At 30.9% G+C, this 72,089-nt stretch overlaps 6 protein-coding genes across 8 annotated transcripts; 5 read left to right on the top strand and 1 right to left on the bottom strand.

Moving 5' to 3' along the window:
- The first annotated feature begins 4,773 nt into the window (after positions 1-4,773).
- LOC105778113 (AT-hook motif nuclear-localized protein 15) lies at positions 4,774-6,904 on the top strand. 2 transcript variants are annotated; one of them, XM_052621636.1, is made up of 2 exons: positions 4,774-5,501; positions 5,608-6,904. In XM_052621636.1, the coding sequence occupies exon 2, from the start codon at positions 5,610-5,612 to the stop codon at positions 6,513-6,515; it is 906 nt and encodes a 301-aa protein (XP_052477596.1). In that variant the 5' UTR covers positions 4,774-5,501; positions 5,608-5,609; the 3' UTR covers positions 6,516-6,904. The 2 variants fall into 2 exon arrangements, with proteins under 2 accessions (XP_052477596.1, XP_012457170.1); XM_012601716.2 differs by having other exon boundaries at positions 4,774-6,904.
- Positions 6,905-16,209: 9,305 nt separating this feature from the next.
- On the bottom strand, positions 16,210-17,101 carry LOC105775903 (LOB domain-containing protein 33). Its single transcript, XM_012598397.2, has 2 exons — positions 16,822-17,101; positions 16,210-16,741 (listed from the first exon to the last, which is right to left on the bottom strand). Exons 1-2 carry the CDS (start codon positions 17,098-17,100, stop codon positions 16,367-16,369), a joined length of 654 nt encoding a protein of 217 aa, XP_012453851.1. The 5' UTR covers position 17,101; the 3' UTR covers positions 16,210-16,366.
- Positions 17,102-36,332: 19,231 nt separating this feature from the next.
- On the top strand, positions 36,333-39,362 carry LOC105777362 (ribulose bisphosphate carboxylase/oxygenase activase 2, chloroplastic). The gene is made up of 6 exons (XM_012600606.2): positions 36,333-36,495; positions 36,581-36,906; positions 36,990-37,095; positions 37,194-37,279; positions 37,740-38,212; positions 38,918-39,362. Exons 1-6 carry the CDS (start codon positions 36,451-36,453, stop codon positions 39,196-39,198), a joined length of 1,317 nt encoding a protein of 438 aa, XP_012456060.1. The 5' UTR covers positions 36,333-36,450; the 3' UTR covers positions 39,199-39,362.
- Positions 39,363-48,263: 8,901 nt separating this feature from the next.
- LOC105777422 (L-type lectin-domain containing receptor kinase S.4) lies at positions 48,264-50,790 on the top strand. 2 transcript variants are annotated; one of them, XM_012600685.2, is made up of 2 exons: positions 48,264-48,288; positions 48,612-50,790. In XM_012600685.2, the coding sequence occupies exon 2, from the start codon at positions 48,620-48,622 to the stop codon at positions 50,561-50,563; it is 1,944 nt and encodes a 647-aa protein (XP_012456139.1). In that variant the 5' UTR covers positions 48,264-48,288; positions 48,612-48,619; the 3' UTR covers positions 50,564-50,790. The 2 variants fall into 2 exon arrangements, with proteins under 2 accessions (XP_012456139.1, XP_012456138.1); XM_012600684.2 differs by lacking the exon at positions 48,264-48,288 and adding an exon at positions 48,329-48,352.
- An 8,554-nt stretch (positions 50,791-59,344) lies between these two features.
- LOC105777423 (thaumatin-like protein) lies at positions 59,345-60,403 on the top strand. The gene is made up of 2 exons (XM_012600686.2): positions 59,345-59,512; positions 59,592-60,403. Exons 1-2 carry the CDS (start codon positions 59,452-59,454, stop codon positions 60,263-60,265), a joined length of 735 nt encoding a protein of 244 aa, XP_012456140.1. The 5' UTR covers positions 59,345-59,451; the 3' UTR covers positions 60,266-60,403.
- A 982-nt stretch (positions 60,404-61,385) lies between these two features.
- On the top strand, positions 61,386-63,078 carry LOC105775067 (S-norcoclaurine synthase 1). Its single transcript, XM_012597607.2, has 4 exons — positions 61,386-61,784; positions 61,856-62,103; positions 62,186-62,510; positions 62,738-63,078. Exons 1-4 carry the CDS (start codon positions 61,509-61,511, stop codon positions 62,981-62,983), a joined length of 1,095 nt encoding a protein of 364 aa, XP_012453061.1. The 5' UTR covers positions 61,386-61,508; the 3' UTR covers positions 62,984-63,078.
- The last annotated feature ends 9,011 nt before the right edge of the window (positions 63,079-72,089 follow it).

Raw genomic sequence — 72,089 nt, 5'->3', positions numbered from 1 at the left:
CTCAACAATATATAAATGAGAAGATAATATATTTTGACACACTCGAATTCACATCCCCATACATTGATAACAATATTTACATAAATTAATTCAAAATTCAATCGATACAACTCGTGAATAATTATATTACCAAAAATAATATCCAACTCATCAAAAACATCCATCGATTTCAAACAATCTTTCAACAAAACTCAAAATCAAATTATTTCCGATTAAATTGATGAGGCAGAAGAAAGTTATGAAGCAACGATGCTAGATTCGATTTGAATCGTGTAGCGACAGTCTCCATGCATAGAAACATGTAGAAACTATGAGTAGACCCAACATTTATTTATTTAAAAAAAAAACTGCTTTGGTAAACCCCCAAAAAGAGAAACAAAAGAAAAGATTCAAAGATGGGAACAAAGACAAAACAATGAATAGATGTGCACCGATAATGGGCAGTCAGTCAGTCTGCCAAAAAACAGTGTCTGACTGTAATAAAACCCCACTGTTAAAAGTGAAGAAAATATGGGTTCGTGTGGCGGTGTGGGTGCTGCCCTTTCATGCCTATGCTTGGCTAGTGGCTAGGTTTATCTCTGTTAATTTTTCAAAAATCAGGTCCATAATTGAATAGTAAGATTCGATTTGTTTCATCAATTTGATTAAATTTAATTTTTGGATTCAATTAATTCATATCAATTTTTATTCAATATTGGTATATGTTTTTTGGTTGTTCATTTAATTTTTGGTTTAATTATGATTTTAATCTAATTACTATTTTAAATTTTAAGATTTAATTTTTAGAATATGTTGATTGAGTCTTTAACTCGATTAACATCGATATTGTTATCGCGTAAAAGTACATGAGTTTGAATACATTTATCATTCTATTTAAGAGTTGAAAACATTAAGGTATGTTTGGGTGAGGAATTTATAAAGAGTATTTTATTTGTATTAAAATTTTAAAATTTTAAAAATAAATTTACTTATTTGGGTAAATATATTGGAGAATTTTAAACTTTGTGAGTAATTTCAAGAGAAAATTTGTTTGAGTAAATATTTGTATTTGTAGAATATCAAAATCAGAAGTAAAAAAAACTAATTTCAAAAATTTCAATATTTTTGGATATTCAAATCAGTAAAAATCAAATTTTAAATCCACCGAATTTTTATTATAAAATAAATGATTATGTTACTATAATTTATTTATTTATTTATTTTATTAATTTTTGATATTTTTAATTTTAATTTTTATTTTATAATATTATTAGTAGATCCAAATTAACCATATCTTTAATTGTTATTGTCTTTGCTGTATTTCAATCATACAATCAAAGTCATATAAAAATCTAATCAGCTATATTTAACTAATAATACATTTACATTTCAGTCTAATTTTTAAAGAAATTAAATCAAAATTTCATCCATTACTTCAATGATAATAATCGTGTTATCAATTTAGGCTTACTAGTAACATTACGAAAGCAAATGGATCGAATTAAAGTAAAATATTAAATATAAAATTTAACATAGTATAGAGACTAAATCTGAAATTTAACATAACAGAAGGGCTAAATCTAGAATTAGACCATTGATTAGTGAATACGTTATCGCTCGACCCACGTCGGTTCCTTTGTGTTGGCATTATATACTTTTGTCGGGACTTGAAGACATTGACGTCTTCCCACCACCCCACCACCACCTCTTAACTCTTCTACGCTACCTCACTTTATATTGTCAATAACTTACAAATTCGTATCACATTATAATTTTTTCGTACATATGTATTAGTTCAATTAGCATGAATATTATTATTAATGTAGGAAGACGTAAGTTTAAATGCGTTCAAATATATTATCTTCCTATTTATGGGTTGAGGAGGAATTATGAATATTTTTAAGTATTGTGTCAAAAAGAGCAAATATAATCAGAACCTATATAATATTTTGAGTTTAAATCTCATTATGTGTAAATATTTTTCTGATTTTTATATGAAAAGATGAAATTACTGTCAAAGTAATATCTATTGCTTAGTAAAAATGAGGAGCTTTTAATTAATAAATTTATTTGATTTGGTTGATAGTGACATTAACTTAGTAAAACGTTTAAATTCAATAATAATAGATGAGGGGCTTTTGAGAAATGCATTACTGAGTTGGCGACTCAATTGAGGGCACTCCAATTCAATAAAACACTTAAATGGCAATTTGATCTAAGTTCAATATTATTTATGTTATAATATTCAAAGTAAATTACACTCGAGGTCACTAAATTGTGGTTATTCAACTTTAAAAAGTTACAAAATGGTCATTGAACTATCCAAAAGTTTTTATTTAAGTCTTTTGACTGTTAATGTTCTTCTTTTAAAGTCTGATTAACGAACTCCAAACAGCGACTAAACGATCAGTATGGTGGATTAGCACTCAACGATGAGTAGAAGAACATACCTTAGATCCAAATCGATCTGATAGTTAATGTCAAATATCGAAGTAGAAAGTTGTTTGCATTTTGATTCGTAGATTCTTAACATTTAAAGCAGTTCTATGGAAAAAGAGAGAGAGAAACTAAACTGTTAAAGAGAATGAGAAAATGAGCTTTCGATTGGTGCAGACAATAGAAATAAAGAAGGTAATACAACAACGATTTTAATAACTCGGTGACTTACATGAAAACTTTTGAATAATTCAATAACCGCTTTATAACTTTTTAAAATTACTAAATCAAAACGTAAACTTACCACTAATTTAATAACTTTAAGTGTAATTTACGAGCTTAAACCAATAAGCTTAGAATTTAGCTTATTTATTTATTCATAAATGATATATTATTCTATGGTATACAAAATTATACATCAATAACCTAATTTTAAAGGGTAATTAAGGGATATTTTTGAAAATGTATATTCGATTTTAATTAAAATATTAAGTTAAAAATGGATTTAAATAAAAATTAAGTCCGGTTTAATCCGATTCGATTTTAAATTTATATTATAATGTTGTTTTAAATATTGAAAATATATATTAAATTATTTATATTTAAAAATTTGACAAGAGAAAGAAAATACATAATGCTAGAAGAACTTAAATGCAGATTTAGTCCAACCCAATTTATCAACACGTCCAATCATTCTTGACAACCAATCCCCAATCACGTGGCAACATTCTCAATAGCTAGCACATGGTTTTTATATATATAAATAATATTAATTATTGGAGTTAAATTCTCCACTTCATTTATTTTAACTAGGTTTTGAAAGGCAAAATATTTTCTAGGTTTTCAAGATTTAAGTATCTTAAAATATATTATTTTAAAATAAGTATTTTATTTAAATAAATATTTTTGAAAGAAAAATTAAGTTATTAATTTTTACGATATTAAGGTAAAGTACAAACAACTAATGCGATTAGAACTCAGGTTACACCTGAGGCGATGAACACCTTTAACCGTCATGTCACACCCAAGACGTTAAATTTATAAAAGTATAATATTATTTTAATGATATACAAATATATATAAAAAATATATTAAAGTTAATATAATGTGTGGTAAAGTTTTTTGTTTTACACTTAGATATGTGAGTCAAATGAAGACAAATTTACGTAACTTTGAAAAACCAACTAGAATTTCGAAACAAGTGCTTGTGAATTTCCTTTTGGAATTCCATGTAAATTTTGATTTTTTAATTTACTTTTCGAATTTTAAAATTTTGATAAAATTGAAATATCTCGATTAACTCATTTCTTCAAATCTAACATAAATGTAGTAATTTTTTTAGAATGTTATTTGTATGAATATAATCAATATCTAAATTTATATACGATGAGATTCGAATATAAAATTTCAAAATTTTTAATACCTTAAGTTTACTATATAAATGAACAAGGGTTTGACACTCCTTGTCAATGTTTTAAGATTTATGGTTCAAACTCGAACAATGATAGCGCTGATTTCGAATTTGTAATTTAAAAAAAAGAAATTCAGAAAGGGTTGGACATTACATTCTCAAGAATTAGATTCATGTTCTAATCCTAGAGAGAATATTTTTTGCAAAGGGTAGGTACTAACTTCGATATAATTAGTTTTTATGAACCGTAAAACGAACATAAAAATTACTTAAAATCAATGTTAAACCCAATAACCTAACAATGAACATTTTAAGATTCAAGGTTCAAACCCAAACAATGATAATGTCCTTTTTTGATTTGTAAATGTTAAAGGAAATCCAGAAAGGATTACACATTGTATTCCTAACAAGAAAACTTATGTTTAAAATTTGAAGAGAACATTACTGTAAATGGTAGCCACTAGTCTCGAATTGATTAGTCTTTATGAACATTAAAACGAACATGAAAAACACCTGAATCAATGTTAAGCCCGATGGCCTAAATAAGCAAGCAGTTGCCAGTTGAAACTCCTTGTCAACCTTTAAATTCAAGGTTCAAATGCAGAAAAAGTTGCACATTGAGTTCTCAAAAAGAAAATTCATGTTCAAATCTTAAAGAAAATATTAGTGTAAAGAGTAATCATTAATCATAAAATAATTAATTTTTATGAACAATAAAACCAAATCATAATTTTTTTTAAATCAATGTTAAGAAGTAAAACACCTTGCCTATAAAATGCCCATAAGCTTATTTGAAAGTTGTCCATTTCCACTATGTAGACACTCATCAATATTAAATACCACCTTCCCCAATCAAAATCAATCACCACTTGATAAGACATCAAAGGATGAACAGTTACCATTTATTGATAATGGGTTTAACAAGTTTTTAGCTGTAGATTATAAATGCATACCCCATACAACAACTTGTTAAAATATAGAAAAAAGAGATCACCATTTCAATCTTTTTCAAAAAACCAAGAACAGTAAAAGAAAACCAGCCTCTGCAAAACCGCCATAAACACCATTATTCCATAGAAAAAAACCAAGGGGTTTTCGACAATAATGGTATAATCGTACCACAAATACCCAGTGTGAAAAAGAAGTTGGGTGATATTTAGCTTTCAAAAAACGTACACTTTCACAACCAGGGTCAGCTCTGCCACACGAAGGAAGCAACAACAACAACAACGAGAGGACCCCTACCACCACCTTTTTCACCTTCCTGAAATCAAGCGAGTCTCTGTGTGTCTCCGCGTGTGTGTGTTTTTTTCTTCACCGTACTTAGCTGAAAGATCTTATTGTTCTTTTTTTTTTTTTGATTTGATCCTTTTTCTTATGTTGAAACGTACTAGAAAAAGGAAAAAAAATTACCCAACTTGTTCTTATAATTTAAGCTAGGGCTTTTGTTTTTTTTCTTGAAAAGAGGGGTTTTTGGATCTGATTTGTGAGGTTACTGGTTAGGGTTTTTTTTGTTTGTTTTTGGTTTTTTCATGCAAAAACAAGGGGAACCCATGTCTTGAATGTCTGGTTTTGTAATAATAGATAAGGTTTTGGGGGACCTTTTGTTTGTATATGAACTAGATTTCGGGGGTTTCTTTGTCATTGGAGAGATCTATCAAACAAACAAGGAAAGGTAACAAAGCAAATCCCATATCGATTTTGAATTTTATTGCTTTTTTTGATTCTTCTTTGTTGTTTTTGGCTTGAAAAAAACATGGCTTGGTGGGCTGGTAATGTAGCAATGAGAGGTGGTATTGGTTCAATACCTTCTTCAACCCCATCTCTTCATCTTAGAAACCCATCTGAAGATCATCAAATGGCTGTTTTTAGAGCTAATATTCGTCCTTCAAATGAAGATCATCATCATCAACAAGAAGATAACAATGAAGATAGTAGAGATAATGTTGAACCAGATGACCAAACCCAAGGTGTTGAAACCATTGAACCTGGTTCAAGTTCAGGTTCTCGTCGTCCTAGGGGTAGACCACCTGGTTCAAAAAACAAGCCTAAACCACCTGTTGTTATTACAAAAGAAAGCCCTAATTCACTTCGCAGCCATGTCCTTGAAATCGCTAGCGGCAGTGATATTGCTGAGTGTATTGCTAATTTTGCTCAGCGCCGCCACTGTGGTGTTTCGGTTTTAAGCGGCAGTGGTGTTGTCATCAATGTTACCCTCCGCCAACCAGCTGCTCCTAGTGGTGTGATTACTTTACATGGAAGATTCGAGATTTTGTCTTTATCCGGTGTGTTTTTGCCTACACCGTCACCACCGGGTGCGACGGGGATCACGGTGTATTTAGCCGGTGGGCAAGGGCAAGTGGTCGGAGGGAGTGTCGTCGGGGTTTTGGAAGCGTCGGGGCCGGTGATGGTCATCGCGGCGACATTCACCAATGCGGTTTACGAGAAGTTGCCTATCGAGGAAGAAACTAGCGGAGAAGGCGGTGGTGGCGGTGGTGGCAGCGAGCAGAATAACAACAATAGTAGTAATGACGGTGGTGATGGGAATTCAGGGTCTCAATCTCAAGATCAACACCACCAAGGGGGTTCAATGCCTATGTATAATTTGCCTCCAAATTTGATGCATAATGGACAAATGCCACACGATCTGTTTTGGGGACCTCCACCGCGGCCGCCCCCGTCTTATTAACCCGAAAGCAGCCTGGTTTTTGGTGCAAAAAATTGTTAAGGGGTTCATTTTTTTTCCATGTAAGATTAGTGACAAAAGGTAGGGCTTTTTTTATTATTATATATATATATATATGTTTATATAGTTTCTTATCTTTTGTAGAACTTAGTTAAACTTTGTTTTGGGGTGTAGCAATGTATCTCTTTTTGATGAATTAGGCAAACAAAATGAAGTTTCTCCCCCTATTGAACAAATTGTTTTTGGTTAGTGATTTTTTTATATTTTTAACACAATTTTATGAATTTTTTGGTAGAAGATTGAATTTTGATGATGTAGGAAAAAAAGAGAAAAGATTGAAGAATTGAGTTGAAGAATTGCAAGGATGTATGATATTCATATATCATTCTATATTCGTGGTATGCTTGTTGAAACTCATCTTCATTATTTCTTCAATATTTCATGATTTTTTTCTGAATAGATGTTGATGATGTATAAGAAGTTTGAATGAGGGAGTTATTCAATGTGTTTGAGATGAATATCTAGTCATGTTTGGCAAAGATTTTGACCCAAAAACTCACTTTATATTACTCGAATTCAAGTATCTCTAAGTAGGAATATTTGAATAAAATGAAAGGGTCGGAACAAAGTTTTCACTATAATTAGTTGTGAGTGAGGGGATAGTGCATGTGGTGGGGGACCAAAGGCTAAAACTTGGGGGGTTGATTCATCTGAATCTCCCCAAAATGAGTAGTTTCAGAATTTCTGTACTTGAAAGTTTTTATAACATCATAATGATTCATTGATGTGTTCTTTTCTGCAAATTGAGTAGGGAATATATATACATATATATATGTCCAAATCAAGTACTTCTAAACTGTTGGTCTATAGGGGGTGTGCATTATTTGCCATATTTTGTCATTCCACTTGGAGCATGTCAAATTGCCACTTTTATATATCAAAACCTATGTTCATTTTCGGTAGTTTTGGATTCTGGGTGTCGAATATAGATGTCGAGTGCGAATACGGCTGAAAAACAATATTTAGTAACAAAAGAAGCAATGGTACTACTATCTTCTAACACTAATATATGTTACTCGAATTTGGATATGAACGTATGTTTGACACCGATGTGCTACTTGTTTTGCTAGTCAATTGCCAGATTTGTAGCATTTTGGACTACTGAATTGGATTCATATTATATATACACACACATATATATACAAAATGGTCAATAATTGATTTCGTGTGCTGCATTAATACATTTTACCACTTGTCAAACAGCCGCCAATAAAATTTGACCAGTTCGAAACAACTGGGTTCTTTCTCTTGCATCTATAAAGTTATGAGGTTGCTGTTGTCTCTGTCTTAAGAGTTGATTGACTAATTTGCAATGCAAGTTTGAACTTATCTATTGTGTGATCTTTTGTCATTTTGTTTGCTAGTAATTGAAGATGCTGTACAACATGATAAATTTATGACATATTTCAAAATTTATATAACACGAAACTTAAATAGTTTTCCTTCAATGCAGATACTACAATTAGTCATCTTTGACCAACCGCGGTGGAGAGTCGTATGTGTCGTACCGCCGCCCGACGGGGACCTAATCGGCACTGGTTAGTATGACATTTGATGACAAAAGCTGTATTGGTTTGAACTACGTTTTGTGGTTTGTCTGAATCTTGTATTTTGATAGTCTTTAGTCAATGGTTGGTGACATAATACAAAGGATAAGTTAAATTTTTGTGGCAGTAGTTATTGAAAAATAAATGCAACATTGCATCAAAAAAGAGAGTAGATAACTGGTTTTACACCTATTTCTTAATAACTTGTGTAAGAAAACTTTGATGTCAACAAAACTTGTATCATGTTTTTTTTTAAAGTCAATCCTAATCCACCAAACTAATGCAAGATTGTTGGTAAGAACACTAGACAAATGTACTTTTATTTGGATATGTTGTCTTTTCTATGATTTTGTGCCTTTTATCTTGAACTTTGTTGAGGAACATAGTTGTTGATCATGCAAGGAATCTTATGCTCCATTAATTGTCATCCATGTTGTATATTTGACCAATTCTAATTGACAATTAAGAAATAATAAATTTTGGTGATTAAGTAATAAGCTTGTTATATGGTTATAATAAAAACAACCCGACTCTGGTCCGACCCAATATAATAAAAGGCACCAAACATCCCAAAGGGGATCTTCTTATTCTCTACAGCAGGACCAGAGTTCTCTCCCCTGGATCTTCACATCCGTTGATCCAGAGTATCAACAAAACTGTATAAATATAGAAGGTTTTAGCTTTTAAAATTATGAGAGAGATGCAAGTTTGTAGGAATTTTTGTATGAGAGATGGGTTTTGTAAGGATACGAGAAAGAGTTTGATAGATCATCCGGTTATTGAGATAATTAAGGGGTAGATAAAGGAGTAGATTAAGAAATTACTAGTATAATGGTAAATTTGTATTTTAACCCTTCATAAATTTATGATTCATCTTTGATTTTTTTTAAAAAAAATTTTGACTTCGCCCTTGGAAATAATACACTTAGGAACACATAAATAGATTTGTTTCGGGTTCGGTTTAGTGTTGGTTTATTGTCGGTGTTGAATTCTTTATAATCTTTATGTTTGTAGTAGGTTTTTCTCTCTCAAATTTTTATGAGAGTATGATTTCTATGCGTATGAAAAGATTATGGAGAAATTTAGAAAAAAAATTTGAATATATTCAATAGCGATACAAAACTTTACTCGCTTCGGTCTAATTAACGCATTAAAATATTATTAAAATTTTAAAAACAAAAAATCGTATCTGTTTTTTTTGATACAATGGCTAGAATTATCTGTAGTTATTTTTCAATCTTTAAATGAGAGAATAATGCATTTCAACGTACCCGAACCCACGTCCTTTTGTACTAGTAACCATCGATGCGAATTACTTAAACGTACTTGGAAATTTTTAATTTCATTATCAGTATAGGTGATAGCAATCTTTTGAATTTTTACTTAGGTTTTTAATTGAAGCACTAATTACTGAGACTTGTGTGGGATTAATAATTTACTTACCATTAATTGTTAATGCTCTTCTTTTTGTTGAATTTTCCACTTATTATTTGAAGTTTGATTAGAACTTTAGTTCTTTCATAAATGATGTATTTAATATAAAATAATTAGTCTTTCGACTATAAATTGATAACACTGTTAATTGCGATCATTAGAGTGTTGATGTAAATTTTATGATAAAGAAAGTCTTTTGAGGTACTCTTTACTTAAAACAAAAAAAAAATTGTCATCGCTTTAACGAAAATAATTAATAGTTATCAATTTAGATAAAACGAAAATAATTAGTAGTGTTATCAATTTAGATAAACTAATGATGTTATAAAATATAGGGTGAATTATATAGTTGGTTACCCAATTTTTAGGACGTTTTTAATTTGATTACTTAATTTTTTTTTCATTTTATCACTTAACTTTTAGGATGTTCTCATTTTAGTCACCTAGGCATTAATCCTTAATAGAGGCTGATTGTACGCGCCAAATCATGTTTACACTTTCATTTTGGTTATCGAACTTCTAGGTCTATGCATTAAAAATTTGTCGAATTGTATTTGTTTATCCTCTTTTCAGAAATTCTAAATTTTTATTTTTTAATATTGAAATTTTAAATTTCAAAACATCAAAATTAATTAAATAAATTGTTGTATTTTTTATCTCTTAATAATGTCAACCGATTTGTTACTATAATATCGAAATTAATTAATTCAATCTCTTTTAAAATTTTAAAATTTATTTTATGCTTTCAAATTATCCTTAATGAAATACAATTTTATTTATGTTAATTTTTTGGTGACCAAAATGAAAGTAACTTGGAAGTTGGGTGATTAAAAGGAAAGTTTAAACATGATGTGGATATGATTTGATGTGTACAGTTAGTTGCTGTTACTCTTTCATATTATTTTATTTTTAAAATATAATTATTTTTATTTAATAATTAATAATTATTTATTAAAATTTTGAACAAAGATCTTGACATATTTTTTAAAATATTTAAGATTTAAATGATATAAACAATATAAAAAAATATAAAAAACTAGAAAATATTAAATAGGATCGGTGGTTGAACCAGTGTTTTTAAACTAAAAAAAACTTCTTTTTTTTCTTCTTTTTCTTGAACTCCTTGGGTTGTCAAGCAATGTTTTTTAAATAGGATCGGTGGTTGAACCAGTTAGGTCATTGGTTCATTGGTCCGATTGATCCAACTAATTTAATTAAAAAATATTAAAATTAAAAAAAAAACAATTTAAACGGTTCATATCGATTCATAATTTTACTTGTTCAAAGTCACTTTTTAGATCGATAACTCATCTAATTTTCAGTCCAATATATCTGGCTGGCAGTCCAATTCAATTATCATTGTTGCCAAGCAAAATTGATGAAAACACTTGCATGTACATTCTTGGGAAAGGTCTACTACATGTATTTTAACATGCAATGTTACATTAGTATTAGTTTCAAACATTCTTAGGCACTATGAAAGAAAATGGGAGCTGCACTTTCCAAGTTGCATAGTTCAGCAAATTGACAGGTGATTAACAATGTTCATCTTTTATTTTTGGGGTTTGATTTGATTTAAAGATAGGACATAAAGCTAACCATTTTCCTCTTGAAATGGCCTTTGCTATTGTTTTTCCAGGTAAAGAATGTAGACACCTTCTATATCATTCATGTTATACATAATTTGATTATCCAAATTTGTTCATGAGTTGCGTGACTCGTTTGGTCTCGTTAATCGAGTAGGAAACAGAGAAAGTAAAAGTGAAATTAGGGTTCATGCATATGTTATATTTGGGTAAGATTTTGACAAGCTGAGTGAATTTGTGTTGGGTGAGGCAAAGGAATATAACTAGTGGAGGGGAAAGAAAGTGGGAGATAATTCATAATTCCATATCTAAAAGAAAATTTCATGTTGTCATAATCCCTACCCAATTTGGAAATATGTCAAAATCTTTAGGTGGTATTTAGTGAAAGATACATCAATTACGTGCATGAGTCATCAATTTTATTTTTTTTAATTAAAGTATCTTTTGTGTTCGTTCTATAGTTTTGAAGGTTAATATTTTCAAAGTTTAGGTTGTCCACCCTAATAATATTATCTCTAATATTTCAACCCAATTCTTTCTCTAAATCATTGTGTCTGTTTTTTTAAAAGATCACTTATTATTTGAAGTTTGATTAGAACTTTAGTTCTTTCATAAATGATGTATTTAATATAAAATAATTAGTCTTTCGACTATAAATTGATAACACTGTTAATTGCGATCATTAGAGTGTTGATGTAAATTTTATGATAAAGAAAGTCTTTTGAGGTACTCTTTACTTAAAACAAAAAAAAAATTGTCATCGTTTAACGAAAATAATTAATAGTTATCAATTTAGATAAAACGAAAATAATTAGTAGTGTTATCAATTTAGATAAACTAATGATGTTATAAAATATAGGGTGAATTATATAGTTGGTTACCCAATTTTTAGGACGTTTTAATTTGATTACTTAATTTTTTTCATTTTATCACTTAACTTTTAGGATGTTCTCATTTTAGTCACCTAGGCATTAATCCTTAATAGAGGTGATTGTATGCGCCAAATCATGTTTACACTTTCATTTTGGTTATCGAACTTCTAGGTCTATGCATTAAAAATTTGTCGAATTGTATTTGTTTATCCTCTTTCGAAATTCTAAATTTTTATTTTTAATATTGAAATTTTAAATTTCAAAACATCAAAATTAATTAAATAAATTGTTGTATTTTTTATCTCTTAATAATGTCAACCGATTTGTTACTATAATATCGAAATTAATTAATTCAATCTCTTTTAAAATTTTAAAATTTATTTTATGCTTTCAAATTATCCTTAATGAAATACAATTTTATTTATGTTAATTTTTTGGTGACCAAAATGAAAGTAACTTGGAAGTTGGGTGATTAAAAGGAAAGTTTAAACATGATGTGGATATGATTTGATGTGTACAGTTAGTTGCTGTTACTCTTTCATATTATTTTATTTTTAAAATATAATTATTTTTATTTAATAATTAATAATTATTTATTAAAATTTTGAACAAAGATCTTGACATATTTTTAAAATATTTAAGATTTAAATGATATAAACAATATAAAAAATATAAAAACTAGAAAATATTAAATAGGATCGGTGGTTGAACCAGTGTTTTTAAACTAAAAAACTTCTTTTTTTCTTCTTTCTTGAACTCCTTGGGTTGTCAAGCAATGTTTTTAAATAGGATCGTGGTTGAACCAGTTAGGTCATTGGTTCATTGGTCCGATTGATCCAACTAATTTAATTAAAAATATTAAAATTAAAAAAAAAACAATTTAAACGGTTCATATCGATTCATAATTTTACTTGTTCAAAGTCACTTTTTAGATCGATAACTCATCTAATTTTCAGTCCAATATATCTGGCTGGCAGTCCAATTCAATTATCATTGTTGCCAAGCAAAATTGATGAAAACACTTGCATGTACATTCTTGGGAAAGGTCTACTACATGTATTTTAACATGCAATGTTACATTAGTATTAGTTTCAAACATTCTTAGGCACTATGAAAGAAAATGGGAGCTGCACTTTCCAAGTTGCATAGTTCAGCAAATTGACAGGTGATTAACAATGTTCATCTTTTATTTTTGGGGTTTGATTTGATTTAAAGATAGGACATAAAGCTAACCATTTTCCTCTTGAAATGGCCTTTGCTATTGTTTTTCCAGGTAAAGAATGTAGACACCTTCTATATCATTCATGTTATACATAATTTGATTATCCAAATTTGTTCATGAGTTGCGTGACTCGTTTGGTCTCGTTAATCGAGTAGGAAACAGAGAAAGTAAAAGTGAAATTAGGGTTCATGCATATGTTATATTTGGGTAAGATTTTGACAAGCTGAGTGAATTTGTGTTGGGTGAGGCAAAGGAATATAACTAGTGGAGGGAAAGAAAGTGGAGATAATTCATAATTCCATATCTAAAAGAAAATTTCATGTTGTCATAATCCCTACCCAATTTGGAAATATGTCAAAATCTTTAGGTGGTATTTAGTGAAAGATACATCAATTACGTGCATGAGTCATCAATTTTATTTTTTTAATTAAAGTATCTTTTGTGTTCGTTCTATAGTTTTGAAGGTTAATATTTTCAAAGTTTAGGTTGTCCACCCTAATAATATTATCTCTAATATTTCAACCCAATTCTTTCTCTAAATCATTGTGTCTGTTTTTTTAAAAAGATGTTATCAGATTTGAAATGATATTTTATAATAAATTAAAAATAAAAAGATGTAAAGATAAACATCACTAAGACAATAGCCGAGGAGATCGTTTTCGAAGTATCCAAACATTTCTTCTTCTTTTTTTTTTTGCCTTAGAAAAGGAAAACAAAAATTTATGGGTTATCAGTTTCCACTATTTCCATTGAGAAAAAGAAAGGAAAAAGCAATTCCCTTCACTTTGAGATGACAGTTAAAAATGGAAAATTTCAAAATCAATACAGAATTTCGGAAAAGAATAATTCTGCAACTCAAATTCTTTCATTCAAATTTCAATTTGTTCTTCTGTTATTGCAACACATTTTTTAAGTGAAAATTTCAGCGACGCTATTACTAGTAACACTTTTCATTTAATTATTGCATTCTACCAGGGGATGGGGGTGTTGAGTAACGAGATTGAGTCTTAGCTCAATTGATATTAGTTTTGTTGCCAGTGCATAAGTTCGAGTGTAATAAAGCGCATTATCCTCCTATTTAAGGGTTGGGAGAAGTTATGAACAGTTCCAGGCATGGTATCAAAAAGAGCAGATATGATAACAACTTAAACTTGAAATTCAACTCAAAATTTGAAAGAATTTGGATAAAATATTAGGGTTTTTATATAGTATATAATTTATATCATATAAAATTAAATCTTTAATAATATATAATTCCATCATGTACACATTAAAAGGCTTGTGAGGTTGTGTATGTTTAAAATTTTTGTAAAAGAAAACACGTATTACGTTATTAAGTAATTAATTAAAAAATGATTTTTGTGTAATTCTTTTAAAAGTATGGGTGGGCTTAAAATAGAATTAGGTTAATCATTCACAAATATAGACGGTTTGGGAAAATTTTGAGAAACATATTTCGGGTCGGGTATGGGTCAAAATTTAGAAAACATTAAGTATGTTAATGTCATACGCATCTCGTGTTGAGGTGACCCTGCTCCTTTATTTTGTTGTGCAAAAGTAAATGGTTTAATTTAGCTTTGATCCTTTATTACGAAACAATTTGCTATGTAATTCCTTTATTTAATTTGACATAATTTGATCCTCTTATTATTATAGTGTTATTAGTTAGTCCAAATTGTTCACAGAATTAACTATTTTAATTAACGTGCTGATGTGACATAAGTTCATTAGGTTAAGTTGTTTGAATTAAAAAAAAATTCTTAATAATTTGTTGACATATAGTTTTTTTAGAAAAAAAATTAGGTCAACACTTTAATGAGAATAATTAATGGTGCTAACAATTTGGATTAACTAATAATATTAGTCAAATTAAAGTGCAAGGACTAAATTAAAACTTTTGCAGAATAAAAAGACCAAAAATGAATTAGAATATTTACTTTCCAATGCCAAGAAAAAAAAGGGGATGGGTGAACATGACTAGACTTGTTCGAAGATCGGGTAGCCCACTCGACTTGATGGGCCCAATTTAAATTGAAAATTTAAGCTTTTTATTTCAGGATGAATCTAGAAGAATCTAACATGAGAGAAAGATAGAGGGAAAATAAAGGACTATTTTGGTGGTTATTCCGAAAGGAGAAGGCCTTCGGTGGTCGTGAGTTCACGTTGACGACGGTTCTTTGTGATTTAGTTTATGTTAATCTTTTTGTACCAAAAAAGGAGAGAGTGAGACGAGTTTAGATGGGAAAAATTTGGACTAATTGATAAGAGGTCACTCTATTTTTTGTCAAAAAGTCAATAATGTGTGACGTGGTACCTCCTGATTGATCAGCATGCCATATCAACAAAAAAAATTAACGGTGTTATTGTCATAAACAGAATTAAAGTATAAGTACCAAAATGAACAAATTAAAAATACACGTACCACATTGACAATTTTATTAAAGTATAAAGGTAAATCTTTGTCATTATCTCAACTTTATTTCTCATAGAAAACTTGAAGTCCCATGGTCCAATATACAAGCCCAAGTGAAACCCTAATCTCTTACTTGACCCAAAAGTCTTAAGACTTTAATTTCATGAGCCCAAATTCTCTTTATGGCTGCTGATTTAGTCCTTGTAGAGCATCCAAGCTAACCTATAGAAACAGTGCAAGTTTTGGTTTTTGGTTTCTTTTGTCTTCTACATAGGATTCCTTGCAAGTTCATGCATCTCCATGTTTGGTCTAATTCCTACAAAAGTTAACTCTTAACAAGTTGTTGATTTGAGTTCTACATTCGAATATGTGTATAAGAATATACATAAAAAAGTATTTACACATATTCGTATTAAATATATACCCATATATGAACATCATATTCAAGTCTTAGTAGCATAGGTTAAGGTATTTTGCTCTGGTTTATGTTGGAAAAAGTAGGAAACTTTATAAATTTTCATTTCTTTGTTCATCTGCATGAACTTTCTTAACATGGAACATCATACAATTACAACACAGAGTTGTTTTTATTTAGGAAACCCAAAATCATAACATACATAAAACTACCACATCATGCATGGTACAAAATTTTTCCCATGTGGAAACATATGGTTCTTTATATGAAGAAGAACCAATTTTCCTTAGTTTAAAACCATGAATTCAGAGAATTGGGATTTCCCAATTTGAAGGAATCCCAGTGTTTCCCATGCATGGATAGTCTATAAGGTCTCCGAATTCGAGTCCTTCGAAGCTTATTTCATAAGGGTTTTCATGGATATTAGAGAGAAACTTTGAGTCTTCCACCCATTTGAATGAATGTTGAGCTGAATCTTCTTCACACAATTGACTATGAACAACTTGATTACCAGTTATAGATCCTTGTAGGTTGAGCAAGGTAGCTTGTTCATCTTGATAGTAGAGTGTGTTCATGGTTTCATCAATGGAACCAAATTGTACCGCTTCAATGGGAACCTCAACAGCATGATTTGCCATTTGGTTAATGAGAGTTTCAATCTCTTCTTGTAGGCCAGCAACCTGCAAAAAGTGGTGATGGAAGTGATCAATGCATGATTTCATGCCCGGAGAAGTTTGTAATGTTAGTTAACAAATGAAACCTGTTGTTGAAGGGCAAAGATATGAGCAACGCAACCGTAAATCGGGTCTCGGATTCGAGCCAGTGCTTCGTAAGCTATAGTGATGGCCGCGTCACTTCGGTTATGTATCGGTAAGTGTAATAACAGCTTCGAAGCATTGCTAGCACCAAACACTTTATGCACCGCAGCGAAGTGATTTGCAGCCTCATCATAACAAAAATAAGGTGCAAAAACACATTCATTAGTGCATTTTCTCCTCAAGAATTTGCATGCTCCACATGAACATCCAAGCCCTGTCATGTTCCCAAGCTTGTTTAAGAGGGTTATGAGATTTTGGTCTTTATAACCATCATTTTAAAAGGTTTGGAACTTGTCTTTTGTTAAGTCCAAGGGATATTATTCATATTATTATCAAACTTTAGTTTAAAATGGTTGTGCTTTTTGGGTCCCCATAGTGGCCTACATTGTCATTTCTTATATTTGGAAAGGTTTCTTATTTTATGCATTGTAAGGGCTTTTCATTCATAAAGATTCTTCACAAATAGGGCTATAACTCTAATGGAAGAATCAATCATCATTATGATTAGTTGGGGCTCTAGGGATAATTGAGTGATAATTAAAAGTGTTATATTATTGAAGAATGTCATCATGTAAACAAAGTACATGGTTTTATATGATTGTTCATGAAAAAGTTTTATTCTTTCAATCTTGCATATTTTTGAACATACCCATGATCCTTGTATGTCAATACAAGCTCCAAAAGATTGAGAAGACAACTCTTTGTCTGAAAACATCTAAACTTGATTGGTTTGTTCAATGAGAACAATAATGTTTATAGTTCATTTAATCTCCATTGTGACATAGTAAGTTATGTACTCATTTCCAAATCTAGAAATCAGTGTCCTTGTTCTCTTTTGAACCAATTGCAAAACTCAAAAATCAAATCATGTGGTGCAAGTAGTTTGGTAGTGTCAATTCAAATGGCAACCTGTCATTTTTGTTTTTAGGGTTTGGGTCTAATCATCTCTTTTTGTGATCTTTTACGGTGCAACCTCTCAAATTGGTTTAGTGCATGCAACATCAAAATAATCCCTTATTTTGTTTGATCATCAAATTCGATATCGGTGTCAATTAAAAATTTAGAATATAAATCTTTTAATTCTTTACCTGGTTTAATCGATCAAGATCAATAGAATTAATTGGCTTGGATTTTATACTATGTTCTTTATACTTTACTCAAAGGCTTACTAAAAGTTTTAAGAGGGTTCGGGCAAAAACATTAGTCTCAACAAACGGGGTTGGGGCAAAAAAATAAGCCTGTTTAAAATATGGGCTAGGCTCAAGCTCAGACTCAAACATTCAAAATCCAAGCTTAGATCGGCCCTTTTTTATGTTTTTAAAATAATAAATTATGTTATTTTTATATATGATTTAATTTATAACACATAAAAATTAAATCTATAGTAATATATAATACTATAATGTATATATTAAAAAAATATTAAGATGCCTATATATAAAATTAAATAAATAAAAATATATAAAATAACTAATTTTTAAAAGAATATGGGTAGACCTAAAACGAGCTTAAGTTAACTATTTACAAAAGCGAACAGATTTGGACAATATTTTAAACCATAATTTTAGTTGAACCGAACTTAAACAAATATAAAATGTATTAATGTTATACTTAGATTCCGCTTGAGTCCGATTCAACCCGTGATATTTTTAAATAGGAATATGCTTGAATGCACAAAATAGTAATACTATTTTACCTGTGAATCTATCCTTTTCATGGAAGATGGGAACAGGCTTCAATCACTCCATGGTTTCTTCTCATGCATGAAGAAATAATGATGAGTTCATGGAAAAAAAAAATTACCTTTTAACCTCTTTTCAGTAAAACAAAAACGAAGTTCCATTGCGATAATGAGAACAAAATTACATTCCTTTTTATATGCATAAATTCCTAGCTTAGGGGTTGGATGTAGGCTACAAGTCATTTGTCAGGATATGGCTAATTCCCAATAATTATGCAATTTTTAATGCATTTATCAAAGCTTGGTCTGTGTTCCTTACTCCATTATTATGCTTATCAAAGCTTGGTCTGTGTTCCTTACTCCATTATTATGCTTATTTTATTATTTACATTTAATCAGGTTGTGTTGTTTGCCACTTAATAATGGTGGTAATAACACATTTCTAATTGTGAATTTTCTTCTCAACTATTTTTATTATAGTAATATGATAAATTAATTTCTGTATTATTAAATGAATTAATTTAATCTTAATATTATTAAAAATATTTAAATAAAATTAAATTAGATCTATTTATGGATCAGGTCGGGTCTTATCAAAATTTTAGGCCCGTTTACTAAGCTCAGGCTCGACCTAAAAAATGGGCTTAAAATTTTGCCCAAACTTGTCCCGGATAAAAAGCTAAAACCCGAGCCTGGCTCGACCCACTCGAATTAATTTTTTAATATTATTTTTTATATAATTTTTTATAAAAATATAATACATCAAAAATACTAAAAACATTAAAACAAATGTTTCTCAACAAATTAAAAATAAATTAAAATATATATTTCTACTTAAATAACACTAATACAGGAATAACTTAACAAGCAAATGCCTCTAACATAGTAACAAAATTAACAATAAAATAATAGTTATACAATATCCAAAGAATAACAACAAAATAATAATAACATAATAGTGAAATGGTAGCAAAACAATGAGAAAATAACAAGAAAATATCAAATTTTTTTTTGTCTTTTTGCTAATTCGGGTTAGGCCAAATCCGGGCAAAAAAAGCCTTATCCAATGCTCGGCCCCTTTTTTTAAACGGGCATTATTTTTTTGCCCAAACCCATTTTTTGAACTTATGTTTTTACCCAAACCCTCCCACTCTTTGGGCAAGTCAGGTGGCCTGACCCATGGACATGTCTAGGTTAAATTTAAATAAGGTTAATATTTACGGTTTAACATAATTAATATTTTTAAAGTTTTTATAATTCTATAAATGAAATATTTTGTTTGGAGTTGAACTGTAATCAGAAAAAAAAAAAAGAAAAATGTTTTTATAGTGTAAATGTCAGTTCCATTATAATTTGGACTTATTTAATTCTTTTTAATAATATAAAAATTAAATTAAATTATTTAATAATACATGGACTAATTTAATCTAGTACCTGTAATACACAGACCTCCCAAATAATTTAACCCATTTCTAATAAGAGTTTGAAAAGTCATATATATGACTATCAGTCACATTTAATTTGTTATTGGTAAGTGCTTCAGATTCAACTTTTGCTTATCAATTAAAGGCTCTTGAGAAGTGAAAAAAAGGAGAAAGGTAGGCAGACAAAATGCTGTTTGCTAGTGACATTCATTCCCCACCCTTTTATTCTGTCTTTTCAGACAATGATTCGGGTTTCCATATGAGTATGTGTTCGAAACAGGTATGTTGTGTTCTATTATACATGTGTAGATAGAGTAAAGGATTGTATACTTGCATCTTCATACCCTTTTCTCGAATATGAATATTGATTATAAATACTTGAAGAAAAATGAAAATGGGGATTGTGTTTTTGGTGCAAATGAAATGGAACTTATGCATGAGATGGTGGAAATGGCTTTCGAGTTTAACGATGATAGTGTCTTTCTTTATCATGGATTCAATTATTCAGTTATCAAAGTTTCTTCGTTTCTTTCCATCTGGAAATGCTAGTCTGCTATAGCCTTTGGCCTTCCAATGCTAAATTCTCGTATTGGAAGTGTCACATTCCCCAACTGTACTTTTTTAAGTTTTAACAGTCACAAGATTATCCCAACTTATCTCCATTTTCATCCGAATTTTTAGCTGTCTGCAACTCAGTTTTTTTTACTGTGAAATCTTGAACAATGGGTCTTAACTTGGATAAGGGTTTTCATATTATATTCTTGGTCGGTTTACGTGACCACCTAGCACGATTGGATTTTAACATCTGCATCCATTTTTTCTTTTTTTTTTTATTATTAAAAATTAAGGTATCTATCGCCAACAATAGTGATTAATTCCCTCGCCGTGAATACTCTTAGAAGAGATAAACAATTGGTTACGAAATATACTTCATTTCAATGAATAAAGATTAAACTCTCAACCGAGGAAGTAAGTAACATCTCATGTTTAGTTACAATTTTTTGCTGGCTTTTTAGTGATTAAATACCGTTTTAATAAAGGTGTGTTTAACGTTACTTTTGGCTTTCAATATCAAAATGAATGCTAATTAAAGGGTTTTTACCATAAAAAAAAACATTTTTAGAAATCGTTACAATACTAAACCATGAAGTTGGTTGCTACTAAATTATGTAGGAAAAGTTACAATAAAAGTATTATAAAGGTATTTATATAAAGGTTAGATTGCATTTTGACCTATTTACTCAAAAATAGGTAAATTAGTCCCTATATATTAGATCAAAGAATAAACTAATCCTTGTTGTTAAAAACTTTCATCCATTTCTCCTATTTTGATGTACATGGGCCATTATTAATAGTAGAAATGGATGGAATTTTTAACAGAATGACCAATTTACTTTTTGATCTAATGTGTACGGACTAATTTACCCAATTATTTAGTAGAATGACAAAATGCAATCGAACTCTTAATACAAAAGACTCCATGATACTTTTTACTGAAAAGTTACTGAAACTGTAAACATCTTCCGAGAGCTGCATGAAACACTATTACAGAATTTCAATATTTCATATTCGTATTCTATCATCTGCAACTCTTTACCTCGGTCTTTTTCCGGTTTTAAGTGTCTTTTGAGTAAAACTCAACATGAAAAAGTTACTGAAGATCATATATCTTCCAGGGACTATCTGGAATAGTGTAATGCAAAATTCCATGAACTGCAAGTGTGTATATTTTATACAACAATAACCCCACTCTTAAATTTAATTTCTGACGTTTGTGAATTTGGTATAAGGAGATGGCAAAAGGGAGGGGTTCCCACAAATTATGATGACTGATGACACTGATACAGTTTTTTTGGGTTCTCAAGTGCTGCACGTTTTGCTGCAATTGGGGGAAAAAAGTGGACCATTGTGTGTTGGGGTTTATAACTTCACTGTGTTAAAGTCCCCAGATGTCTTTGCCCTACTTTGAATGATAGGGCTACATTTGCAATTTTTTAATTTTCTTTCCTTTTTTTTTTCTCTCAATTTCAAGAATTTCAAATTTGTGTTAAAAAAGAATTGATTTGTTTAACGTGTTTCCAAATTTGTGTTAGAAGAAATTGAATTATCGAGGAAAAAATATGAAGTTACAAATTGTGTTTAGACGGAAGAAATTGAATTATATGAGGGTCTCTCCTACCTTAATCAGTGGTTGAGGGTTCGATTCTCGCATTGAGTACGGATCAGCTTTAAAACTTGTGGCCACCATCTACGCCATTAATGGGCCTATAGAATGCAGATGATCAGTTACTGGACTTATTCCGATAAATACCTTGAGAAATAAAAAAAATGTATGTCAGACTTGAGTTTTAACATTCAAAATTCAAACTTAGTCTAAACGTAGCTTGATTTATTGACATCTCCGGTGTTTAGTTTTTTGTCAAATCCTTATCGCATTTTTTTCACTAAAAGAATCATCTACAACATTCAAAATATCAAATTTTTTTGTCTTTTGCTAATTGGTTAGGCCAAATCCGGGCAAAAAAGCCTTATCCAATGCTCGGCCCTTTTTTAAACGGGCATTATTTTTTGCCCAAACCCATTTTTGAACTTATGTTTTTACCCAAACCCTCCCACTCTTTGGGCAAGTCGTGGCCTGACCCATGGACATGTCTAGGTTAAATTTAAATAAGGTTAATATTTACGGTTTAACATAATTAATATTTTAAAGTTTTATAATTCTATAAATGAAATATTTTGTTTGGAGTTGAACTGTAATCGAAAAAAAAAAAGAAAAATGTTTTTATAGTGTAAATGTCGTTCCATTATAATTTGGACTTATTTAATTCTTTTTAATAATATAAAAATTAAATTAAATTATTTAATAATACATGGACTAATTTAATCTAGTACCTGTAATACACAGACCTCCCAAATAATTTAACCCATTTCTAATAAGAGTTTGAAAAGTCATATATATGACTATCAGTCACATTTAATTTGTTATTGGTAAGTGCTTCAGATTCAACTTTTGCTTATCAATTAAAGGCTCTTGAGAAGTGAAAAAAAAAGGAGAAAGGTAGGCAGACAAAATGCTGTTTGCTAGTGACATTCATTCCCCACCCTTTTTATTCTGTCTTTTCAGACAATGATTCGGGTTTCCATATGAGTATGTGTTCGAAACAGGTATGTTGTGTTCTATTATACATGTGTAGATAGAGTAAAGGATTGTATACTTGCATCTTCATACCCTTTTCTCGAATATGAATATTGATTATAAATACTTGAAGAAAAATGAAAATGGGGATTGTGTTTTTGGTGCAAATGAAATGGAACTTATGCATGAGATGGTGGAAATGGCTTTCGAGTTTAACGATGATAGTGTCTTTCTTTATCATGGATTCAATTATTCAGTTATCAAAGTTTCTTCGTTTCTTTCCATCTGGAAATGCTAGTCTGCTATAGCCTTTGGCCTTCCAATGCTAAATTCTCGTATTGGAAGTGTCACATTCCCCAACTGTACTTTTTAAGTTTTAACAGTCACAAGATTATCCCAACTTATCTCCATTTTCATCCGAATTTTTAGCTGTCTGCAACTCAGTTTTTTTACTGTGAAATCTTGAACAATGGGTCTTAACTTGGATAAGGGTTTTCATATTATATTCTTGGTCGGTTTACGTGACCACCTAGCACGATTGGATTTTAACATCTGCATCCATTTTTTCTTTTTTTTTATTATTAAAATTAAGGTATCTATCGCCAACAATAGTGATTAATTCCTCGCCGTGAATACTCTTAGAAGAGATAAACAATTGGTTACTGAAATATACTTCATTTCAATGAATAAAGATTAAACTCTCAACCGAGGAAGTAAGTAACATCTCATGTTTAGTTACAATTTTTGCTGGCTTTTTAGTGATTAAATACCGTTTTAATAAAGGTGTGTTTAACGTTACTTTTGGCTTTCAATATCAAAATGAATGCTAATTAAAGGGTTTTACCATAAAAAAACATTTTAGAAATCGTTACAATACTAAACCATGAAGTTGGTTGCTACTAAATTATGTAGGAAAAGTTACAATAAAAGTATTATAAAGGTATTTATATAAAGAGTTAGATTGCATTTTGACCTATTTACTCAAAAATAGGTAAATTAGTCCCTATATATTAGATCAAAGAATAAACTAATCCTTGTTGTTAAAACTTTCATCCATTTCTCCTATTTTGATGTACATGGGCCATTATTAATAGTAGAAATGGATGGAATTTTAACAGAATGACCAATTTACTTTTTGATCTAATGTGTCGGACTAATTTACCCAATTATTTAGTAGAATGACAAAATGCAATCGAACTCTTAATACAAAAGACTCCATGATACTTTTTACTGAAAAGTTACTGAAACTGTAAACATCTTCCGAGAGCTGCATGAAACACTATTACAGAATTTCAATATTTCATATTCGTATTCTATCATCTGCAACTCTTTACCTCGGTCTTTTTCCGGTTTTAAGTGTCTTTTGAGTAAAACTCAACATGAAAAAGTTACTGAAGATCATATATCTTCCAGGGACTATCTGGAATAGTGTAATGCAAAATTCCATGAACTGCAAGTGTGTATATTTTATACAACAATAACCCCACTCTTAAATTTAATTTCTGACGTTTGTGAATTTGGTATAAGGAGATGGCAAAGGAGGGGTTCCCACAAATTATGATGACTGATGACACTGATACAGTTTTTTGGGTTCTCAAGTGCTGCACGTTTTGCTGCAATTGGGGAAAAAGTGGACCATTGTGTGTTGGGGTTTATAACTTCACTGTGTTAAAGTCCCCAGATGTCTTTGCCCTACTTTGAATGATAGGGCTACATTTGCAATTTTTAATTTTCTTTCCTTTTTTTTCTCTCAATTTCAAGAATTTCAAATTTGTGTTAAAAAAGAATTGATTTGTTTAACGTGTTTCCAAATTTGTGTTAGAAGAAATTGAATTATCGAGGAAAAAAATATGAAGTTACAAAATTGTGTTTAGACGGAAGAAATTGAATTATATGAGGGTCTCTCCTACCTTAATCAGTGGTTGAGGGTTCGATTCTCGCATTGAGTACGGATCAGCTTTAAAACTTGGCCACCATCTACGCCATTAATGGGCCTATAGAATGCAGATGATCGATTCTTGGACTTATTCGATAAATACCTTGAGAAATAAAAAAATGTATGTCGACTTGAGTTTTAACATTCAAAATTCAAACTTAGTCTAAACGTAGCTTGATTTATTGACATCTCCGGTGTTTAGTTTTTTGTCAAATCCTTATCGCATTTTTTTCACTAAAAGAATCATCTACAACATTCAAAATCTCAAATGTTTACTATAAATTTTCTGATTGTGTTTTTGGTGCAAATGAAATGGAACTTATGCATGAGATGGTGGAAATGGCTTTCGAGTTTAACGATGATAGTGTCTTTCTTTATCATGGATTCAATTATTCAGTTATCAAAGTTTCTTCGTTTCTTTCCATCTGGAAATGCTAGTCTGCTATAGCCTTTGGCCTTCCAATGCTAAATTCTCGTATTGGAAGTGTCACATTCCCCAACTGTACTTTTTTAAGTTTTAACAGTCACAAGATTATCCCAACTTATCTCCATTTTCATCCGAATTTTTAGCTGTCTGCAACTCAGTTTTTTTTACTGTGAAATCTTGAACAATGGGTCTTAACTTGGATAAGGGTTTTCATATTATATTCTTGGTCGGTTTACGTGACCACCTAGCACGATTGGATTTTAACATCTGCATCCATTTTTTCTTTTTTTTTTTATTATTAAAAATTAAGGTATCTATCGCCAACAATAGTGATTAATTCCCTCGCCGTGAATACTCTTAGAAGAGATAAACAATTGGTTACTGAAATATACTTCATTTCAATGAATAAAGATTAAACTCTCAACCGAGGAAGTAAGTAACATCTCATGTTTAGTTACAATTTTTGCTGGCTTTTTAGTGATTAAATACCGTTTTAATAAAGGTGTGTTTAACGTTACTTTTGGCTTTCAATATCAAAATGAATGCTAATTAAAGGGTTTTACCATAAAAAAACATTTTAGAAATCGTTACAATACTAAACCATGAAGTTGGTTGCTACTAAATTATGTAGGAAAAGTTACAATAAAAGTATTATAAAGGTATTTATATAAAGAGTTAGATTGCATTTTGACCTATTTACTCAAAAATAGGTAAATTAGTCCCTATATATTAGATCAAAGAATAAACTAATCCTTGTTGTTAAAACTTTCATCCATTTCTCCTATTTTGATGTACATGGGCCATTATTAATAGTAGAAATGGATGGAATTTTAACAGAATGACCAATTTACTTTTTGATCTAATGTATACGGACTAATTTACCCAATTATTTAGTAGAATGACAAAATGCAATCGAACTCTTAATACAAAAGACTCCATGATACTTTTTACTGAAAAGTTACTGAAACTGTAAACATCTTCCGAGAGCTGCATGAAACACTATTACAGAATTTCAATATTTCATATTCGTATTCTATCATCTGCAACTCTTTACCTCGGTCTTTTTCCGGTTTTAAGTGTCTTTTGAGTAAAACTCAACATGAAAAAGTTACTGAAGATCATATATCTTCCAGGGACTATCTGGAATAGTGTAATGCAAAATTCCATGAACTGCAAGTGTGTATATTTTATACAACAATAACCCCACTCTTAAATTTAATTTCTGACGTTTGTGAATTTGGTATAAGGAGATGGCAAAAGGGAGGGGTTCCCACAAATTATGATGACTGATGACACTGATACAGTTTTTTTGGGTTCTCAAGTGCTGCACGTTTTGCTGCAATTGGGGGAAAAAAGTGGACCATTGTGTGTTGGGGTTTATAACTTCACTGTGTTAAAGTCCCCAGATGTCTTTGCCCTACTTTGAATGATAGGGCTACATTTGCAATTTTTTAATTTTCTTTCCTTTTTTTTTTCTCTCAATTTCAAGAATTTCAAATTTGTGTTAAAAAAGAATTGATTTGTTTAACGTGTTTCCAAATTTGTGTTAGAAGAAATTGAATTATCGAGGAAAAAAATATGAAGTTACAAAATTGTGTTTAGACGGAAGAAATTGAATTATATGAGGGTCTCTCCTACCTTAATCAGTGGTTGAGGGTTCGATTCTCGCATTGAGTACGGATCAGCTTTAAAACTTGTGGCCACCATCTACGCCATTAATGGGCCTATAGAATGCAGATGATCAGTTACTGGACTTATTCCGATAAATACCTTGAGAAATAAAAAAAATGTATGTCAGACTTGAGTTTTAACATTCAAAATTCAAACTTAGTCTAAACGTAGCTTGATTTATTGACATCTCCGGTGTTTAGTTTTTTTGTCAAATCCTTATCGCATTTTTTTTTCACTAAAAGAATCATCTACAACATTCAAAATCTCAAATGTTTACTATAAATTTTCTCATTTTCAGATTACTACTATTTGTTCTAATATAATCTTTTAGATTATTTGTCTTACAATTCAATTCCATTAACACCTTGAATTTCTTGAAAAACAAAGAAAGAAAAAGTAATTCAAGTGTGTGTTTGGATAATATGATTGACTGCAAAAGTAAAAAAAAAAAAAAAAGTGTAATTATTAGAATATTAATAAAAAGATGTTGGATTCTCAAAAAGTATGAAAGTATTATGGTTAATTATCTAATACCCACTCATTATAAAATTTTTAAAAGATGGAAAAGAAAGCATGCTTTATTCATTGATAATTGATTGGGTAGATACAAGTAGAAAATTGAATAGGATAACAATAATTATTCAAATAACAAAAGGATATCAACAATGATTTAAATAACAAAACAAAATAAATTCAAATTATATAAAAGAAAAGATAAAAGTGATAAACTAAAACTAAGTGGAAGACTTGGTCAATTAGTCAAATTGTTTTTCTAATATTGCTAATATACCCTCTCAAGTTTGGGTCGTGGAACAACATCTAAATTGGGAAGTTGATGAACAAAAGTAGATTTGGGTAAGGCCTTCATGAGTGTACCAACTAGTTGGTTGACTAGATGAATGTGGTTGATGTCGAAAGTTTTACATTCAACTTTATCTTGGAGAAATAGAAGATAAACTTTGAGGTGATTCATCTTACTATACAGAATAAGGGGCTTGGAGTTGACGCAGGAGATGCAACCAACCAAAGTGTTTCAATAGTAACAATAGTGACAAGCTTATATTCAGCTTCGATGGAGGACTTGGTTACAAGTTGATGGATTATGTTTGAATAAAAGAATGTAGCTAGTGGTGGAAGCACGATCTGTTGGATCTTTAGCTTAATTTGCATCCACATATATGTTAAAAATGTTTTTAGATAAGCAGTTAATTTGCCCAGAATGTGTAGTGTTTTTCAAGTATCAGAGGAGTGCACAATGAGTTTCTATAAGAGAGTGCATAAACTAAGAGAGCATATTTGCAAAGTATGCATAAGAGAGTGCATAAACTAAGAGAGCATATTTGCAAAGTATGCAATATCCGACAAGTGAAGGACAAATATTGGATTTTTTTCAACACTTGCCCATATTTTTAGATTGACCCATCATGACGAGTCAATTTCTAAGAAGAGGCAATTAGAGAGACCACACATTTACAAGCTTGCATATTTGTTTCATTTAACTAATCAAGAAGATACTTGGATTACATTAAAAACAAGTCATCAATTGTTTGGGGAACTTCAGTTGCCAAAAATAAACTTGAGTGTACCAAGATCTTTAAGAGAATTTTTTGGAGAGGGATGAGATAACTTATTGAACAACTATAGGAATGTTGTCGACGAGTATGATATTATCAACATATACTAGACGATAGATTTGAGCTACTAAAGTTTGTAAAATAAATAATGAGGTGTCACACTTAGATCTTTTGAATCGAAGAGATAGCGAAAACTTGGCAAGTTCCTTCTACCAGTGTTGGGGTGTCTGCTTAAGCCCATATATTGCTTTTTTTTTTAAAGCGAAAAACATGCATTAGCCATTCTAAATCCTTAAAGCCTTATAAAAATTTGTTCGTCTAGACGACCTTTTAGAAATGCATTATTGGTGTCGAGATTAAGTAAAACATCAATTATTTTGAATAACCTTAGAGAGAACCAAATGTACATTTTGGTTGTTTGAGTGAACCATTTTGCTGTAAGACGTGCTTTGTAGCAATCAAGAGTACCATACTATTTGTGCTTGATTTGAAAAATCCATTTTTAAGTAACAACATTGATATTGGGGTTGTAAGGAACTAGATTCGAAGTGTTATTTTTGCGCAAAACACCATATTCTTCCTTCATAGAAACCTATCAATGATGGTACTTAACTTTAAGATCCTATTTAGTGGTCAATGGGACAATTTGTTAGGAAAGATTAACAATGTATCACTAATTTTCCTTGTTTATAAATATTATTTTGTGATCGTGTAACTATATGATTGGGTGGTGGATGAGAGTAAATAGGTTGGTTATGGGAGGCTAGGGTGGTGCGTAAAGTGATTTGGGTTAGTGGATGTATCAATGTTTCAAAGTTTATTTGGTTTTCCAGTTAGATTGAAGCTATAGTAGGAAAATATGTGCATGAGAGTTGGGTTAAGATAATTTAGTGAGTCTAAATTGTTGAATATAAGTGAGAAGAGTTTAATTTAGGTTTGGTGGAAGCGGCTGATTGGATGAAATTTGGAAAGACATACATTAAGTCAATTGACGCAATTGTTGTTAACCAAGAAGCAAAGAACATTGTGTATCAGGTGTTGGGGATGTTGATGGTTGCAATTTATTGTCAATGAGAATCAACACTAGATATTTAGAGAATCTATAAAAGTACTAGGTGGACTTGGTGTGCTTCAGCACTAAAAGTGTGCACTAGTCAATGTTTGAAATGTTTTTGTAAAATTGGAGAAAATAGTTAAGGGGAAACTTAAGTATACACGAGATTTTGAGCATTGTTGTAATTTATTTTGCATGTGTGATTTTAGTCATGGATAATATAGACACCAGACTTGTTGGTTTAAGTGGGTTCTTCTTTAAACGATTTTTCATACAATGAATTATTTTAGAGGTTTAAGGTAGGAAGATAGTTATCAAATGTACAACATGATGACAAGTAAAACTTAAACTACATAGAAGAAAAGCTTGCTGTAAAAGGGTTTTTGTTCATTTTAGGATGCGGCAATGTTGTTATTCAACATTAGCAACTCTTTGTGGTGTGTATGAGGAACAGTAAATGTTCTATACTCTATAAACTAGAGGCGTATCATATGAACGTTGGTTAGCCCTATGAAAGGGAAGGGTGGTTAGAACCCATTGACAAAGAAGAGTGCACAAGAAAGTTAGAAGCATCTGACAAGGCTATCCCTTAAAAAGGGAAACCATTAAGGAAGTATCGACAAAATGACGAACTGTGTGGGGATGCATTATGAAAGAAATATTGTAAATTCAAGTGGTCACTTCGAGACGGTGACTAAGTATTATGGACCATGGTGGTCTGTAGCAAAATGATGTGCGACGCTTAAGGGTAAGGCGAACAAGGAGAACTACGAAGAGGTAGTCCGACCACTATGCAAACCAAGAGAGATTTTGGTCTGCAAGTATAGCGCGGGGCCTTGTTAGTCATACCAACGGATGGATGACGAGCAAGTCACATAGAATTAAGATAAGGAAAAAAGTTGGCTACGGACTAAATAGATTAGGGATACTCACCCAGAGCCTTTAGGATGATAAGTTAGAAGGAGGTATTGATGAGGCATGATGGTGAGAGGATGAGAACTACTTGGGTATAAGTAAGAGAAATGAGAAGAGTTCGCAGAGATGGCAATACGATTTAAGGAGTTGCCAAGGCTGATTGAAGGTCAATGGAATGACCGAAAGGAAATTGCTCAACAATTTATCCGCCAATAGATAGGATCAGAAAAAGGAAAAATACCCACTACAACAACTTAGGAGAAATGTTCCTAGCAAGCAGGGAGTTATCATTATTGTTATTATTTATATTATTTATCTGAATCCTCGACAAGGTGGGGTATGTATTGTGTAATGTAGAAACTCACTAAGTTCGTTCAAACTTACAAACTATTTGATCCATGATTGCAGGATTTTCGGAACAAGGAACTTGATGAGGGACCAAGCCAGATTGAATAAATCAAGTATTGCCTTAGTATAGTGTCATCCACATAGGATAGGGGTCACCATTAGGGACTTCGCCAAGGGGGCGAACACGTTGTATCCAATTAGATTCTTTATAGTTCCGAAGTTACAAGAGTAGACTTTTAATTTTATAAACTCGATTGTACAATATTTCAATAAATAGGAAATTTAGTTGTGAAAGCCCAATTTCGTCCGGGCCCAGACCAAAAACCAAACAGACAAAATAAATAAAAAAATCCAAAATATTAAAAGTCCAGTGCAATTACAATACCAACCTAAATTGCAGGCCCAAAATTACAAATCCAAAAGACCCAAAATTGAAAACCTTAAAGGCCCAATGACCCCAACAAATTAAACAATTTTCAGAAAAAAAAAACAACAGAAACCCTAAGGCCAGACCCTAGCTCAGCTTATAGCTGCCGCCCTAGCGCCGCCACCAATCTGCTCAAACAACCACCCCTGCAAAAAAATCAGTAAAAAATGCAAGAGCAATAACAAACAATAGTAAAAAATAGAAAAACAATATTGTTGTAATTTGGCTATAAAAAGCCTACAAAAACTGATTGTATGGGGGGGTTCTTTTTTTTTCAAAAAAATAGAAATCGAGATAAAAATAAATAAATAAAGCAATTGAAAAAAATTCAAAGGTGATCTTTTTTTATTTTTCTTTTTTCTTTGAATCTATTTATATATATAAATAAAATAAAAAGAAAAGAAAAAAACTCACTTGGTGGTCGTTTTCTGCCGTCGGAGCCGAAGGGTCTTCTCATTTTTCTGGAACTTTGGCTTTGATTTTGGTAGTTTTAACTCCAAATCGGAGTTCTACACACACACACACACCAAATTTCCAAATTTATAATAATAAATTTCACATTAACACATATATTCATTTCAATTCAATAATCAATACATTCAATATGTATCTACCAATTCAATCCATTTCAGTCAATTATCAAATGTCAATTACTCACCTCAATACTTACCATATACATTCCTCGAGAATGAACTCGGGGAAGGTAGAGTAGAAATTAATATGATAAAAAATTCTGATTCTGATAAGGTTCTGATAAGGTCATCAAAACAAGATGAGCGAAGGCGCTCAATAAAAAAAATATTTTTTTTCTTCCCCAACCGGATTCGATTCTTTTGAAGGGGTAAGCCTATTTATTTCTGGTTCTAAGAGCAGTAGTTCAATTGAATTATAACAATTAACAACTAGGTTTGGATTATAGAAATACAAATCAGGAATTTCGAGCTATTCGACATCGACTTTATCTTTCCCCTATTTAGTCGAGGATTCCAGTGCGATGTTAGTTACAGAATTAAAACAATTAAAATTCATCAATATAACACAATTCAATTTCATATTAAATATTTCAATTTTTTACTCAATATTTGCCTAAATTTCAATTTAGTCCCAAAATCGAGACTAATTTTTATTCTTCACATTTAATTCTATATTTTCATACAAATTCAACTTTAAACTAAATTTAACTCCCTATTTTCACTTAAATTCCTAAATTTTGAATTTTTACAATTTAGTCCCTATTACTCAAAATTTACCATTTATTCTACAATTTAATACCTTTTCATTTCTAGCTTAAAAATCTATCAATTTAATCCCTAATACTAAAATTATTCAACATTAACAACATTTAAAAACTTAACCATTGCTAAAATTTCGACATGGGTCGGGTAATGCTTAACACCGGGATTCCAAAAATATAAAAATTACAAGAAAAGAGACTAAATTAACTAACCAATTGAACTTTGAACAATTTGAAACCGCGTCTTTCTCCTTTCTTCTTTCTTTCGGTTCGTATGGCTTTCCAAACATATCATATATATATATATATATATATATATATATATATATATATATATATATAATTATAAGTAATTACATCCAAATCCAATTATTAAATTATCCGAACACGCTCTAAATCCTATTTTTTGAACTTTTAAGTTATTAACAACTTACCCAAAAGGGAAAGTGGTAATTTTCATATTTGTATTCCCATATTCTCTATTTTTTTCCACATCTAAATAATCCATTTTCTCTCTGATTAAGATTTCTGCACATTTAATAAATTTAAAATCAAACATCTATCATTATCATATTATAAGCTTCTTTCTATAACATTTTCCGAATTTTTGGGCCATACAATCCAACTACATTATCTCCAATTCTAAATATTTTTTTTAAAAAGTGGGAAAATTTAATTTTAATTCCAAATTTTTCCCTCTTTTCAATAACCCATTTCTCCAATGAAAATGGTTAATTTTTTGTGTGGTCCTAAATCTAGCCACGTTGCTGGGCTAACAATGACATGCCCAAGACTCCAAATTTTATGCTATCTCAAATTTTGGGCTTCATGGTCTTATTGCCACAAATACTCCCATCTCCCTTTGCATTTGTCTCTTCCCATTTGGATAATTTCAAAAAAAAAATCATATATGCAAAAAAAAAAAAAAAAAATCTTCTTATTTTTTATTTCAGGCTTGCATTAATTCAAAATTTGAGACAATACCATGCCAAATAATTTCTTTTCTCCCTTTTTTTTCTTCAGTAATTTGAATTAAATTATTGACCACTCATGATTAATACAATATATAAAAATAGTACTTAATATATTGTGTTTACAAATATAATACAATACAGATGAAATTTTGCCTGAGTAATCACTTGGTATAAAAGTAAATTATTGTAGCACAAATAAAATAAGAACTGGAACAAAAAAAAAATCAAACTATTACGACACAAATTATGAAATGGAACCATCCATATTACGAACTAACTAATCAAACTAAAACCCACATATGGTAATAGCTCATGATGAGATTTGAAGATTCATACATTTTAATTGCACATGATGAGCCTCGAATTTGGATACTTAAAACCTAGAGCCTCCACATTTACCAACTATGTTAAGGTCTCGTTAGCTATTAGAGGAAAATTTTAACTACACAAGTAAAGTTCAAACACTATTTGATGTGTATTTTTTATTATACCCTAAGGAGTGTTGTCACTATCTAAATCTTACTTGTGGAGTTAAAATGTTCATTGATAATGTATAAAATATTTTTTAAATAAAATAGCATGAAAACAATAATGTGTGAAGAGCTGTAAATCAAGAATGATTAATCACCAACACGTGTTGGGTGTAGTGGTAAGACACATTGCATTTTTGTGTCATTTTTGATAAGAAAACTCAAATTCAAACTTTGAAGATGACATTGTTGAGAATAACAACTACGAACATTGAAAAGATTATTCATCCATTGGCAATAAAACTATTAACGTATCAAATTCCATATAATGCATATCAAAAGATTACGAATTAACTAAACTAAAACCCACATACGATAATAGCTCATGGTGGGTTTTGGAGATCCATACATTTTAATTGCGCATGATGAGTTTCGAATTTAGATATTCAAAACCCAGAACCTCCGTCTTTATCAACTATATTACGGCCTCATTGTCACTATCTAAATCCTACTTGCGGAGTTAAAATTTTTACTAGTAATGTATAAAAGAGCTGTAAATCAAGAATGATTAATTACCAACATATATTGAGTGTAGTGGTAAGACATATTACATTTCTGTAAAGAAAACTTAAATCCAAACCTTGAAGATGAAATTGTTAAGAGTAACAACTACGAACATCAAAAATAGAATTCCTCGTTGGCCTATCAAATTGCATATTTAAAGAGAAAATATTTTGAAGTGCAAAAAATTAGAAATTCCCATTAATTTTCTTATAAATTTATCCACTAAATTCCCTAGTTTCTTTCTATCTTTTGTAAGTTTGTAGCTTTCACAATCTAAATTCCTTTATAAAATGGGACCCCAACGACCCATACCAATAAGATACCAACCTCTAATATATATTTTCCTATCTCACAGAATTTGAGCAAAAATAATGAAATTAATTAGAATCACACACAGTTTATTCACCTTATCTTTCATTATCTCTTTTCCCAAATAAAAATACTACCAACAAAGTCCCCCAAACAGGAAAATCTTTGTGTGGTAATAAATGGAACAGATTTTAGTGGCAAAGAAACCACCTTAACTGGTAACCTCTATCAGATGAAATGAAAAATGATAGACTCCTGCAAAATGTAGCAATTATCACCTGCCACGTGGATCCATGATGCAATCTTTGATTGTGAGTTGTGTGGCCTTCAACAAATGAGCGAAAGAAAAACAGACTAACATATTTGATTTGGTTAAATTTTATATAAGGTCCCTATACTATGTGTTTTTAATAAATTTAGTCTTATTATAATTTGAACATTTTTAATCTTTTTGCCTTTCAAAATGTTTTGCGAGACTAATAATTTTTATTAATTTTTTGTTTTCGCAAGATGTATACACCAACAAGTGATTGGGTGATGGGAAGGAGTGTTAGTGAATTTCTTCCTAAAACATTTGGATTGAATTTAAATTTTGAAGTCGTCATCTGTCCCGAATAGGATTAGTCTTAGACCGTAAAATAAATAAGAACACATTTAATTATACCAAAAAATTGTGATATATACATATGGGGATTTATGCATAGTTAGAAATTAAAAAAAACATTTAAAGGATAAAAAATGTAAAAAATATAAAAAAATAGATCTTAGGATTATAAATGCACATTTTTTTACCCATAAGGGTAAAAGTAATTGTGCAATATCAACATCAAAAGCATTGCAACAACACCTATCGACAATTTACATTAAAACTCTTATAAGAATCAAAATTAATTACATTAGAATTCTCGTGATTGGTCTGATGATTAAAGACCGTTTACTTATAGAACTCACCCGAATTCAAACTTTCGAGAAGTAAGTGGGTGTGTGAATACTATATAACCCTCTAATTATGTATTACTAAAAAAAAATGCATTGGAATCCCATAAAAACACCCGATTCTTATTGCAACCAAACACCTTAGCTTTCACAAAATTTGCCAAATTACATAAAAATATTATATTTGATCAAAATATAATAGAGGGGGACTAAATGTGTCAAAAATGCATAATACATGGACCTTCTATGGAATTTGACCAAGATCTAAATATTAAACAAAATGCAGCAATCATCAGCTGCCACGTTGATCCATTGATTGTAATACTTGTGGCCATAGCCAAATGGAAAGAAAAATTAAAATTAAAAAAAAATCCTTAATATTTGTCACCCACACAATATATAATCCTCATAAGTTTTGGGTAAGGCTCATCAAAGTCCAATCACTCCCAATACTTTCATAACATTTCACAAACTTCACTCTCCAGTCTCCAATGGCGGCCGCCGTCTCCACCATCGGTGCTGTCAACCGAGCACCGGTACTCCATACCCTCGGTTCTTTTATTACATGTGTGTCCCTAACCAAACATGTTCTGAGGATATCATTGTTTGTGTTTTTTGCAGTTGAGTTTGAATGGATCAGGTGCCGGAGCTTCTGTTCCAAGCTCAGCTTTCATGGGGAACAGCTTGAAGAAAGTGAGCGCTAGGTTCAACAACAATGGCAAGGCTCCAGCGGGAAGTTTCAAGATTGTGGCTGCCAAAGAAATCGACGAAGACACGCAGACCGACCAGGACCGATGGAAGGGTCTTGCTTATGATATCTCCGATGACCAACAAGACATTACCAGAGGGAAAGGTATGGTCGACTCATTGTTCCAAGCTCCCATGAACGATGGGACTCACTATGCTGTCATGAGCTCCTATGAATACCTTAGCCAAGGCCTTCGCACGTAAGTACATATACATATACATCATATATACGCATTTCGATTTTTTGTTCAACCCTAAATTATAAATGGTTTGGATGATATAGATACGACTTGGACAACAACATGGATGGATTCTACATTGCCCCAGCTTTCATGGACAAGCTTGTTGTTCACATCACCAAGAACTTCATGACCCTTCCTAACATTAAGGTCTGTATGTCACCTATAACATATATAGTGAAATCTTTTTTTTTTTAATAAAATAGCATTAAATTTACCAAATTTTACTACAATTGTTTCTATTACAGGTTCCTCTTATCTTGGGTGTTTGGGGAGGCAAAGGTCAAGGAAAATCTTTCCAATGTGAGCTTGTCTTTGCCAAGATGGGAATCAAGTGAGTTCATGTTTTTTTAGATGCAAATTCAAGGTCTTGAGTATATGGCGACGGGTGAAGTCAAAAAATTTTGTGGGCTATAGTTAAACTATAAATTTGATGCAATTTTATTATTGTATTAACTTAAAAATTTACTAGTTTTAAAAGGTTAAATTATAAATTTTCTATTTTTAGAAGGTTTATAATTTAATTATAATTTTTAGAAGCAAAATGCAATTATTCTTTTGTGTTAACTTAAAATTTTACAATCGCTAGATGAGCTAAACAAAAATTTACCTTAGCTAAAATATTAAATGTCAATAACTTTAATGATTAAAATGGATAAAAGGTATAAAATTGAGGGTTAATTTGGTTGGTTTTTTAAAATTAGAGTCAAAATTAATGAAATGTGTAAATATTTAGGGTCTATTGTGCAAATAGAAACATGCTAATGAATTAATATAATGAATTAACATTACAGCCCCATTATGATGAGTGCCGGAGAATTGGAAAGTGGGAACGCCGGAGAACCAGCCAAGTTGATCAGGCAAAGGTACCGTGAGGCCGCCGACATTATCAAGAAAGGGAAAATGTGTTGCCTCTTCATCAACGATCTCGACGCTGGAGCCGGTCGTATGGGAGGAACCACACAATACACAGTGAACAACCAAATGGTGAACGCCACACTCATGAACATCGCTGATAACCCCACCAACGTTCAGCTCCCCGGTATGTACAACAAGGAAGAGAACCCTCGTGTTCCGATCATCGTCACCGGTAACGATTTCTCGACGCTGTACGCGCCGCTCATCCGTGACGGTCGTATGGAGAAGTTTTACTGGGCACCCACCAGGGAAGATAGGATCGGTGTTTGCACAGGTATTTTCAGGACCGACAATGTTCCCGTTGATGACCTTGTTAAGCTTGTTGACACCTTCCCGGGCCAATCCATTGGTAAGCTTCTCTTTCAACACTTTTTCAATTCGTGGTCTCTATACAAAGGTCTAATTTTTGTTTTAGTCCCTCCACAATGCTAAAATTCAAAAGTTTAATCCTTCTAATCTGGTGTGCTCGCAAGTTATTCAAGTTTGACTTAAAAATTCGAATCTGATTCAATCATTCTCGAGCAACTCAAGCTATTGAGTAAGTCGAATTCAAGTATTTTAGTACTTGATTGGAACAACTTGCGAGCCTAATTTGTATATTTTATTAATTTATTTTCAATACTTTGATAATAAATTACTAGTTCATCTAAAAAAATGGGTATATAGAACAAGTTCAAGCTTAAACTCGAGTTTGGCTATACAATTGTGTGTGAATGAGCTTAATTGAACTCAAGCTTATATAGTAGTATTTGATTTAGCTTGAGCTAAGTTTCGAGCGGTGAGTTCTAAATTAAATTTGAGCTTGAACTTCTCAGTATATGAGCTCAGCTCAGCTCAGCTCGATTACAATCCTATTAATAGGTCCAAATTGATAGCATCATATTCAATCTACAATAAATTTACATGTCAGCCAAATCTTTAAGTCTATTTAGATATTCTGATAACATTATAAAAGTAGAGGTATCGAATTTTGTCAGATTAAATTAACCATAATTAAATCCCATAGGAATTATCATTAACGGTGTATTTGCATGTGTGTTGGTTCAATTTGTAGACTTTTTCGGTGCTCTGAGGGCCAGAGTTTACGATGACGAAGTGAGGAAATGGATCGGAGAGGTCGGAGTCAATGGTGTCGGGAAAAAGCTCGTGAACTCGAGGGAAGGGCCACCATCTTTCGAGCAACCGAAGATGACCATTGAGAAGCTGTTGGAATATGGATACATGCTTGTTGCTGAGCAAGAGAATGTGAAGAGGGTTCAATTGGCTGACAAATATTTGAGTGAAGCTGCCCTTGGAAATGCTAATGACGATGCTATCAAGAGAGGAGCTTTCTAAATGGGAAATTAAGCTCTAAGGGAAGAAAAAAATCTATATTGGGCACAAACAAAGGAAATCCCCCCTTTGTGTCTTAATTGAATGTTGTTTTCCTTTTGTGTTTTAAGTGGATTTGCATCCTCTATTTTTGTGTTATAAAATCTCCACTTTGTTCTTGTCTTAAATGTTTCACTTTATTTGTTCCAATCAACTTTTTTTTACATGATTAGTTTTGAATAAAAATTTCCTGTTAAAAGATTGTGTTATTTGATAAAAATTGAATTTTTTATAGGAAAAATAATTTTTTTTGGTTTCCATTTCACGAAAAAAATTATTTTAGTTATTTATTTAATTTTTTGCCTCTTTTATCTCTTGAACTTGTATTTTTTTTGTCAAATCACCCAGAAATTGATGGAAAAGTTAATGTTTGTTAACTTTGCCAACGTAGCATACACGTAGAATGTCACGGAGATGACATGTCAACATTTAATTAATTTTTTAAAATTTTAAAAATTAATTAAATGTTGATGTAACATACACATAGTAAGTTAACCAACTTTAATTTCCATCTATTTTGAAGTGATTTAATAAAAAACGTAAGTTTAAGGGTTAAAAAAGATGAAAAAAATAAATGGAGGGCTAACATAACCAAATAAGTCATTATGCCATAAAAATATTATGCGAAAAATGGAATTTAGAGAAAAAACAGTTAGACCTAACCTATTATGTGATATATTGTTTACTTCAGATTTATATATTATGTCATTTAAATCACATGAAAATAACTTTATAATAATGTATCGGAAAAATTAAAAAATATTTAAAATTTTAATAAAAATACTAAATTATTAAATACTAAATTAAAAATAGTATAAATCAAAATCGAGAAGTTAATTTTAAGGTATAGTGAAAAATTAAATATGTAAAAATATATAATGAAGTATAAAGTGAGATTACGTCCTTAAATTATCAATGTTATATTAATAATGTCTAAGAAAAATAGATGTTGTAAAAATTTAGTTTTAAGATTTTCGAGCTTTTATGAAAGCTATCGGCTCTTTTTATTCAATTTTATTTTTTAGTTTTAATTTTAAAATTCATGTATCAAAATTTAACTTTTCTTTAAACTTTAATTTTAAATTATGCCATTTTACATGTAATTTGATTGTTAAATTAACAGTTTCAATAATGAATGGACCTTATTGATATAGCATCGATAGTTTAGGGATGTAATTAAAATGTTTTGAAGTTTGGGGATTAATTTAGAATAAATATTGTAATTTGAGGATGTCTGGCGAATTAAATAAAAATTATTTTAAATTAAATTTAAATAAATATTTTATTAATAAAAAGAATTCAAATTAGTCAAATTTTGGCCTTTTGCTTCCTTTGGACTTAGAGATATATAATGGGCTATTATTGGCCCATTTAGAAACCCTTGGGCTTTAGAGAGGATAATTTGTTTTATTATTGAAGCCCAAAATAGTATTTGTCCATAAATTTAGAAATTTACAAAAATACATACATATTTTAATTAATCTAAAATGTAAATCCAACTGCAAACACAATTATTTTTTTTCTAAATTCATTTTATATTATAAGTATTATATTTTACTTACAATTAATTTTAATTTCACAAATAAAATTAAAAAATCCTTTTAATTAATTTTTATTGTATAAAAGATAAATGAGAAAGGGACTCGATTCATCTAGTATACAATGGTGATGTGCATGCTTGCATCATTGGCATGACATCACATTAAGCAACCTCATATGAGGACTTAATTGAATATAAAATATAAATGGAATATTATTATTTAAATTTGAATTAATTAAGTTATTTGTTCAATGCTTAAAAGTTTATTACAAAAAGTCGATTAAGTTTTAACTGAATTGGCATGAGCATTATTGTTAATATAAGAGGACATGGGTTTGAATGTGTTGAATCGCATTATTCTCCTATTTATAGGTTAGGGAGGGGCTATAGATAGTTCTAAGTATTTAGTAAAAAAAATAAATATAATCCGAACTTATAATAAGATTACTGCAAAATTGCATTTAGTAAATCTCAAAATATATTTAATTATTTAAACCTTAATTTATTATAAATAAAAACAAAGTGAATGAATATCCAAACATACGAAAATTACACACCCATCACATCCCTACTATAAAAAGAGAAAGTGATGGCTTACCAAACGATACGTGCAATTAGGCTTACGAGTTTTGGTAAAATTTTGCTTTAGGTCCCGAAAAGAAATTGGCTTTTATGATTTGCACAATAAAATCATCATTTGTATCCAAGAAAGTCCTCTATGGACTATATTAGAAGAGAGTGTCATTTTGACACTTCACCTTAAAAGTTTTGTCGAATTGCTTTTTGTTAGATAAAAAATTGAATGAATTGGTAAAATGTTAACGTCATTGATATGGCAGCTCGTGTGACAATTCACACGTACTTCATTATTGACATTGATAATTTTTTAAAATTTTTTTATGATTTTTTATGAAGTACATGCCCAATGATGGTGGCCTTGCCCCCTTAGAAAGGAAAAGTTTTGTTTAAGTCCCTTTTAAACCATAAAATTGTAATTTAATGTCTTTTAGAAATTATAAAGTTCAAAACTTCCAATGGCAAAATTGCAATTTCACTCTCAATAAATTTATAATTTAATTTTGGCCACTCCAAAAAATTTCCTAGCTTCGCCCCTGTCCATAGGGGTGAGTAAAATCCGATTTGATTCGAAAAACTCGATAAAATATTCAAATTTTAAATTAAATAGTTCGAGTTAAATGAGTTATTTAGACCAACTTGAATAAAAAATCAAAATTTTCAATTTAAAATTAAATAAGAATTGCACAATTTAAGTTATCTGAAAATTCGAATAAAAAAAGGCAAAACTATTTCTAAAGTTAAAAATCAAAACTACGTTGTTTTAATAAATATTTACCCGTTAAGTTAAAAGATAAGACTATTATATTATTTATATAATTAAATAATCTCGTATTTTATCTACTGATTAAATAATAAATCTAAAATAATGGTTGGGATGGACGGTTATGGAAAGACACTCAGCTTACAGTCAACTGAAATAACATGGAATCAGCAGGCGGCGTGGTCCACGTTTAAAATAAAGTGTTCAGTCACGCGGCATGGGATCAAAACACGTAGACCCCACGTGGTCGCTTTCTATACTGTGCCCTACAAGATCATGAATCTTCATGCTACTTCTTCATACAGTCTTTTAATCAACCCAGGTGTCACAAGCTGGGTTGATCTGTGGTGGACGGCAGAAAGTGGCTTGGGTTAATGGTCCACCTCAATTACACGTTTACCACAAAAAAGAGAAAAAGTACTAAGCAAAAAGAAAACCATAATTTCTTTTAATGCTTATCCGTCATTGACGATATAAATTTCTTTTAATGCTTAATCTCAAGAGCCGCCATTAATGATAAGTTATGTTTTAGTTGAAATGATGAAATAGAAATATACGGTTTTTATTTTATTTTAGAAATAATATAAACCGGTTAAAATATACTTATAATAATATAAATTATTTTGTAAAAATATCTTTTTTTAAGGTTTGTACTTGTCGTTCTTAATAATGTTGTCTCTAAAGTTTAAATTTATATTTTCTCTTTGTGAGTGCAATGTATTACCGTAATATTTTTACTTGAATTAGTATTCGATTAACTCATTACGCCAATTTAATTAAAATTTGTATTATGGTAGACATAATAATAGCATTAGAAGAAAGTTTTCAAAAGTTTTAGCTACGAATGTTTCAAATATAAATTATTACAATTTAAATGATAGGAGAAGAACTAAATAAATGTAGTATAATCGTGTTAAATAGAGACGAACTTAAAAAATATTTTAAGAGGATCGTAGATGGATCATAAATTATTATGGGTAAGGTACAATTTTACCATTATAAAAATATATAAGTGCACATGTTTATTAATTTTTTTTAAACAATATCATTTTAGATTCTGATCATATCTGATCCTTTTGACACAATATTTAAAATTACCTATAGTCTGCGTTTCAGCGCACTAAAACCCACATTCTCCTGCATCGGTCCAATCGAGTTAAAACACAATCGGCATATGTATATTAAATTTAAGTGAAGTGATATGGTTTAATCTAATCTAGAGTTTGTCTGTTGGACAAATTTTTAATAATGATGATTTAACTTTTTGTGTGTGTGTTTAATTTGATTAAATTATTAAGTAACATGGATATTTAATTTAATAAATAATTCCCAAAAGTTTGGTGAAGTAGCCACTAACATGATAGTAGAAGAAAGTGTATTTTCTAATACAACGTGTGTTTATTTGACATTTGGTGTTTGTATTCATTCCATTGATTAAATTAATACTTAAAACTTTAAATATAAAATCCATAAAATGGTCAGACCATGCAGGTAATGGTTAAAATAATAGGGCATTAGATTATGTTATGTAATTTTACCTAAAATTATATTGTTTTTCATGCTTTGGTCATTAAAATAATAGGGCATTAGATTATGTTATGTAATTTTTACCTAAAATTATATTATTTTTCATGCTTTGGTCAACATTTGATTTTTTTTATATTAGTAGTTTATATATCTTAATTTAATAGGCAATGTTAAAAATTATCAAATATCTCGTTTTTTATTAAATTAATTTTTAATAAATTTTTTTGCATAAGCTCGGAACGAACGGAGATAGAATCAGACTGATTCCCTAAGTGCTTTTTTGGACGTTCTTCAATGTCCTGGCTATTCACGGAATGTGGGAAATAGATGAATAATCATCTGCTTCCGGAAGAAATTGAAGGATTTCTTGGGAATCCTACAAGATCCATTCGTTCTTTTTTTTCTCTAATAGATGGTCAGAACTTCATCTGGGTTCGAATCCTACTGAGAGGTCCACTAGAAATCAGAAATTGTTGAAGAAAGAATAAGATGTTTCTCTTGTCCCTTCTAGGCGATCAAAAAATAAAGAAATAGTTGATATGGTTCCGAAAGATGAACTGGGCAGTTCCAATAAGATTTCATTCTTGAACAAAAATGGAACCGAACTGGATCTAGTGTATTTTAAGGGATTTGCCTTTTCTATTGATTCCTACGGATTGAATTTTTTTTTGAATAAGCTCATTATAAGTTCTGATCATATCTGCCTTTTTGATACAATGTTTAGAACTACTCATAGTCCATCCCCAACCCATAAATAGGAGGATAATGTGCTTTAGCGCACTCGAACCCATGTCCTCATGTATTGGTAACAATACCCATGCCAATCGAGTTATAATTCAAGCGACATTTTTTAGTATTTTATTAAATATTTATTTATTAAATTATTTTTAGTATTTTAAAAAATATATATTTTACCTTAAAAAAAAAAGAAAATTTTATATTTCAAATTTGCTATTTGTTAATATTAATAAAGCTTAAATATGCATTTGGTCGGAAAACTTTGATGAGGATAGTGGATGAAAAGTATGTTTGGGTATTAAGTTATGATAAAAAAATAAAAATATAAGAATCAAATTGATAAAAGAAATCAAGTTCTTAGACTAAATGCATAATTGACCATATTAATATCTACCTATTGAAATTTAAACTTTTAATGGAGAGGTTAATTAAAGAAACACCAATTTAAAAAAAAAACAATTAGGGATTTAGGTATTTTTTTCTAAATTTAAGGAAATAGGTCAATTTTGGAGAGAGAAATAGAAAACACGTCTTGCAATGCTTCCTGCAAGACATGTTTTCTATTTTTTTTAAAATATATATTTTTGTTGGGTGTTGAAAATTTGGGGAGAAAATTTATTTGTGTTAGTGTTTGAGTTTGACATTGTGATAGTTTTAAGGTATGTTTAAGTTTACGGTGATGCGATAGTGCTTGGAGACCCACACATTTTATCTGTTAGTGGGGATAGAATCATCACTTTAGAATCCCATCGAATTGCAACTCAGGCTCTTAGTTCACGGTGGTTATATGGTCGTGGGTTAAAGTATAAGTCGGGCCCCCAGTAGATGGTGGTTATGCGGTCACGGGTTCAAGTTTTATAATACTGAAAGAAAATACTTTATAAACCTCATACATAAGTTTGAGATCATAATCATAGGGGGAAAAATGACTTTCAAATATAATCAACTTATTCTTTTTCTCCATCTCCACCAAAGGTAATATCCTTAACCTCATTGTCTATAATTTGTGACAGAATTGGGAGCAAGAAGGCTTTTAGGGGGAGGAGTGATTGCGATGGTGGAGAATAAGTTGAAACTCGAGTCGAGTCGAGTCGAGGTGGTAGTGGTTGTAGTTATTAATGAGTTCTTTAATCATACAAATCACATACAAAACAATACAAAAAATATTTTTTTCTTAAATTGTAAATAAGTATATTATTAATGTAAAATAGAATAGAACAACTTTTTTATTATATAATTGGAATAAGTAATTATGGATGGAAAAATTCAATATAATACAAATTAAAAGTTAATAAAGCAAATGATGATTTACATGACAAAAATTTAAATAAAATATTCATCGGCATTGCCGGCCCGAATGTGTGCCACAACTTGGTAGGTGTCGGTTACGAGAAGGATTTCGTTATAGTTGGAGTTTCAACTCCTCATATTCTTCATCTTTACTTCGACCTCCATGTTGATCTCCATCTTCATCTTCGTCTCCTTCTTCCGTGCTAGAGTGCATTTGGATCCTAGGTTCCCATCGTATATCGCCCGTTGTATTAATAGGTGGTTGCAAAAATGACCCACCTCTATAGAACAGTGATGTTGAGGGTGTTTGCAACACTACCAGTGGATAAGTGTATTGTGTCGCATAATCCGATTGCGAATAGAATGTTGGAATTGTCGGTAATGGTAGATACATCGGTGTTGTTTTCGGCATTGGCGTGTAATATGGTCCTGGGATGGTTGTAGTGCAAAAAATATACATAGAGAAGGTTTTAATGCATAGTATGATGGTGTATAATGTGGTGCTTGTGTAAAAAAAAAAACGGGGTAGTGAAAGCACAAAAAAAATATGAACCATATTGATCGGGAGGTTGCGCACCCATCGGTGCCTCATGTGGGGTTGGAGTTGATGATGATTCCATTGAGGCATGTACTCCCGACCTAGGATTCATGCAGGGTCATCTTGGCCTCCTACAACGATATTGTTTACTCCTTTCCTCCTCTAGAAGTCTAAACCATGTCATGTAATTCGGAGAGGTCGCCAAATCTGGTGGGGGAATTGGTTTGCGCATAGGTATGAAATCGTACCTATACTCTCAAATGTAGATATATTTGGCATGAAATTTCAGCCAATCTTCATTGGTTTTTCCCCGTAAGTCGATATTATGTTATTCATCGAGCTCCTGGGGTGATAGTGGATTAATTTGCTTAAACCTAAACTAGCACATCACTCGATTGAATTCGTGCATTTTGACAGTTTAACAACCTATCAATGACACTTTGACAAGCCAAATATTGCGATTGGCCAAAAATTCTGCCAGGATGCATTCTTGAATTCTTGGATCAGAGTATGACATCTATTCAAACTATAGTATGAAATTATAAATTTTATTATGGACCTAATATTAAATTTCAAATTCTTACGTAAATATTATATAATTTAAAATTCAAAAAACTAACCTCGGCTTCAAATCATTGATCTAACAATAACCGGATATCTTCGAGCTTGTCTGGTATACCTACATGACTCGTGTCATTCTTCCATCTATTTAAATAATATTCTATTCAAAAAATATAATAGTGAAAAAAATATTATGATACTTATATTATCAAATGAATTTTACCTTATTACGAGTAAGAATTCATAAGGGGTGTTTACTCGAGACATAAAAATGATAGCCAGTACCATGTACATGATTGAAGGAGTATGCAACCATCGATTTTAATTTTTTGTGATTTCATTGCTCAACACATCTCTTGGTACAGTGTCGCCAACACAGTTGATCCCCAACTGAGTCATCCCACTTCTTTCAAGTCGACTAGTTGTAGTAGCCACCTTAAATGTATTAGATTTCAAGATTTATCAGGCATTAGAAGCCTCTCTATTAACCTCAGGATGAATGCTCCTGCATATTGTTCTCTTTCAACGGCACTCATAGAGTTGTCGATATAATTGAAATTGTCTTCTAACCATTTCATCTCTATCAAACTACCACTAAACTTGTCCAATACATTTCCTAATAGTTGCTCGTAAATCGTGCTCCAATCGCCAATGCCCACTACCCACATAACGACTGTCTCATCCACTGGTAAATCAAGTTGTTATCCAATGTCCTCAAGTGTAATTGTACACTCACCGCACAGAAGATGGAATATGTGTGTCTTGGGTCTCCATCTTTTCACCAAAACACTGATAAGTGTGAGATCCAATTTAGTCCCCCCGAGCATACGAGACACGTGCAAGAATCCCGCCTCTTGCAAGTGTTGTTCAATAATACGCGGTGCCCTTTCACTTAAATTGTGTATGTACGTCTCCATAATATGATATTTAGTTTGATTATATAAACATAAAAAGATGATAAAATTAATAGCGTTAACAACTTAATAATTGAATTAGTTAAAATAAAAAAATTAATAATATTTTCTTAACATTTGCAATTGAATGTCGGAAATGTACTTACCATCTAAACGAATAAGTGACATTAACATTTTTAAAATTATAAAATTAAATAAAATCAAAGAAATTAGAAAATATAAAATTAAAACAAGAAGGATTTGAAAGAAATTAAATGAAAAATTAAGAACTAAATAATTAAAAAAATTTACAGATTAAAATTTGAATGCAAAGAATAGAAAATGAGTTAAGGGTCCTTTTGTTTACATGTAAAAGGTTTTACGGAAAATGTTTTTCGTATTTTCCTGTGTTTGTTTCACAAAAAACAGCTTGGTCAGCTGAAAATAACAATGAAAATATTTTACATAGATTTATCTAAACACCAAAAAATATTACTTTTTTCAAGAAAATAAATTATTTTTAGAAATCATTTTCCGGAAGCCATAAATAAACTAGTTGACATTAACTATTAGAGTGACCATTAGATGAAAACGCGTCTAAGATTTTCGGCGATATTCATGTGAAAAGGTGAAAGATTCATCAAACTCTATGTTAATTTCACTCAAGAAATAGAATTGCATCATTTCTAAAGGTTTGAATTTCCTCGTAATCCCCTGTAAATCCTCACCTGAGTTCATACACCAGTAACTAGTCCTTTAATTCCCACCTTAGCTATAAATCTCTCTTTAGCTCTCCTTTCTATTCTCATTTTCTTCAACCCCAAAAAGCAAAAATTTCAATCCCAATTCCCCTTTGCATGGCAAAGGAGTTGGTTTTTTTCTGGGTTTTTCTTGTTTTTTCATCAAACCCAGTTTTTTCTCACTTCATCTTCAATGGGTTTCATGATTCAGGCGACCAAATGAGCTTAAATGGAGTTGCAGGCATTACAAAGAGTGGGTTACTCCGTTTAACCAATATTACCCAAGATGCAATTGGCAGAGCTTTTTACTCATCTCCTTTTCAGTTCAAGAACTCCAGCAATGGCAAAGCTTTTTCTTTTTCAACAGCTTTTGCTTTCGCCATGGCTCCTGCGTACCCAACCCTTGGTGGCGGCCATGGCCTTGCTTTTGTTCTTTCTCCTTCAAAACAAATTGCAGGTTATCACAGTCAATATCTAGGCTTGCATAATCCAAGTGATCATCATGGGAATAATTCAAGTAACCATGTTTTTGCAGTAGAGTTTGATACTTGGAGAAATCTAGAGTTTGGTGATAAAGATGATAATCATGTTGGCGTTGATTTGAGTAGCATGCATTCAAATGCTTCAGCTACTGCTGGATATTTCCTTGAGAACTCAACAATGCAAAAGTTGAATCTCAATAGTGGGAAAGTGATTCAAGCTTGGATTGATTATGATTCAGCTATAAATCGATTAGAGGTTAAGCTTTCAACTTTATCTAAGAAACCCAAAAAATCAATCTTGTCCTTTGGTGTTGATCTCTCACCATTTCTCCATGATTCCATGTTTGTGGGGTTTTCAGCTTCAACAGGTAAGCTTGCAAGCTCTCACTACATCTTGGGATGGAGTTTTAACATGAGTGGAGAGGCTGAATCTTTGTCTTTACCTTCTTTACCTTCACTTCCAAGGCCTAAACAAAACTACACTGCCTTGATCCTATGTGTCATATTTCCAGCTGTTCTTTTAATGATATCACTTGCTTTCATCTCGTTTTACCTTGTTAGGAACATGAAGAATTTAGACATGATTGAGGCTAAGGACCTTGAGATTGGTCCTCAAAGGTTTTCTTATCAAGAACTCAAGAAAGCAACAAAGGGTTTCAAAGACAAAGAGCTACTTGGTTTTGGTGGATTTGGCAGAGTTTACAAAGGAACTCTGCCAACCACAAACACTCAAGTTGCTGTCAAACGAATCTCTCATGAATCAAAGCAAGGGATAAGAGAATTCCTGTCTGAGATTTATAGTATCGGTCGTCTTCGCCATAGAAATCTTGTTCAGTTTCTAGGATGGTGTCAATGCAGAGGTGATCTCTTATTAGTCTATGATTTTATGCCTTGTGGTAGCTTGGATAAGTACCTGTTTGATGAGCCAAAACAAGTTCTAAGTTGGGAACATAGGTTCAAGATCATCAAAGGTGTGGCTTCAGGTCTTTTGTATTTGCATGAAGAATGGGAACAAACTGTAATTCATAGAGACATCAAGGCAGGCAATATTCTGCTAGATTCTGAGCTAAATGGAAGACTTGGTGACTTTGGTTTAGCCAAGTTATATGACCACGGCTCGAACCCGGGCTCGACCACGGTGGTTGGCACATTTGGGTACTTGGCACCTGAGCTTCCAAGAACTGGTAAGCCTAGTACAAGTACTGATGTGTTTGCATTTGGTGCACTTTTGCTTGAAGTGGCATGTGGGAGGAGACCTATTGACCCAAAGGCATTGCCTGAGGAGCTGATCTTGGTGGAGTGGGTGTATGAGAAGTGGCAAAGTGGGGCAGTTCTTGAAGTTGTGGATTCAAAATTGAATGGCGACTTTGATGAGTGTGAGGCTATTCTTGTGATTAAACTGGGCTTGATGTGTTCCAATGAAGTGCCAGAGGCGAGGCCTACAATGAAGCAAGTTGTAAGGTACTTGGAGGGGGAAGTGGCACTGCCGAAACTGGTGCCATCACCTGGTGGATATGGTAGAAACGAGGGCAATCGAAGTGACAGTATCGCGTTCGAAGATTATGTGCATTCGTATCGAAATTCATCGTCCGCATGCTCATCGGCTTTTGAAAACCAGGACATAGATGTTGAAGCAGGTTTAACAACACATATCAATCTCAGCAGAGGAAATGGCAGATAGCCATTGAAGAGCAAGACAGAGTTCTTTGCCTTTTTAGGAATGTTTTTAGAGAAATGCTTTTTTTTCCTTCTCTTCAAGGATTGTTAAAAGGATTATATTTTTGTATTATGTTCAAAGAAATGTTTTGTAAAAAAGGGTAAAAACAAAAACTGTAATTACAATAGTGCTTGGACCTGTGATTACAATTTTAACTACGAAATAAATAAAAATACTTTCTTACAATATAACTAATGATTCAAGTCTTAGCACTAGTCTAACAGTTACCAATTTTGCAACCTCACCATTATACAAAAATTACATCACTCTCCCACTAGCTTATCCTTCGCAAGCTTAGTTTGTTTAGAAAAACAATGCACATATACACATCCCTCACATGAATAAAGTTGTGCTCTATAAAATGTGACTTTACTTGTTCCGCAAGTAACTTGACTTAATCATCAAGAAACTTCAAATCTTTAATTTTAATTTAATTGGTCTTTATTTATTGGGCTTTACTCATCCAAAATCATAAAAGATAAATAGTCAAATGCTTTTGTTCTAAAATTTAAAACTTAATTGGTCTAATTTTGGTTTTAAGTCCCTCCACAATGCTAAAACTTGAAATTTATTTTTCTCCTTTAATTTGACATAATTCCGTCCCTACTCTCTTTATTTTTTGAATTGCTAATTTTCAGTTATTTCATTAACACTTTCTGTTAATTCTATTTGAAAATCCAAGCATCATCATAAATTTACCCTTAATTCTTATAACTTTGGTTGCCTCCATATTTTTTCTTTTATAAATCAGTCCTCAATCTTTTATTTTTGTAGTTGAACAAGAAAAAAGCATTTAGTTTTTGTAAAATTGAACAAATTCCACAACAATTTAGTGGAATCCTAAACATTACACTAGACGCTGATATGACAACTCGTGTTTTATGTTGAAAATTTAAAATTATAAAAAAATTAAAAAAAATATTTTAATTTTAAACATTAAGCATATTTTAATTTCCCTAATTCGCTTGTGGAAACTAAAAACTCTTTACGTTCATTAATATTCAAAGCTAATAATTCCAATTGATTAAAAGTTTAACTTTAAAATGTTATTCCTTTAAATTATGTTCTTTCAATACCAATTAAGTACGTATATTACACTCTCATACAAACCTTTTCAACATTTAATCTTTATTTAAACATCGATCTCTCAAGTTAAAAGGCTTAATGCATATTTTAGTTCCTAAAATATATTGGACTTTTACCTTGGTTATTAAAGTTTTCTTATCCATTTCAGTCCCTAACATTATCAGATTTTTCTAGTTTAGTCCTTTGAACTCGACTAAAATATCTAACCAATCATATACTGCTACATGTCATACAATGATGTTACTGTGACATTGTCATCCGAAAAAAGCATTAAAATCTTTAAAAATGAAAAAGTACAAAAATTAAAAGAAGTTACAAAATTATTAAAATTGAAAAATTATAAAATTACAAAAAATTATATAAATAATTACTTAAATTACTAATTTTTTTAAAAAGTAGAAATTTTAATATTTTTAAAATTATATGAACCACATTTCCTAGAATATGAGTTTGTTGTCTCTTGGAAGGATATCACATATGATAATTAACTTACGATTCAAACAATCAAAATTTGGATTTTTACAAATTATTTAAATAAAAATAGTATTTATTATTTAAATGATAGTTCAATTTCTAGTAATGTGATTTATAAAATTTTAAAAATATTAAATATATTTTTAAAACTTTTAGTAAATTTTTATATTGTTTTTGTAAATTTTAAAGATTTTTAGGATTTTCGAATGATAACGTGGTAGCATATGATTGACTAAATATTCTAGTAATTAGTTTTAATGTCCAAAGGTCTAAATTGGAAATATCTAATAATATTAGAGACCGAAGTAAGCTAAGAAAACTTTAAAACTAATATATATTTATATATATATTTTAAAGACTAAATTGTGCATTAATCCAAATTTAAACATTTTTCTTAATCTCTATCTAGCAATTACAGAAAATAGAAAATTTAACAAATCTTTGCTACTAAGTAGACCACAATTGTTAATTTCTTTTTGAAAAATGAAATTCGTTCAATATTTTTTAAATTTGATTATGGGCTGAGTTTGGAGTACGAAAAATTAGTTTAAAATTTTATCTAAACTCAGCTCAGATTAAAAATGCTAAACTCGAACTCGATCTGACTCGCCCGTATTAAATTCTTTTAGATTATTTTTTATATAAAAATAAATTTAAACAATATAATACATTAAATACATTAAGAACATTAAAATAAATGTTTCACAACAAATTGAAAATACAGAAATCTTCATACTTAAATAACAATAAGATAGTTGCAGCTTAACAAACAAATGCCTCTAAAATAGTAGCAAAATTAACAATAAAACAATAGTTATACAATATCCAAACAATAACAACAAAATAGTAACAATATAATAACGAAATGGTAGTAAAACAGTAGCAAAACAATAACAAAATAACTGATTTGGGCCAAACCCAAACCAAAAAATTCTACCCGAGGCATGACTCATTTAAAAAATAGATATTATTTTTTGTCTAAACTCTTTTTTGAGCTTATATTTTTATCCAAACACTCTCACATTTTTTCCACAAGTATTCCTATCTAAAGTTTTCAGCAAAACCTCTCAAGTTTCCTAGTTTAACAAGAAGTACCTTTTGTAGACGAAGAAAACCTCGAGCCAGAGCAAGTGGAAAGACATATTCTAGATTTGGGCATTCTTTTATCTCCATATTTTTCAAGTTCGGCAAATAAAGTGTGTTGGATTCAGCATTACTTTCCACCTCCATGAAAACTTTTTTCAGTTCATTACAACCAACTATCTTGAGTTCTTCCAGTACTATTAGGCTTCGAACAATGGATATTGAGAAGAGAGATTCCAATTTCTCCTAGCTTATTATTTCTAAAACCTTTAGACATTCGAGGTCGACACAATGGGTGGGGCTTTTTACTATCCATCTCAAGTCTGGTAAAGACGATAACTCCAAAAGCTCCAAATTTGAGAGTAGTGGTGCTGCGTTATTTGCTTCATCAACTCGGAATATCTCAGACATGCAGGCGAATTAACACTCAATTATTTGAGACCCATCATTGTTTTTGATGTATCAACCAAGCATTCAGGACCCTCTCAATTGAGAATTTTAAGGGAAATTAATTCATCTAGAATTTTAAGGCTGATACTTGTGTTACGAGGTTAGAACTTAAATCTAGCAAACCGTGCGACCTTAAGCTGATTTGAGGTAATTTTTTTGCTTCAAATTTGACTAAGTCAACTTAACTATAAAAGATGAGAGTTTTTAACTTAAGAATTCTTTAACCAAAGAAAGCAATTCAACTAATGTTTGAGTAAATGTTCTCAATATATTTTTTAACTCAAAAAATAAAGTGAGAAATGTCTCTATTTATGGTTGAGTTTTCCCAAATCCAACGGTACAAATTAAATTATATTAACAGTTGAGATTAATGCCTATTACAAATGAGAATCTTAAGATATTTAAACTTTATACAATCTTATCACCCTAAGATTTACACTAATTATCATGATAACTCTAGTTTTACAGGAGTGTTCTACTAGGCCACCAAGATTTCAAATAGATGAACTTGTCCATATATTTCATAAGTGGAGTCAGTTCAAATGGGTCGAATGAGTCCTATGTCATCAATTGACCTCCGTGAGATGCTTTCCGTGACTTCCACGGGACACTTTTCATGACACTTGCATAACTTTCCAAAACAAGCGTATCTTTTCTACTTAAAACTCTCCAATTTAGTGAATGCAGAGGTTGGCTCATTCCCTGTTGTGGTATCAACCAAGCATTTAATATCCTTGCAATGGTTAAGTTCAAGGGAAGTTAATCCATTTAGTCCTCCATTTGCATCTTGAACCAGATTATAATCCTCAATTGCTTCAGATAGTTGAAGATGTTTTAAGTTATGGAACGAGTCCTTGAATGTTAATAACCGAACCTTCTGATTATAATTCATCGCATAATAAATAAAAATAAATTATATATACTAATACTACTATTCTATGGATTAATTGATGATATACATGCTTTAGAGCAAACATAGTTACTTCCTTTGAATTCTTGTGCAATGATTACAGTATGTCTGTTTATATACTTATTATGTGTAAATAAAACCTAACAGTTCATGCATCTTGCTTGGTAGGCAGCTTTGAAAACATTACATGTATAAAACTTAACTAAACCAGGCACAGATTCAATTAAATACCTAGGAAAGGAGAAAAAGAAAGCACCTTGAGGATAGCCTTCTCAACTTTTAAATGAACAAATGAATCAGTTAATAGAGGGCAGGCCGACACTGAAAACTCCGTCAATGGTTTCGGAAACTGCACGGGTCGGGGCGCGTCCCTTCCTTCATTGCATCTGACCACTTGCTTCAATTGAGGGCAATCATGAATAGGAAGATTTTCAAGCTCCGGAAGCTCTTGTGGCACCATCAAAGCCGGAAAAATATACTCCAAACCATCACACTTTACTATGTAGAGTTCTCGTAACTTTGGGAAACACTAAGAATCATGAGGATCGACGCTCGATGATATTTCTCCTTCATCATCTTCCAATTCTGTGACAATTTGCTTCAATCCATGACAGTAAGATATCTCAAGGATTTCTAAGAGCATCAAACTTTAAGCAAGACAAAGTGGAAAGAGTGAGTTCAAACTTGGGCAATTATCTTATCCTCAGTTCAACTAAACCTTCCTTTCTTGGCCTTTGGCCCAAGTTAAATAGATTATCCGGGGTCGTTTAAGGAGGAAGACTAATTAATAGAATTGATCCCGTTAATGGTTCATTTTACGTTTCTTGCGATATTTTTGATTAATTTATTTATATAACTTCAAAGTTATTTTTTAGCATTAATTTTTATGTTCTTTTGTAGCTGTTTAACTGCCTTTTTGGATTAATGAATTTCATCATTCATTCAAAAATTTAATTTGCAAATATTTTATTTCAATTTAATTATATCAATATATAAATATTGATATAAAAATATATTTTATTATTTTAAAATCAAACCTCGATCCATCGATTTATGAACACCTTTAATTTTTACTAGTGAGGAGATATATGAGTTAAATCAATAAGACATTAATGTTTGTTTGTATCTATATTATATATAAAATAGCTTAGTGAGTTGGTGTCATGAGTGAACGCGATACCAATTTAGTTGTGAAATATTAAAACACCCTTACTTTTAAAGGCAATTAATATTATTATAAATATATTTTATCTTTCAATACTTTTGTACGAAATCTTAAATAAAACAACTGAAAAATATTATTTAAAATTAAACAGAAGACCAACAATTTCAAATTGAAATCTCTTACAACTACACCAATAATCATTTGTTAAAATAATTTATTATTTTTCTAATATAAAATATTTTTATTCACCCATATCGTTTATACCCAATGTATCCGGTAAAAGAAAAACAGATTTTAACTTATAAGCAGTTCTTGAAGCTGTGGATCCAAAATTGAATGGTGAATTTGTTGTGCCTGAGGCAGTTCTTTTGATCAAACTCGGGTTGATGTGTTCCAACGATGAGCCCGAGGAAAGACCTAGCTGGTGGGGGGAGTGGCACCACCACAACCAGTGTCATCACCTGGTGGACATGGTGGCAAACCTCATCATTTGAAATTTTCGTCCAAAACAATGTTCTGCAAATTTTCAGAATAACTAATATCGTATAATCAACTGTTTAGGCCTTTTTTTTTTTCGCATTTTTTAACCTAAATCACATCAGAATCATTGCTGAGAATGAATAGTTATTGAGAATGCTAACGGGAAATTTGCCAACTTTTCTTTCTTTTTTATTTTTCAAACTAGCTATGAGACCCCATTAAAGTGTCTCTTGTCAAAGTATTTATGGGACATAAAGTGAAAGAATCTTATGCTCAAAAGCAACAATAGTAACGTGGAGATCACATGATTGGTACATTTGAAATCAAACTCTATATCTTTTGTAGTGAGAATTATGATATACATTGACCCCCCCCCCCCACTATCTCATGTTGGAAAAAAAGAAAGTGTATGATAATTAACAGCTTTTTAAATATATAATCATCATTTATGTGATCAAAAAACTCTTGATTATGCTTTGATTTGCATAAGTTTCAAGCTCTTGGGAAGGAGTGGCAATCATGATTTATTATGTTACTCGAATTCCACAGATTGTTTATGTGAATACGTAGTGTAAATATTCGGATTTTCATATTTGTGAATGTACGGAATATAAATATTTTTTTTAGTAAAGTAAAACAGTATAAGTAAGACAAGCGAACAAATTAGAATCCGTCAGAAGTAACTCTCTAATCGAAGGCGGAGGTTCCTCCAATAAATGAAATCTCAATAACTTTTGATCTTCAATTTTGGCCAAAAAATTTGTCACTGTATTTTGCACCCGAGGAATATGTTTGATACGAACCTCCCAAGATCAAATAAGCATGTGATGTAACAATCGAAGTTCCGTCAACCTGCTATTTGCAGTACCACCAACAAGAATAATCTCAATCAACAAAGCGGTATCACACTCCAATTCCAACTTCTGAAATCCTTTGTTTCATGCTAAGTGAAGCCCTTCAAGCATCGCCCTTGCTTCAACCTGAAATATTGTACCTTCTACAATCGACATTGAAAAACCACATTGCCACAACCCATTAACATCTCTAATAACTAATGGGTGTCGAATCCACCAATATAAACCTACACCTAATCTTGCAATTTAAGCAGTATAGGGAGTAGGGTCGATCCCTCAGAGACTGGGTTTACTGCAAATTGTTGCTCTCTTGACCAGATTTATGTCGGGACAGTTGTCGTGCCCAAGAATTTAGGGGGGAGGATAAAATCGAAAACCTGGAACCTGAAATAAATAAATAAGACGCGTAAAAAGTAAAAGTTGAAAATGAAATAATAAAAAGCAGATAAATAAATCTGAAGGAAAAAAATTAATTAGAATTAGCTCAGCCTTAGGCACGGATTTTTCCTCGTCTTTGAACAGATCCTCGAAATTAGATGAACTCCTCTTTTCCAATAAGCTAGTTATAGCTACCAAGGACGCCTCGGACACCAACTCTTCCTTGTGTAAATTAGCTATGGAACGTCCAATAACTAACCCTTACCGATCGAACAACCATGAAACGTTCGTGATTTAGAACTCCGGCAGCTTTGCGTTCTAAAAGAGCCTAGCTCAAACCAATGCCCTTAACCGCGTGGGACATTTAAATTCGGTTACTACTTCCCTTGACGGAACCAAACAACAATCTCCACTTGGCACGACAATGTGTTAACAGAAAACCGATTAGAAACGTTCCTTTCGGGATTCCAACTGTACGTCTAACCACACTAAATCAAACGACGTCTTTTTTGACTTAATGTTGATCCGACTTTGTGAGTTGACAAAATCATACTCTTAATTCGGAGAAATAATAAGTACTGGAGTCTAGGAGTTAAATTGCTCGGGTTCGTAACTCACGGGTTTTGACGAGGTAAATTCCGACCTAAAGCTAAAAATGGGTTTAGTTAACTAAGGTTTGGGGCATGTTGGTATTGGATAAATTAAATAAAGTAAAATGGGTGGTTGGCTACTGGAAATGAAAAGCGAATTTGAAAAAGGAATTGCAAATGGCTTAATTTGGTGGCTACTAGGAATTAATAAATTGAAGGAAAAGAAACTAAAGGCAGCAAATAAATTCGTGAGTAAAAAGGAGAGAATGTATTGAAAGATAAAAGCTTGATATTTCACTTGATGATAGACTTGATGATTAAAATGAACAGAGTAGTCCACTATTTATACTAGTGGCTTTGCTAAATTAAGAGCCAACTAGTATAAAAAATCAAGGAATAAAATATTAAAAATCCCTACATAATCTCCCACTAAGTCAACAAAAATTTCAGCTAATTAATCTTGGAAAAATTCTGCTTTGGCCATCCTTCTTTGTTCCTTTCTTCAATCTAGCCCAATTGTTTCTTTTTTCTTCTATTTAGCCCCAAATTGCATCCCTGCACAAAATTCAATATAAACATGGAAAAAATTAATGGTGCACTCTCATAATTTAACCAATTTAATTACATAAAATATGTAACTTTAGCATTTAATCAATAACACCTCCAACAGAGGCACAAGCCCTTGAAGAGAACCCAACACCATTAGTATTAAATTTAACATAACCCTTTTCAGGAGGTGACCATTGTGAACCTATTACCCGAGGATGAGAATGAAAACGTATCTGTATGCTCGGGTTTGCATAAGTTTCTTGGAAGATTTTAGATGAAACTATAGCAATCATGATTTATTATGTTACTCGAATTCAATCTAATTGTTTACGAAAGTGTAAAACATGAGAACGAATGTGTTCGATTTAAAGAAATGGGTTTTCAAATTCATGTATGACAAACAAATGTTGGGTGTAATGGTAAGGTACATTGTAGTCCCAAGAGGAGACAAATTCAAACTTTGGAGATGACATTATTGGAGGGGCAATTACGAAACCCAAATATGGGCAGTTAAACGGACATAAAAAAATTGAGATTAACTAAATGTATCCAAATATTCGATTTGAATAAATTTAAAGATTTTGGAAGAAATTATACCAATCATACTCAAATTGAGTATTGATTTTTTTTCAAATTTTGGTATGTGAAACATGAATATTTAAAGAAAGTGAAAAATGGAGTTAATAAAAAAGTAACTATATCTTTAGCGGTTTAAATCTTCTTTTAATAGCGAAAAAGTGGCAGACCACTCTTTAACATGTAGTTACTCTTTAAACCTTAGCAAAAGACCAGCAAGCAGTTTCACTTTCATTCATCAAATTTCAAAAAACAAAATGCCAAAATCTTCTAATCATTTCATCTTCTTGTTTCTTTCCTGCATTTTCGTTTCCACAGGTACAGAAAATTTTTCCTAGATTTTTGGTCTAAGCATTGCATTTTTCATCACTAAAAATGGTTTACTATTTTCTCGCAGATGCCATCCAACTGGTACTAGTAAACAACTGCAAAGAAACAATATGGCCAGGAATCCTCGGCGGCGCCGGCCACGAAACACCCCGAGGCGGCGGCTTCCCTCTCAACTGCGGCGAACAAACAACCCTCGAACTCCCTGAAAGATGGTCGGGTCGAATCTGGCCTAGACAAGGTTGCTGTTTCGACGAAACCGGAAAAGGCTCATGTCAAACAGGTGATTGTTCAGGCCTTTTACAATGCCAAGGCATCGGCGGAAATCCACCGGCAACGCTCGTTGAAATGACACTCGGTGGTCCAACATCGGGTCTACATTACTACGACGTGAGCTTAGTCGATGGATTCAATGTCCCCGTCTCAATGGTCCCTATAGGTGGTGGCGTTGGGTGTGGAGTAGCCGCCTGTGAGACTGATTTAAACGTTTGTTGCCCGGCGGCATTGGTGGTGAAGAAAGAAGGGAAAGTGGTGGGGTGTAAGAGTGCATGTTTAGCTGCTAAAACCGATAGGTATTGTTGCACCGGTGAGTTTGGGGATCCAAAAAGCTGTAAGCCCACCATTTTTGCTCATCTTTTTAAAGCTATTTGTCCAAGAGCTTATAGCTACGCTTTTGATGATGCTTCAAGTCTTAAAACTTGTAGGGCTCCTAGGTATCTCATTACCTTTTGTCCTCCAAACTGATGTGGTTTCATTGTTGAGATCATTGGGTTTCTATTATGGTTTGAGGTTTTTTCCTTATGTTATTAGTAAATTGTTGCTTTAATTGTATGTTTTTTAATTGATTTCATGGTAGCTATGATGGTATCTTTTTCTTGTGTATGATCTTTATAATGTTCTGACTTGAATCTTTTACTAGAATCCAAGGTTTTGGTTTTACTTAAAATATTAACAAACCATCAAAATCACACATATATTTTGCTTACTCATATCTGCATATATACTCATTTGATTTTGTATCATATAATTTCTTTCTATAAACTTTGAAGGCTTGGTGGGGAACTAAAAGTCCAACATTCTACTAATGGACCACATGTCTATTAGTGGATCATGGCTTTAAATTATCTCAGATAGACTTAGCTTGTCAAATAAGTTTTTTTTGGATTGGGTCAACTTAAAATTTTTTTAGGTTTTATTTGGATTTGAAATTCGACTTCAGGTCATTTGGGATTATTTGTTTCTATCATTTTTAAAGCGCTTTAGTCATTTTGGATTAGGTTAGTTTTAAGTTTAGATATTTTTGGTTTGAGTTTGAGACCTTTCATATTTGGATCATTTTGGGTTTAGTTTATTTTTCGATTTTGTCATTTTTATCATTATGAGTTCAAATTATTTTGGATTCAATTCATTTTAAAATCAAATCATTTTGGGGTTTGGGTTAATTCAATTTGAGTTATTAATTTTTTATAATTAAATCTCAACTTTATTTGAATTTAGATTAATCATTTTGATTCGCAATCACAAAGATAATACATCTCAATCACTATAATCACTGCAACTGAATTAAACATTATAAACCCTTAAAAGAAATTTAAAGTTGCAAAGAACTCTGTCCTCATTAAAGCTTTTGACAATCTTGATTCTTCATCCACAAACTTTTTTATTAAAAATAAATTAAAATTCCAAGTTGGATGATTAATTTCTCCCATGAATATCATAATATATTTTACCTAGTAATCCTAACATGAATTCTTAACATTAATTGCATAATAAAATAGATGAGGCATGTGCTTAGGTTCCATAACAATTTCAACATATAATAAATTGAAAGTTCATCTCAATTTAGTATTACAATGATCAAATCCCACTTTTCACCCACCATTTTTAAGTATCAAGTCAAAACCAGAAGCAAAGCTCCCAAATTTTTGCTGGAAGATAAACCAAGTTCCCATTGAAAGAATCAACTTTGCTACCATTTTTGCTATTAATGGAGCTCAAAGTTGTAAAAGCAAGTGTTGAGAAAGGGGAGGGATTGGGATGGGGCAAATCTTTGCTAGTTCCAAACATCCAAGAGATATTGAAGAATGATTCTCAATCAGTCCCTGAAAGATACATACAAGAACCGAAAGACAGGCCATTAATTTCTCAGAACCTGTTTGATTCACTTCAAGTCCCCGTCATAGATTTCTCCATGTTAGCTCAAAAGGATGCAAATGAAATAAGGAAGCTAGATCTTGCCTGCAAGGAGTGGGGCTTTTTCCAGGTAAAACCAAACACCTGTATTAAGCACATATTCGTATTTGACACTCACCCGGGGTTATCCTATTTTTGTAGATAATAAATCATGGGGTTAGAGAGGAGATCATGGTTAACATGAAGGCAGCTATGGCAGCTTTCTTTGAATTGCCATTCCAAGAGAAATCCAAGTGTGCAAAGGGAGCTAATGAGATTCAAGGGTATGGGCAAAACTTTGTGGTCTCAGAGAAACAGAAACTTGATTGGTGTGACATGATGTTCTTAAAGACATTTCCCCATGAAACCAGGAATTTCAAGTTTTGGCCACTCACTTTACCAGGTTTCAAGTATGCATTCTTTCTTGTTTGTTAAGCTATTATGTTACTCGGGCAATACAGGTATGTATCTGATACGGATATGTTGAAACAGAGAGGCGGTGGAAGAATATTCAACAGAAATACGAAAGGTTTCGAACAAGATCGATGCTAACTTATCGGTGTTAATGGGGATGGACGAAAATGGATTGAAAAGGAAGCTAGGAGAGTTTCAACAAGGAATAAGAATGAACTATTATCCAACATGTTCAAGGCCTGATCTTGTTCTTGGTATTAGTCCTCATTCTGATGGAAGTCTATTCACTTTGCTACTACAAGATGATGAGATCAATGGCCTTCAAATTAAGCACAAAGAAGTATGGATTGATGCTAAACCAATCCCGAATTCTCTTGTGGTCAACATTGGTGATGCTATTGAGGTTAGCTATAATGTTTTTATGAGTCAAATATTTTACCAATGGTCAAATTTTGCATTAGTCCCTATATTATGTGTAATGGATACTCGAACGGTAGCCATTAAATTTATTAAGTCAAAGTCACCCCTTACAAAAAAATTTCTAACTTCTAGCATAATGACTGAATGGATTTAATTTGACCTTTATCAATCCTAGAATACAATTTCTGTTTCCTGTCTTGTTTTTATCAGATTCTGAGCAATGGAATGTATAAAAGCATTGAACATAGAGCTATCAGCAATGAGAAGAAACCCAGAATGTCAATTGCAACATTTGTGATGCCAGGTGATGAAGTCCAAATAGGTCCACTGGATTCAATGGTGAATGAGAAGCATCTCCCTAGAAGTTATAGAAACATCAAGTACATCGATTACATCAGGCAAAAGTTCGCCATGAAAATGCAGGGAAAAGCTCACACCGCCATTGTTAAGCTATAAAGCAAATCAAAATGCTAGCTCTGTTCTTCATGTCTGTTTTGTAACAAGTCAATATATGATAATTCACCGCTCTTTAAAACAAGAGCAGTATTCAATTCTACATTGCATAACTCTAACAATCCAATTATTGAATTCTGTTGTAAAAAAATTTCTTGAAAATTAAATTTTTTACAAAAAATTTCATTTACAAAACCATAAAAACTTTACCAGACTAATTTGATAACGTAATAATAACAAATTAGGTTCTGATTATATCTACCTTTTTTATAGAATGTTTAGTACTAATTAAAGCCCCTCCCAACCTATAAATAGGAGGATAATGAGCTTCAGCACACTCGAAACCACGTTCTCTTGCATTGGCAACAATGCGCATGCCAATCAAACTAAGACTCAATCGACTTTAAAAAATACATTTAAATTTATTAAAATTTATACAAAATTTATCGATATGTCAAAATTTTTATAAATGTTATATATACCAAATGTATATATTGAATATGATGATGACTACAGGAAAAAAAAACAATATGAATATACAAGATACAAAATTTGGGAGTAAATGTCATGTTGATGTAGTTATGCTACACTCATATTACTTTTTATACAATGTTTGTATTTTTTTATTTAGAATATCATGAATATACAATTACATGCAATTAATTCATTTCATATAGAATTCGATGCATTTTCAATGCATGTCACATTATGTTTTGCATAAATTTAGCGGTTCAATTTAGAGAATAATTTGTATGTTAATTTTATATTATATTTCTATTAATCTCGTATTTTACATAATTTTTAATATCTATAATTTATAGAAGAATATTAATTCATATTTTTTGTTTGTTTTTTTCTTGTAATTAAAATGTTATGAATTTCTATAAAATTTTACATGCTGGCTTGAAACTTTGGAAATTTTAGTTACTTTATGATTTTTAATATATCTTGAGATTTTTAAAAAATTTTTATTAGAATGTTTAAAATTTGAAACTACGATCACAACATTTGTGAAAAATTGTAAAAAAAAATCCTCTTTATAGAATTTTAGGTCTTTTTCTTCTTCAAAATTTTAGAAAAGAAGTTGGAAATTTTATCATTTAATATTATTAAGAATTTTTATATATATTTTAGTGTTAAATTATTTATTATTTTCTGAACTTTATATAACTTTTAATGAATTTTTGAATTTTTAAATAATTTTTAAAGATAATTTTATTTTTATTTTTAAAATTTTAAAACTTTTGGAAGTTTTTAAATTCTTTGAATTTTAAATAATATTTTAAAATTTTAAAATATATTTTTAAAATTTTATTATTATTATTATTATTATTATTATTATTATTATTATTATTATTATTATTATTATTATATATAACTTTTAAGTTTTAAGTTTTTTTGACATTTTTATTTTTATGATTTTTTGACTTTTAGATTTTCTTTGATTTTTGAAAAAAATTCAGCCAACTCTTATTAATTTTTCTTATTTACTCACTTTGAAAAAGTAGAAGAATTAAATTAAATTTTTAGAGATCAATTTACCTAATTTTAAAATTGACAAAACCTATCGATTGAGTTTTAGTTCAATTGTCATTGACATTGTTGCCAATACAGGAATATGTGGGTTCAAGTGCGTTGAAATACATTATCCTCCCATTTATGGGTTAGGGAGTGACTATAGTTCTAGGCATTGTGTCAAAAAGAACAAATATGATCAGAACTTATAATAAAATTGTTTAAAAATTGACAAAAACATGTTCTGAGAACGGACTCAAATGGGGCACGAACATTTTCTTTCTTTAACAAAGGAAAAAGACTGGATTTCCCCATCACAACAAAAACTTTACATATTGGAGTTGTCAATTATCCAATATTCTTCAATCTTCAATTAAGGATTTTCAATGCATCAGGGACACATTTAGTTAAGGATTTTCAATGCAATAGGGGCACCTTCAATTAAGGGTTCTCAATGCATAAGCGGCACCTTTTATACTAAGTCATAGATTTGATTTTATTTTTGTTATATATGAGAATATATTGGTGTAAAACTAAAATAGTTTTATATCCTTTCGTATCCTTTTGTATGATTAATATTTTAATGATTAAACCGTCATATTTCATTCATATATATCATGCATGTCAAGTTTAACATGATAAAACTTTCAATCGTTCAATAAATATTAATATATACATTATTTTAGAGATAAAATATCGAACCAATTAAAAATTTGTTTGCATAACAAGTACAATTATATTAATAGATTCAAGGAGTTTTACATTAATGTAAATGGATCCTTCCTAGATAATAATAATACTAATACAAATAATAATAATGGAAGTAGAACAATCAAATTTAATCCGAACTTAAAAACCTAATTTGATTAATCCGAATTTAAATAATCTTAAATAACTTACGAAATTGATTCAAATCTAAACTAATTTAAACCGGAAATTATTTGAAAGTTTTAGAATTCAAGTTCACCCTACTCAAAACATGTTTAAATGGAAGTGAATGGTTTACAAGTAGAAATAGAGTAAGATACAATTATGATTAAGATAGGATTACAACTTCACTTAAAACTTTATTTAGGCATCGATTAAGTTTTAGTTTGATTGACATAGATATTGTTGTTATTGCGGGAAGATGTGTTGAGTAGCTAAAACGCATTATCTTTCTATTTATGAGTTCAGGAGGGACTATGGATAGTTTTAGATATTGTGTAAAAAAATATAATCAAAACTTACTATGAGATCATTATAAAAAATAAAAATAAAAATAAATATTTTTAAATTAAAATAAATAATTAATTTGTGTATGACACGTGGTAATAAACTAATATAAATATATTATCTAGAAAATAAAAATTATTAATATATAAAAATTTATATAAATAAAATATTCTTTTAAACACAATTAAGAAATTTATAAACTAATTAATACACAAATTACCAATTCAGTAGTATCCCAAGCATGAAAAACGAGGCCATGAGTATTAAATTGAAAACTTGAAGTTTACACCTTTGCCGAAATGGATCGACGCCTGCCATAAATCACATTTCTATAAATATAGCCTCATAAAACCAAGTTTTATTTTTGGCATAATTAGCAGCAATGGTAATGAAAACCCAATTTTGTTACGTCCCATTTTGAGAAATATAATGATTTTTTTTTTAAAAAATTTGAGGACTCAGGTTGTTTATATATATATATATATATATATATATATATATATATATATATATATATATTTTATCGGAATATGTTGTTTTTAGAGAGAAAAATGAAAACACATCCTATAGGGCGCGTTTTTAGGAGAGAAATGAAAACACACTTTGTAAGACGCGTTTTCAAGTCAAAGGTAACTTTTCTCCCTACAGTCACAATTCCAATAGCTACAATACCCCAACAACTATATTTTTTTTTCCTATATAAACCCCTCCAAACTTCATTCTTTTCAATTCAAACTCAATTCTCACGATAATTTTGTTTTAAATCTTTCTCTGAATCCTATTCTTTTCGATTTTATTTTATTCCTTATAATTTGTAAAATAAAAAATCAGCTTATTCGTTTGGATGACAATCACATCTCCGGCGTTCAATTATAAATGATAAGAAAATATTTTTAAATTATTTAATTTTAATTAGTTAACTATTACGCTATTAACATTATTAATTTTTTTATGTTTATATACTCAGATCGAAGATCAGATTTTGGAAACGTACATACACAATTTAAGCAAGAGTGGATCAGTTTTCATTTATGGAAACTTGCGATGTCACATCCCGATTGGGTTAGTAGAATCGGCTTTTTAAGTTGAGGGTTAGAGTCGGGCATTAAAATTAGGGTCATAGATAAGTAATTAAAGTATTAAAGTAACACAATTGGGTTTTTTTTATTAACTAGCTTAAAACAAAATTTAATTTTGAGGTCTAATTTGAAAAAAAATAGATTTTAGTTGGGTTAGGAACTAATTTAAAATGGAGAGAAACAAAGAGTGACCAAAATGGCAAATTAGTCTTCTACCTACAGTATACCACTGCCTTTTTCCTTCTTAAACCACCGACTTATCCTTTCAGATTTATTAACCTCTCAAACACTAAAACAACCCCCAATTTCAAAAGAAAATCACGTTTTCTTCCTCAATTTCGTCATTGTTCTTTTTGAGTTCAAATCCCAAATTAGAGTTGTAGATCATCGTTTTCAACAAATTAAGGTAATATTCTAACTTTTTAGGACTAAATAAAGAGTTCTTTTAATTCAAATTGAGTTTTAAACGATTGTATGAGGATTTATTTAGATTTAATGTTTTCAAAGCAAGCTTTAATTAAAAATTTGTTTGCATAACAAGTACAATTATATTAATAGATTCAAGGAGTTTTACAGTAATGTAAATGGATCCTTCCTAGATAATAATAATACTAATACAAATAATAATAATGGAAGTAGAACAATCAAATTTAATCCGAACTTAAAACCTAATTTGATTAATCCGAATTTAAATAATCTTAAATAACTTACAGAAATTGATTCAAATCTAAACTAATTTAAACCGGAAATTATTTGAAAGTTTTAGAATTCAAGTTCACCCTACTCAAAACATGTTTAAATGGAAGTGAATGGTTTACAAGTAGAAATAGAGTAAGATACAATTATGATTAAGATAGGATTACAACTTCACTTAAAACTTTATTTAGGCATCGATTAAGTTTTAGTTTGATTGACATAGATATTGTTGTTATTGCAGGAAGATGTGTTGAGTAGCTAAAACGCATTATCTTTCTATTTATGAGTTCAGGAGGGACTATGGATAGTTTTAGATATTGTGTAAAAAAAAATATAATCAAAACTTACTATGAGATCATTATAAAAAAATAAAAAATAAAAATAAATATTTTTTAAATTAAAAATAAATAATTAATTTGTGTATGACACGTGGTAATAAACTAATATAAATATATTATCTAGAAAATAAAATTATTAATATATAAAATTTATATAAATAAAATATTCTTTTAAACACAATTAAGAAATTTATAAACTAATTAATACACAAATTACCAATTCAGTAGTATCCCAAGCATGAAAAACGAGGCCATGAGTATTAAATTGAAAACTTGAAGTTTACACCTTTGCCGAAATGGATCGATGCCTGCCATAAATCACATTTCTATAAATATAGCCTCATAAAACCAAGTTTTATTTTTGGCATAATTAGCAGCAATGGTAATGAAAACCCAATTTTGTTACGTCCCATTTTGAGAAATATAATGATTTTTTTTTTAAAAAATTTGAGGACTCAGGTTGTTTATATATATATATATATATATATTTATCGGAATATGTTGTTTTTAGAGAGAAAAATGAAAACACATCCTATAGGGCGCGTTTTTAGGAGAGAAATGAAAACACACTTTGTAAGACGCGTTTTCAAGTCAAAGGTAACTTTTCTCCCTACAGTCACAATTCCAATAGCTACAATACCCCAACAACTATATTTTTTTTTCCTATATAAACCCCTCCAAACTTCATTCTTTTCAATTCAAACTCAATTCTCACGATAATTTTGTTTTAAATCTTTCTCTGAATCCTATTCTTTTCGATTTTATTTTATTCCTTATAATTTGTAAAATAAAAAATCAGCTTATTCGTTTGGATGACAATCACATCTCCGGCGTTCAATTATAAATGATAAGAAAATATTTTTAAATTATTTCATTTTAATTAGTTAACTATTACGCTATTAACATTATTAATTTTTTTATGTTTATATACTCAGATCGAAGATCAGATTTTGGAAACGTACATACACAATTTAAGCAAGAGTGGATCAGTTTTCATTTATGGAAACTTGCGATGTCACATCCCGATTGGGTTAGTAGAATCGGCTTTTTAAGTTGAGGGTTAGAGTCGGGCATTAAAATTAGGGTCATAGATAAGTAATTAAAGTATTAAAGTAACACAATTGGGTTTTTTTTATTAACTAGCTTAAAACAAAATTTAATTTTGAGGTCTAATTTGAAAAAAAATAGATTTTAGTTGGGTTAGGAACTAATTTAAAATGGAGAGAAACAAAGAGTGACCAAAATGGCAAATTAGTCTTCTACCTACAAGATACCAACGCCTTTTTCCTTCTTAAACCACCGACTTATCCTTTCAGATTTATTAACCTCTCAAACACTAAAACAACCCCCAATTTCAAAAGAAAATCACGTTTTCTTCCTCAATTTCGTCATTGTTCTTTTTGAGTTCAAATCCCAAATTAGAGTTGTAGATCATCGTTTTCAACAAATTAAGGTAATATTCTAACTTTTTAGGACTAAATAAAGAGTTCTTTTAATTCAAATTGAGTTTTAAACGATTGTATGAGGATTTATTTAGATTTAATGTTTTCAAAGCAAGCTTTAATTCAAAAATGACAAATCTCAAAATCTTGAGTAAACTAGTGTTTTCAAAGTTGTTTTTGGTTCTTTCTAACCTAATTAGAAGGTTTTCCATCTCAATTTGATAGATCCTAATCGATTTTTTAAGAATCAGGCATTTTCCCTCTTTTAGAACCATTAAATCTTAAATATCATTTAATGTTTTCAAAGCAAGCAGAAGCGTGATTGGTGAGTGTCCGAAGTCTCTGGTGGTGTGCACAATTCGTATTGTTAATCGAGAGCTTAGGATTATCCTAAACCCTTATCCTATGTTCCGAGAGTAAGCTTTCTTCTATTCTTTTTGCCTTGTTGTAAAATTATGCCTAATAAGGATGAATTGTGATATGTGATGCTATTACAGCAGGTAATATATGAAATTACGTGAATATGATATATGATATATGATATACTTATTTTAATACACACATATGTGGTCTGATATATGATAGCTCAATGAGCATTATTGTGGCACTTAAAGTGCAAATAAATGTGAATTCGATAAGCATTAATTGTGTATGAGATTGTAATGTGAATAGATGAATATGAACAGAGGTTATGTGCATTAAAACAGTGGTTAAATATGTGTAATTCTGGATATTTTGGCCTTGTGTTCTCTTAAAACTATTGGATATGGTTGGCATGCCATAGGATTATGAGTACTCACCCTTGTGTTTGTGATTTGGGTGTTGAGGCCCCGGGACATATTGGAGAGATAAAAGAATGTCGAGCTAAGCTCTATTTATCGGGAAATTTTGGTGTGTTGGAGAGTGTTTAGCTTAATGCTACACTTATGGGACATGTTAGACACTTTGAATCATTGGTATGTTGGGGATCCGTTTATCCAATGTGTGGTGATAAAGTCCACTTTTATGTTTTATAATCTCAAACTGCCAAATTATCATTATTTGAATTATATATATATATGAAATATGTTTTATGTAAATGCATGTGAGAGTATATGCTAGACTTGTGAGATAATGAAGCGTGATTATATTATTTTAACTTGATGAATATATGGTTGCGAATGTGCTTTAGTATGCTCTTGCTTAACTTATGATGTCATGCATGCTTTGTGGTAATTTCGAACATTCACTGAGCTTATTTAAGCTCACACACTCCTCATTCACTGAGCTTAACTTAATTTCGTATAGATACCTAACATACAAATATCGATACTGGCCTATTTGGTATTAATACTTACGTTGGATTTTTATCTCTAAAAGTTGATTATGATAGCCATTTTCCTTAATTATTATGGTGAATGTATCTATATAACTTTTGATAGTTGTTGTAGTATCTTGTAATTCGGGTCTGACGACTAAATCGAGTGAGGGGTGTTACATGTGAGATGCGAGATTCTTATACGTGGCTTATATGCTTGGGAGGACTAAGTTGGACCCCCTACTTATTAGTGTTTTGGTGGAAAGATGGAGGCTGGAGATAGACATATCTATCTTCTTTAAAGTGAGTGTACAATTACACTCGAGGATGTTGGTTTACAACTCGGTCTATCAGTCGATGGAGAAGTCATTACGGGGCCAGTGGTGAGTGTCGATTAGAGTGCAACATGAGAGAAACTACTAGGAAATGTGTCGACCAAGTTTAAGGGTAGTCAGACTGAGATGGGATGATTGGAAGACAACTTCAAAACTATCGAGGCTTTCGTATGTGACATTGAAAAACAACAATTCACGTGCTGATAATACTCTAGAATGACATATTTTTATGTATTTATTACATATTTATTTTGAGTAAGATCCTACAAATTTGAGCTATTTATGGTTTTTGATCTTGTAGGGACTAAATTGAAGGTAAAAGGAAATTTAAGGGAAAAAGTGTGAATTTAAAGATAAAATGGGCCAGTAAATTTAGGGAAAAAAGCGTGAATTTAAAGATAAAATGGGCCAGTATGCGAAATAGGAAAGAAGTGGTGCCTAAAATGCAAAGTGTGAAAGACTTGGGGGTAAAAGTTCAAAGAAGAGATTTTATAACAAAAGACTATTTAAATGTAAATTATATTAGGATTATTGTTAAGATTATTATTTAGATTTAATTTCAACTTTTATCTTTATTTATCTTTTAGAATTTAAATAGGAACAAACTATGTTTTCTAAGTACTATAAATATGGGATGGAGTCACACAAATTTCACTCAACTTTTCTAAAACAGCTCCATCTACCAAAAAACTCTAACTTTTGTTCCTTTTATTTATATTAAGTTTATTTCTTTTTCCCCAAAAAGCATGAACCACTAAATTTATCTAGCCAAAGGTTGTCGAGATTTCCCAAAAAGGGTTCATGAGGCTTAGAATCTGCACTTAGCCTTCTCAATGAATATTTATCATTTCTCCGCACTACGGGACTGACGTTTCCATCCATGTCCCTTCAAAAGTGACCTTTGCATCTTATGTAAAGGCGGCCACTTTGTATGTTTTGGGAAGGTTGCACAGTCAGTTTGTTAGCTTACCGCGTCAGTGGTTGTTGAGCTTAAGAGAGAAAATGGCATGGCATTTGCCATCGAGAAGTGATGATCTAATGTAAGACGGTCCCACAAAAGTGACGATTGGCTAGAGTCATGTTCCTCTATATCATAAGTCTAAAATCTAAGTGGATATGGAGGTCGTAAGTGTCTTCCACTATAACTGACTTATCCTGTTATGAGAAAGATCATCTAAAAGTCTAGGATTGA

Source organism: Gossypium raimondii, chromosome 10, assembly GCF_025698545.1.
Source record: "Gossypium raimondii isolate GPD5lz chromosome 10, ASM2569854v1, whole genome shotgun sequence".
Classification (NCBI taxonomy): domain Eukaryota; kingdom Viridiplantae; phylum Streptophyta; class Magnoliopsida; order Malvales; family Malvaceae; genus Gossypium; species Gossypium raimondii.
This window is presented reverse-complemented; position numbering and strand designations above follow the sequence as displayed.

Bases quoted from the DNA above. Each gene is read 5' to 3' on its own strand.
- LOC105778113 (XM_012601716.2), top strand. From the start codon at position 5,583: ATGGCTTGGTGGGCTGGTAATGTAGCAATGAGAGGTGGTATTGGTTCA.
- LOC105775903 (XM_012598397.2), bottom strand. From the start codon at position 17,100: ATGACAGGGCTTGGATGTTCATGTGGAGCATGCAAATTCTTGAGGAGA. The intron at 16,742-16,821 runs GTTTCATTTGTT...CACTTTTTGCAG, and splicing joins TCTTTGCCCTTCAACAACAG to GTTGCTGGCCTACAAGAAGA.
- LOC105777362 (XM_012600606.2), top strand. From the start codon at position 36,451: ATGGCGGCCGCCGTCTCCACCATCGGTGCTGTCAACCGAGCACCG. The intron at 36,496-36,580 runs GTACTCCATACC...TGTTTTTTGCAG, and splicing joins GTGCTGTCAACCGAGCACCG to TTGAGTTTGAATGGATCAGG. The intron at 37,096-37,193 runs GTCTGTATGTCA...TTTCTATTACAG, and splicing joins TGACCCTTCCTAACATTAAG to GTTCCTCTTATCTTGGGTGT.
- LOC105777422 (XM_012600685.2), top strand. From the start codon at position 48,620: ATGAGCTTAAATGGAGTTGCAGGCATTACAAAGAGTGGGTTACTCCGT.
- LOC105777423 (XM_012600686.2), top strand. From the start codon at position 59,452: ATGCCAAAATCTTCTAATCATTTCATCTTCTTGTTTCTTTCCTGCATT. The intron at 59,513-59,591 runs GTACAGAAAATT...ATTTTCTCGCAG, and splicing joins CTGCATTTTCGTTTCCACAG to ATGCCATCCAACTGGTACTA.
- LOC105775067 (XM_012597607.2), top strand. From the start codon at position 61,509: ATGGAGCTCAAAGTTGTAAAAGCAAGTGTTGAGAAAGGGGAGGGATTG. The intron at 61,785-61,855 runs GTAAAACCAAAC...CTATTTTTGTAG, and splicing joins AGGAGTGGGGCTTTTTCCAG to ATAATAAATCATGGGGTTAG. The intron at 62,104-62,185 runs GTATGCATTCTT...ATGTTGAAACAG, and splicing joins CTCACTTTACCAGGTTTCAA to AGAGGCGGTGGAAGAATATT.